General features: G+C 34.9%; 3 protein-coding genes across 6 annotated transcripts in view; 1 reads left to right on the forward strand and 2 right to left on the reverse strand.

Moving 5' to 3' along the window:
• Positions 1–4494, reverse strand: part of LOC121253896 (putative clathrin assembly protein At2g01600) — an 8507-nt gene extending 4013 nt beyond the window's left edge. The window contains exons 1-6 of one of the 3 annotated variants that reach the window (XM_041153824.1): positions 4323–4493; positions 4159–4280; positions 3952–4021; positions 3742–3839; positions 712–850; positions 402–529 (exon numbers count right to left, since the gene is read on the reverse strand). In XM_041153824.1, the coding sequence (XP_041009758.1) occupies positions 402–529; positions 712–850; positions 3742–3839; positions 3952–4021; positions 4159–4248 (525 nt within the window). In that variant the 5' untranslated portion in view covers positions 4249–4280; positions 4323–4493. Of the gene's footprint in view, positions 1–401; positions 530–711; positions 851–3741; positions 3840–3951; positions 4022–4158 lie in introns of all 3 variants that reach the window. The other 2 variants (XM_041153825.1, XM_041153823.1) reach the window with 2 other exon arrangements.
• Positions 4495–28138: 23644 nt separating this feature from the next.
• On the reverse strand, positions 28139–37001 carry LOC121253897. Its single transcript, XM_041153827.1, has 10 exons — positions 36483–37001; positions 36202–36339; positions 34340–34528; positions 30224–30361; positions 29982–30100; positions 29752–29884; positions 29535–29664; positions 29357–29436; positions 28973–29107; positions 28139–28712 (listed from the first exon to the last, which is right to left on the reverse strand). Exons 1-10 carry the CDS (start codon positions 36942–36944, stop codon positions 28485–28487), a joined length of 1752 nt encoding a protein of 583 aa, XP_041009761.1. The 5' UTR covers positions 36945–37001; the 3' UTR covers positions 28139–28484.
• A 20494-nt stretch (positions 37002–57495) lies between these two features.
• LOC121253898 (protein BCCIP homolog) lies at positions 57496–67532 on the forward strand. 2 transcript variants are annotated; one of them, XR_005938521.1, is made up of 10 exons: positions 57496–57703; positions 60827–61083; positions 61214–61287; positions 61428–61652; positions 65049–65258; positions 65369–65434; positions 65568–65657; positions 65785–65841; positions 67167–67325; positions 67399–67532. XR_005938521.1 is itself a non-coding variant. In XM_041153828.1 (10 exons), exons 2-10 carry the CDS (start codon positions 60924–60926, stop codon positions 67192–67194), a joined length of 1014 nt encoding a protein of 337 aa, XP_041009762.1. In that variant the 5' UTR covers positions 57496–57703; positions 60827–60923; the 3' UTR covers positions 67195–67320. The 2 variants fall into 2 exon arrangements, 1 of the variants encoding a protein (XP_041009762.1); XM_041153828.1 differs by lacking the exon at positions 67399–67532 and adding an exon at positions 66634–66737 and having other exon boundaries at positions 67167–67320.
• Positions 67533–72089: the final 4557 nt, after the last annotated feature.

A 72089-nucleotide genomic window follows, 5' to 3' on the forward strand; every position in this document is an offset into this window, starting at 1 on the left:
CTAGGGGTACAAATTAAAATGTGCCAAACAAAGTTTCTTTGGCTTGGATTTTTAGGAAACAAACCCTATAAGATCCAGAAGCATGAATAAAAAACAATATTTTCTAAAAACAAAATAAGCTTATTAGCCTTAGCAACTATCATAAAATACTAATAAATTATTGGGAGTTCAAATAACCTAACAGATATATTAGAGGTACAAGCATTAAGAAAAAGGGGAAAAGAAAGAAAGAAAGAAAAGAATTCCAGAGTCAGCAAATTCAAATCCAATATCATCTTTAACTTTATTTGCATACAGCCCCTTGTCTGTTCTTTCAAGGCAAGCAATGATATTAGGATTGCTTTTATTTTATTCTAAATTCCGCATCTTAGAAAAAAGGAAATACATATCTAGTAAAATACCTTGTCCTGCCCTTGGGAAGGTCTTGGTAGACGTTCAGCTTCAATATCATACTTAATAACCCTGAAACATTCAAGTCGTTCCTCCAAAAACAATGCATACGTACGTACCCAGGCCGAGCAATCCCAAGCTGAGAGAAAAGATCAAAGAGATATTAGTAGTAGCAAACTAAAGCAATGATAGTTCAAGTACATCAGTTAGAGCCAGCATTAACAACTTTATATATATATATATATATATATATATCAGTAAACCAGCGCTAACAACCAATAGAGAGAATAAAAGAGCAAGAGATAAGGGTGAAGGACTAACCAATAGGGCTTGAATCATCCTTGAAATTAGAAATCTGGAGTATTCGCCCTCTCTGTGAAAAGTTCAGAAGTTCTTCTCTGAAAGTAGGATCACCCTCCCTTAATAGCCTATGGATGACTACCAGTGTTTTTAATGCCACCTGTTAAGGATTCAACAGTGTTAAAAGAACATTATATAACTTGGACACAAGACACCACAATACATGAAAAGCGTACCCCGCTTATAAAAAACTATTACATCAGTATTTACCACCATCAAAACAGTCCAGACCATCTTTCAAATGCAAGAGCAGAAGAAGAAATACCCTATTTAATAACAATATAAAGAGGGCAAAGAAACATTTTCCAGTACTAATGACTCTCCATGTCCTTCAATACATAGCATGCATTAACCCATAAATACTAGCTTTTCGTACATTGAATTGCAACACCTCTTTGGCACACCCAGATGTGCAGTAACTTAATCCTAGAAGAGCCAAAATATGACGTACATGTAGAAGCCCATGCCATTAGGAAAACATTGGATGTATGGAAGAAGATGAGAAGGCAATATAACTGCAAGTTTTTTATTCTATTTGTCATTCAAAAAATCCTAATTAAGAATGAAAGGCCATACAATGTCTTCTAATAAGCTTTAAAAACTTAGTTGGAATGAAAGATTATTGAAGAAAGAAAGGCAAATATCAACAAAGCCCACGTGTTTGCAGCAACACATTAGGATCGGGAACACAACACAAAAGGGACTAGATCTATAATACCTTGATCGAGCATAGGAGAGAGGGCGATAAATGAGATCCCACATTACTTGGGAGGGAGAAGTTAATGGGGTTTATAATGATTCCAAGAAACTATGATTATAATTTTGACTAGTCCTTTCAGAGTACAGATCCAAAAATGGCTTGGGCTTTCTATGGGTTGTTACAAAAGGTATCATAACTAATCCCTATTCAAAGTGTGCGACTTGAGCCCTGTCACCTACAATAGAATGGCTTGATAAGGACATCGGGGATGGGGAGAGATGAGAAATATCAAATTGAGTATAGGAGAGAAAGGGAGGTGAATGGGGTCCCAGGATAAGTACAAAATCACACACAAAAAAAAAAAAAAAAAACAACATACAATAGCATAGATAAATCGTTGCCTAAAAAGATCTAACTCTCTCTCTCTCTCTCTCTCTCTTTAAGTAGAGAAGAGCAAGGCATGAAGGGGCAGGGCCATCCCGGGGGGGGGGTGTGTGTTTGTGGGGGACCAAAGTGTGGAACACTATCTAGGTGATCCAATAATAGCACCCTATCGATTGAGCAGTGTGGATAGACTCACATTAAACCTAATCTAAGGGTTAGACACAGGAGGTCCGTAAGAGCTCCCTCAAGATAGACCAAACCATAGTCAACCCTACTAAGGGCATATACTAGTAAGAAATTGACAGGTATGGATAATGGGCATTGGTCTCTTCGCATTAGCATCATGCCCATGTATATCTCTATTCATATGCCTTAGACCTCACATTCCACAACTTGCAACCTTAAAGCCTATGTACATGTCATAAAAGAGGGTTCATCACCCTAGAGAAGTAGAAATTTATGAAATTTGGATTAAATCTTCATGGTTCAAATTTGGTGAGAATTAATCATTTGGATAATGAGTTCCGAATGCCAACAAACCGACCGTAAGTGGTCTTCATTGCCAAGAAAAAGGAAAAGGCTATTTGGTTGCAAAAATATTTCTAAGGGATACCCTTATTGTCAAAAAATAAAAAAAAATAAAAAATCTAAGGGACACCCTACTTGTCAAAAATAAATATTTCTAAGGGACACCCGACATTGATAGGACACAATCTACTCACCTTAAGTTCAAAAAGGGACTGAATATTTCTAGTTTCCATGTGCCCCCGGTACTGGTCTGTCCATACTAAAAATCAGCAAGCTCTCCACTTCAATGACTTGGGTTGAGGGCACATAGATTAAGATTAGATTTCAGCCGTGCAGCTTGTGCTTAAACTTGTTTCTTTTGCAACCCCAGCAAACTTCACCCAGCCACGATATCCTTATTTTTTGGGAAAAAAAAAAAAAAGGCTCGACTAGGATATGATCAAATGGACAAAGGAAGCAATAAATTAGAAGAATCTTGAATACCAATGTTATTTAGAGTTATTTAAATTATTAAAAAAATGTTATTTAGAGTAATAACTAGATGGAGGGGAGCAATTTAAGGTATGCCTCTTTAGTTATACTCAATCTAAGGTATACCCAATACGATTAATAACTAGTTAGTTAGACTGAATCTGAGGTATTACCATCTGCCCTCTCTTAACTCCACGATTTCCTCATTATGCCATTTCGTTGTAAGTGGCACAATTCAAGTCCATGCTAGTGACTAAGGATTGCCTCTTAAACCTTTTGTAATGACCTAAGGAAATTATAAGCCACATATGAGCTTATATTCCAAATGGGCTAGTTAGGGTTCTAATTGAAGTCCCTTATATCGTTATCAATTGCAATAACTTCTTACTCTCAATACCCATCAGATTAGTGATGTAGATGCATAAAGTGGCCAGAAACAACATAAAAATCATTATAACAATCCAGTTCAAAAGATTTACCTAGCTTTATTGGAAACATGGTCCATAGGAAAATAATGAAAACAATCACATAACTTCTTGTGTTCCTAGTTGCCTTGAAGTAGACTCCACAGATGTAAGTTAAGATGAAACTGGAAGTTTGCACAATCCTATTTAGATCAAGACAACTCTGATCTAAATAAATGTAAATGAGAGATAAAAACACAATTTCTAAGCAACTTAGAGGCACCAATGTAAAACGACAGATATACAACCAATAACAAGCATGTCACACACAGGCAAAAAACACTGGATGGAAAGGTAAACAACAATGTATGGATCATACCACCAAACTCAGTAAATATTAAAAACGCTCAAAACCGGATTTAATAAAATGAAAAAAACTAGAATAACTAAACAAGTCGGCATAGCAATCGAAAACCACAAGCAGTAAAATCGACACATATATACCGTCCAGTTACGAGTCTTCACCAATCGCCGGGAAAGCGCACGAATGCAGTAAGCAACATCGGCACGGGGCCGAATCGCCGAAGTGGCAACGAAAATCTCTGAAAGAGAAGAGAAAATGACAATCACGTATTGTCCCCCAAAATTGAAAATTCCGCTGAGAAATAATAAAAATGAGATCTGTGAAGGGGGAAGTCGGAAACGATTACTCACTCCTGAGGTGTCTATCTTTGGGTGGGCACTCCACGTGGTTCGTAGCTTTGACTATGGCCACATCCAACTCCTAAATTTTAGGGAAAAATTTTTAATATTCGAAAACTCAAAATAAACGAATCGAATCGATGAAGGATTGTGGTAGAAAATCGAAAGAGTATCGATTGAAGTAATTAATAATAGAAAGAAGAAGACGAAGAAAAAGACCGCGTAATCGCTGTTGACATGGGCGAGGCCGACTTTGGTGGAGTCTTTGATTGCGCCATAGGCTTTTCTCCAAGTCTGTAGCGTCCCCATTTTTACCGCTCAGATCTCTCTCTCTCTCTCTCCAAGAATTGCGTTACGTGGTTTCCACACCTTGATTCTCTCTTTCTCTCTCTCAAAAGAGAGGAATAGATCAAAGGAACAGCCTGCAAGCAAAGATGGATTGGCTATGGCTATTCTTCTCTCTCCTCTCTGTATTTTCTATTTTCTTTCTGATGGTTGAGAAAGAATCATTTCCAACCATTTTGACGTTCGCTTCTCCCTTCCCTCTTTGACGGCTTTTTTTTTTTTTTTTTTTTTTTTTTTTTTTTGCCGAATAATAAGAACCTTTCTGATTCCGTATTTTAGTTATAATAATAAATGATTTTCGATACTAATTAAAGAGTTGTTACTTGAAGAATGATATTAGTTTTATAAATTATTTTATAAAAATATTCATCATTTAAAAATAATTATATAAAAAAAACTATAAAAAGATTAGATCTCTATATTTTTTTTATTCTCTGTCCATGCCACAGTTCTCGAGTACAAAAGTTGTGTGGTAGTCTGTGACGGTTTTCCGATGCCTTTTGGTGGCTCTGTTTTACGCCGGTTTGATGCACAAATCATCTTATTTTATTTTATTATTATAATTATTTTAAATTTTTATATAAAATATAATAAATAATTTATATTTTTTAACTCTTAAAATAATAATAATAATATTCAAAAATAATATTCAAAATATATTTTATTTAACTCATCTAAAATTATCTCATTTTATTTTATATCCTCTCATCATCAACTCTTAATTTGACATTTGGTAAATCACATTTTATAAATATAATTAAAGATAATATTACTTTATTATCATTTTTTTAATAATAGCTCCCTTCATTTTCCACAAATAAATGGGTGATGGAATATTTTTTAGTACGCAATTTGTAATATTGTTTGAAGAAAAATGATTTAGTTATAAAATTCTTTTATAAAAATAAACTTACAAATTAACATAATTTAACATAATATATAGTATTATAAAGTTATTTTTATTATAAGGTAAATTTAACGTATTACATGAAACATACTACTTTGTGAAAGTGTTTCATTTCATCTTATCTCATCTCATTACTATAATTTTTTAAAATTTTCACACAAAATATAATAAACAGTTCAACTTTTTCAAGTACTAAAATAATAATAATATTATAAAATAATATTTTATTTAATTTTTAATTTTTATCTCACTATCCAAATGACGCATAAGTTTCAACTTTCCTTTGGGTGGAAATATATATATCCACTACCTTAATTATTCGATATGCATGTATCGTATAATGAGTTGAAGTTGATCCAAATCAAACCCATAACATTAGATTAAAAATTCTAGGATCCATTAATATATTAGAAAATTATAATCAAATATGGAATTCCCTTAGAGTGGATATTCTTGAACAGGTAGAATTGTTTTAGTTAAACAATGATGAGGAAAAAAAAAAAAAAAGGAAAAATGTGGGAAAAAATGTCCTCATTGTGGTGGGTGGCAATCTACACTCAATCCATGAATCCAGCATTAATTGGTGAAGTACCAATGCAGATGCTTGCTTCTTGTGCCAATTTAATTTCATGGCAACCACCAAAGAGACAGACTTGCAACTTGGTGTACATATTCAGTCTCTTTCATTTCTACCCCATAAGAGTGGTATACTTGAAGAATATTGCACAATGGTAGGATCCGTACCTTAAAAAAAAGGTATGTGTTTTCCGGAATATTTTATTTTATTTTTATTTTTTTAAAAGATAAAAAGATAAATTTGTATTCATACTAAGAATTAACGTCATATTTCATACGCTTTTAGGTTAGATTTCAGCAACTCGAATCTTTAAAACTAGGCCTGCGAAAACAAAGAAGAAAAAAATTTAGAGAGGGCGACCTTGGGGCCGAGGAGTCTCCGATGCTAAAGTCAATAGAGTATTTTAGAAGTTTGTAAATAATGAGAGAGTCTAAAGAGCTTTTTTATACTTGAAAATTGCTAATTATACCAAGATTTTGGGTGACAGATCGTGCTTACCCCTATGGAGCTCATATCCTTTTTATTGTTTATTTTGTTAGAGTTATTTAAATGCAGCGTGCCTCTCCGACAACACCATTAATGCGGCGTGACTTCTTAATAGCTTTATTTTGCAGACCATGTTGATCGTCCGTCGATATTCCATTGTCAGAAAATTAAAAGTTCTCTGTTTTTTTTTTATTTTTCTCGTTCTGCCCTATATGAGTCCCCATGAACAGGATGCGGTCGAGCGGTATCAGACTTGTTCGCCCCATCAGTCATCATTACATACTTTCTCTTCCAAGCAATTGTTTTGTGGACAAGTTTGAGACTAGGATCGGATATTGAGGTGAATCTCATTACTCTCGGGTGAGCGTCTAGTGAGCTTATGAGTGATAGAGATATCCCCTTACATTAAGAAATCACACGTTACAAAGTTTATCTTTCTCCAGATAAAATCAGAAGCTTCTTTTATCCACACTTTTTCAACGTCTAGTTGTAAAATACTTTTATTAAAATATGTGACAAGGTATATATACTTCTATGTACAAATTACACCTGCCACTCACTTCTACCATGTAGGAATTTCTTTATATCTTCAATGATGCTCCCATAGTAAGAGAAATCTTTATTTACATCATTTACATTGATTATAATTTGTGCATCCCCTTCTAAAATCACCTTGCAGGAACTCAAATCTCTGCAAATTTTCATAGCTTTCTCATAAGCATAACTTTTCTTTCTAAAACAGTTTTGTGGGATTTTGGCGTGCACCCTAGCATTTACACTGTAGCGGAATGGCAGCCTGTCTTGGACAGTTTTATGGAACTTTTCTTTCAAACCGAATAAAAAGACAACCATACGTCTGCGTATGTATAGTATATAAAACAGTAAAAAGTTATTTAACGTGCTTTGTAAAGATGGGTTATCAGTTTTCCTCCTTTACCAATTCAAAACCTCAATTCTTAATTTTTATAAAATTGATATCTGAAATTTAAAAAATTTGCATTTACATACCTATTAATTTAGAGACGAGATACAAAATTTTCATATCATCTCATATCATTATTATAATTTTTTTAAATTCTCACACAAAATATAATAAATAATTAAATTTTTTTAAATCTCAATTTAACTTTTTCAAATTTCAAAATAATAATAATATTTTAAAATAATATTTTAAACTTTCATTTAAAACAAAAAAATTTTCATCTCACTCTCCAAACCTACTAGATGCCATATGTCTATATTTGATTGGCCGCCATGTGGTATCAATATTCTCAATCAAAGGTTGACGCGTGATATACTAATATAGGTATACTAATGTCACGTGTCAATTATACGGTTATCTTTTTTAAGAAAAATTAATGTAGATATCTAATTGTAAGTTTTTTGAAATTTATGTATTACTTTATGCAAAAATTGAAAAGTAAAAGTCTTCCCAAAAATATGAAAATTCAAATACTGATTTTGTAATTCATCCCTATAAAATTCATTCATCCTTGGGCAAAGCATTTTTTTTAAGGGAAAAAGAAAAAAAAAAAAAAAAAAAAAGAACTTTACCTGGGTTAGCCATTTTGTCAAGTTTAAAAAAAAAAAAAAAAGAAAAAAAAAAGAGTAGTTTACAAAGTAAAATTCTTGAGTTTTAGAACCCAAAACCAGTAACCATTTACCAAGGTTAAACCATCTTGTCAAAATTGGACCCCAAAATGCCTGATTTGCTGGAGAATTGGGTCCCAATCAAAGCGTGCAAACTAGGAAAGTGCCGCGGGGGCGGAGGGGTTATTTCTAATCACCAATCATACTATAACATGGCTGAATAAATAGTTCTTTTTAGAGACTTCTTATTTAAAACGGACAAGAATTAAAATAATAATAATAATAATTAAAAAAGAAATCATAACTAATTTAGAAAGCAAGAAAGTGAAGAGCAATCCACGTGAAAAAATGATTTCCATTTCCATTAAAAGTTTGGCACATTTGTATCTTAAGATGAAATGAAAAATTTATGAATAGTAATAAAATAGTTTATTAATAGTAGAAAAATAGTTTGAATTAAGATATTTTTATGATATTTTGGAAAAGAGAAGTGCTACTTTTGATCTCCACACCATACACTATGTGATTTGTACCATACACTATGTGATTTGTTATTTTTATTATTCTATTTTAATACATATATATTGATGTCATTTATCGAAAATAAGAGAGAAAAAGTTGAATAAAAATATTATAAAGTTAAAATATTATTTTTTAATATTATTTTTATTTTGAGGTTTGAAAAAATTGAATTAGTTTTTTGTATTTTGTTTGAAAGTTTGGCAAAGTTGAATTAATAAGTAATCATTAGATGAAAAAGTTAAAATTAAAAATTAAAAAATATTTCTGTTTAAATGATATTTAAATTTTTTTTTTTTTTTTTTAAGATAACATGAGAATGGATGAGATCAAACTATCGATCTCATCTTCTAAACGGGGTCTAGGAAAAGCAACACTAATCTTAAACCCATTCCAACAATTTGGTTTGGGATCGAGACCTTCACACCGAATCATAATTACTTCATATTCTTTTTCTTCAATTTTTTTTTTTTTTTTGAAAGTCAGAAGGTAATTCCTTTATTGATATCAATACAACTCAGTCATTAGAATATTTTTCGTTCAGTATATCATTAGTAGTTTTTACTGGACCATCCTCTATCCACTCCCTTTCATCAGAAAAAGTAAGCGCTAGCTTAGCTAGCTTGTGTGCTATATTGTTTGCTTCTCTATGCACAAATTTTATGCACCAGTTTGACCTTTCAGACATCAATTTCCTTACATCTTCAATAATGTTCCCATACTCAACCCATATCTCCTCCCTACTACTTGTAGCTTTCACTCTCAATTGGGAATCCCCCTCCATTATCACTTCCGAGAGCCCCAATTCTACACATAAAATTGCAACTCTCCTTAAAGTTAGAGCTTCAGCAACAATCAGGTTCTTGCTAACATCTCCTCATTTGAGTCTCTAACAACCACTCCAACACCCACCCTTCATGTTGAGCATCTACAGCAGCATCCCAATTTACTTTTATTGCCAAATCAATTGGCTTTTCCCACTTGTCCAATCTTCTATCAGTGTTCTCATTCAATTGTGACATTTGTTGATGATTGTGACCTATGATGAACTCACTTAGTCCATAAATTGCAGCTTTTATGTAACACCCCTTCTCGTAGGTTAGGAATATTACGAACATTCATAATATAATGTCTGGTGAAGAGATTCAAAGTCATGAAAATATCTCATTTATTTAATAATCAAACTAACTTAACAAAACAGTCTTTGATAACATAAAACTAAAAACATAATAGAAAAGCATAAACTAGATCTATGTGGTGATCACTTATTCAAATATCATAATCATAGACTAAATCCTTAAGGAAGTAACACTTATTCCAATCTAAGTCTCTGAACTAATCTACTCCTGGCTCTCCAACTTTGTATCCTCGCATTCAACATCTAAGACATTAAAACATAAAGACATAATACAAATGAGTCGAAGACTTAGTAATAGCACATCATAATGTAAACTTAACTTAGCTTAACATTAGGCTTGATTTATAAAACTTTCATGTATCATAACATATGTGGAATTAACAAAATCATGGAATTTCATGTAACATGATGCATGAGTGACTGAGTCCATGCATTTCCTAATAATCATACATGACTTGTTCATCTTGTCTTTCACTTATCTAGTGACCATCATTACATGTGTACATCGGTCCAATTGTCGTTGATCGTACATAACATATCATAGCATGTAGTGAAATACGCTTGAGTCGGTGTTATCACTTAACATCTGGTGAACCACGCTTGAGTCCGTTGCACCGCATAACGTATCATTATGTGCAATGAAACACGCTTGAATCCACGTTATCACATATCATATGGTGAACCACACTTAAACCCATGGCACCCCATATCGTATCATAACATGTAGTGAAACACACTTGGGTTCATGTTATTACATATCATATGGTGAACCACGCCTGAGTTCGTAGCACCACATAACATAACACAGGTGAAGCACGCTTGAGTCCGTGTCACCTCATATCATATGGTGAACTACGCTTGAATCTGTGGCACCGCTTAACACATCATAACCTGCGGTGAAACATGCTTGGGTCTGTGTCACCTCAAAATATATTAGCTTACATGTGGTGGACCACGCTTGAGTCCGTAGCTTGCACATCCACCCATAACATAAGACCAATTTTAACGATCACTCGTCATTCATGTGTTTTCTACTAGCTTTCATGATGCATGAGAACATGTTTGACTTCGTGAATTTACCTAGCATGACATACTCTTGTGCATGGCATAACAACATACATGGCATATTAATATGAGTTTTACACCACATAGCATAACATAGGCATGGCATAGCATGATCTACACATTACATGAATATTACATGGCATACATGATCTAAATATTATATGAACATTACATGGCATACATGTGATTTTCATAACATCACATTCATCTAACAATCCATACCAGCATAACATCATAAGCATACCATCGAAATTCATCAAGATTAATGAAAAAAGGGGCCTAACCTTGAATTGGCTTGTAGCATAGCGCAAGTAAGATCACATTTTTTATGCACAATCAGAATAATTGCATCACACACATAATTATGATCATGCTACTTACCTCTTAGCGCTGCTTCCACAATCTCACGTCGTAGCTCGTGATCTATACGAGGCACTAATCGTCACTAATGTTTCTAGAAAAACATGTTGTACAATGCTAATTGCTTAAAATCATACCATAGAGATAATTTAATACATAATTCAGTTATACAAAGATTAATAGATAGTAATATTATTTAAAACTTATAAAATATTCCTTGATTTTCTATGTAAAGTATAACATAATAATTTTATTAAAAATTAGACTAAATAGACAGTGAGACTATTAACTAAAATAATAGGTTCAATAGTATACTTTAAGTCCCTTAAATATTTTCTATAAGAATTTAAGTCTTTGGGCTCATATTTATTTAAGACAGACTTGGCCTGACTTAAATTCCAGTCCAGCCCCAATTAAAGACAACAACCCACTTAAAATCACTAAAACAGTCTATAAAATACAACCAGCACAATTTAAACAGTAAGCCCACTGAAGTCAGCAGTCCTTGGCTTGCTAGTAGTTTCTAAAATACTCAGTGGTGGTCTGACGTCCTTTAAGGTGGTTGATTATGGCAACACGAAATAAACTGGCCAATGAGTCACTGTCGTTAGAGACGGGGAGGGAAAACGACGGGGGAAAAAGAATAGGGCTTACCGTCAGTGTCCTCTAGTGATTCTGGCGAGGTGGCTGACTTGGTATGAAGTGGGAGTGCTATGGTGGCTTCTGTGAAAGTAGTTTCTCGATTCTTTTATTGTGTAGTTCTGGTTTAAGGTGTAGGAGAAACTTGATGTCACTGAGAGTTTTGGCCGCAGGATATCGTGGGTTTGATTAAGAGGGAAAAAAGAGGACTTTGTGGGAGGGTTTTTGATGTGTGAATTGGTTTCTAATTTGGAAACTATTCAAACTAGGAAATCAAAAGGGAGGTATATATGGGCATGTATAGAGGAAAATTCCAATCAAATAAAATCACTATTTCAAAATAGATCTTAAAAAAAAGAATAAATAAATAATAATAATAATAATAATAAAACCCTAATTTTGGACCCTTATGTTACATTTTATGATACTTATCAAGTCATCAAATTGTTTTTCAAACAGCGGTGAGTTCCTTCTTAACCAGATCTTTCTCATAAGACAATCTACCAACTCCATTTCCTTCACCTTCAAATATGAGTTCATTTTTTTTCCATAGGGCCACAAAATCAGATTCTGAGCTACTCCACTTATGCATAGGGCTATCAGTCTCTGCCCAGACATCTGACGCTACAGGGCTACTCCAAAGTGCATTCATGGTTGTTTCTATCTCCCTCTCGCAAATTGGGCACTTATTAGTAACAATGATCTGCTTCTTGAACAAGTTTTGCTTGGTTGTGAGTAAATCATGACCTGCCTTCCATAGAAAGTGTTTCACCACACTTTGTACATTTAGCCCCCATATCAGTCTCCACACAGTTTCTGCATTACTCCCTGATGAAGGTTCTGTTGTTCTTAATGATAAGCACTTTTTACTGAGAACTTACCATCATTTGATCTTTCCCACACCATTTTATCCACTATACCCCACCTACTCAGAGAAATACTACAGATGACTTCAGCTTCATTTTCAATAAAAGTATCAAAAACCAATTCTTTTTTCCATATCCCTGTTACAGATTCAATGAGTTGTTGTACCTTTGATTCACTAGGTAAATTTTTAATGTGAGATTGCACACAGTGAGACATTTGAGTTAGCAACCACTTATCCTTCCAAATTTTAATTCTACTTCCATCCCCACTCTCCATAACAACCCCTCTTTCACAAAGTCTAGAGAACCACAAGCTTCTCCATATGAGGGAAGGACCACAACCCAACTTTTCATCTACTAGCCCCACATTTTTAAAATACTTCTCTCTTATTATCTTTGCCACCGATGAATCAGGTTGATTCAAAATCCTCCAGCACTGCTTTGCAAGCATTACCTTATTGAAACATTCAAGGTCTCGAAATCCTAATCCTTCATTCTTTTTTTATTCCCCCCATTTTAAACCAACTTTTCCCTGAATTTTCTTCTCATCCTGCTTACATCCACACCAAAATCTTGCCAAAAGGGATGATATCTCCTTGCATAGCCTTCGTGGTAAACTGAAAAAACTCATAGCAAATGTAGGTATTGCATGAGCAACAGCCTTTAGCAAGATCTCCTTCCCTGCCTACACTAGAAAGGAGTTCTTCCAGATATTGATTTTGGACCAGACCCTCTCCTTTAGGTTTCTGAATGCATTATATATTGATCTACTCACCATGGCTAGAAGGCCAATATATCTTTCATAGCTTCCACATATAGATACCTTCGCTGCACTTTGGATCTATGACCTAGTTAATCCATTAGTCTTTGAACTGAAAAAGATGGTAGTCTTCTGCATGTTTAAGCATTGACCTGAGGCCTCTTCATACACTCTCAATAAATCTTTGATCTTCATCCATTCAGCTAACTTAGCCCTTCCAAATATTATACAACCATCGGCAAAAAGTAAATGATTTATCCTTGTTCATCCTCTTGATACTGCAACTCCCCTTATGTCCCCCCTTCTATAAGCTAACTTAATCAAGAACTAAGCACTTCTGCACAAAGGATAAACAAGTAAGGGGAGATAGGATCCCTTTGTCTTATTCCTCTTGTTGGTTTAATAATCTTACCAGGCTCCCCCTTAACAGGGATTGAATACGTCACTATTGTCACACTTCATAATCAAGGAGATCCATCTATCTCCAAATCTCAGCTTCTCATCACAGACTCCAAGTATTTCCACTCTATCCTATCATAGGCCTTTGACATGTCTAGCTTGAGAGCCATACTTCTATACCTTCCTCTTTGTCTTGTCTTCATCGTGTGCAATGTTTCATAAGTTATCATAAAATTATCAGTTATGAGTCTTTCAAGTATAAAGGCACTTTGATTGCTGGAAATAATAGTAGGGAGCACTTTCTTCAGCCTGTTAGCAAGTATCTTTGAAGCAAGTTTATATAGTATGTTACATAGACTAATTGGCATGAATTCAAAAGGTTTTTAACTTTAGGAATATGGGCTAAATAAGTACAATTAACATAGTTTTCCAGACCCCCCCCCCTCCCCATTTAGGAAGCTTAATATAGGCTTACTTACCTCCTCCCCCACAATGCTCCAATATGCTTGATAAAAACAAGCTCCATACCCATAAGGGCTTGGGATTTCAAGGAACTCATTTGCTTCAAAGCTTCCTCCACCTCAATCCTTGAGAACCCTTTTTCTAGCTTTGCATTCATTTGACTAGTGACTCTCGGTTTAACCTCTTTAAGGCAATCCTTTATAGCCTCCATTGTGGGTGTAATGAGCAAAATAGATTATTAAAATAATCATAGAAAACACCTTCTATCTCTTCTTGCTTAGCCACCACACTACCCTGGGAGTTCTTTTATTCCTTAACCAGATTTTTCCTCCTTCTCTGACTAACACATGAGGGGAAGAACTTGGTACTTTTGTCCCCCAACTGATACCAAGTTCTCTTTGCTCTCTGTATCCATTTTAAATCTTCTTGCTCTAGAAGCAAACCCAGCTCTCCTTGCAAATTCTTGATTAACTCGGCATTATGGGAACCCTTACTCTCTTGTTCAACCTTCAGTCTTTTAGTTTTTTGCTTCAAAACTATCTCAACCTATTTATCTCTACCGAGACTCCAAGTCTCCCTTACAACTATTCAACTTTCCTTGCACCTTCTTTAATGGATTTTGTTCTACTACACATCTATCCCAAGCCTCTGCCATTTTGCTTCAAATCTTAATATTCTCATTTTCTTTCTTTTCACTAGATTTTCTTGTCTTAGATCTAGCAATAGTGCCTTGTGGTCAGATTGGGTTACTGTTAGCACTTCAACTTCTCTATCTCAAGAAGTTTCAGACCACTGAGAATTGGCAACAGCTTTGTCTAGCCTCTCCTTTGTAAAAGTGTTATATGCATGCTTATTACTCCAAGTATACTTATGTTCCTTCCACCCCAAAGTCAAAAATGTGTTTCCTTCTAGCACTTTTTTGAATTCTTCCATCTGAGCCTCTGGTCTAGGTCCCCCCCCCTCCCCTTTTCATCTCGAGACACTATCTCATTAAAATCACCATTATGCACCATGGTTTCTCTGTTGATGGATTTAACAAAGATAAGATATTCCACGTCCCTCTTCTCTTATTTGCCTCAGGATGCCCATCAAAATCAGTAAATAGCCATGACAACTTTTTCTCCTCACACATAACTATAGCATTAATATGATAGTGGGAGAAAACTATTTCCACATCCACCTCTCTACACCACATCAAAGCCAAACTCTCATTTCTACCCAACGAATCTACAATAAAACACCCCTCCCAACCCAATTTTTTTTTTTTAATACCCTCGAACTTGCAAGTTACTAATTTCATCTCCATTAGGAAGACCATCTTGGGTTTCTTTTCCTTCACCAATAGATAATAGTTTTGAACTGTCTGGGAGTTCCCAAGCTCACAGCAATTTCAACTTAGTATTTTCATAATGGTTAGCAGGGCTGGCTAGCAGTCTCTGCCAATGACAAGTTTCTCCTGAATCCCCCTCTTTAACATTCAGTCTTCCTTTCTTTAAGAGGCTCTCACTGCTATTTGCAAAAAAATCAATGCCCAAGCTACGTTTACACCCAGCTGGTAAACTTGGGACTCCTTTCTTAACTACAATTCGTGCCCTTCTCTTCCACCTTCCCCTCTCTACCATCCCCTTATGTCCATCCATCTCAACATGAGTCAACTGTTGTAAGCTAGTTTCAGATTCAGGCATAGGAGGCCTCTCCACTAGCGATTCCACCCTTATGTAACCCTCCTCCCCATCCCTTCTTTTAGTATTTTCAACAAACACATTGTTCTCAACTCCATCCTTAGAAGCATGTGACCCCTTTTTCAAATTCAATGCCTTCATCTCTTCCTTATCCATCCCCTTTCTGCCTGTGTAGGAGTAAAATTATCATTAGACACCCCATTCTTCTTCCACATTATCAATGTTGTACTCCCTTTCATTTTTCCCCATACATTCTCTATGGGTACTACTGTGTTTCTCCATGTATTTTCTCTTGAAGTATGATAATCTCGAAGCCATGTCCCACATTGGAATCTACCACCATTCCCTTCCAGTCCCACACACCCCTCTGTTCCATGTATAATTCTTCCACACTTGAAACATAACTTTGGAAGCTTCACATAGCTCAGTGCACCCAAATTTTGTTACCCAGTACATTAGCAGTTCTTTCTCTTGCTATCAATTTCCTCAGATCTATTTCAATCTTCACTCTCAAATAGCTTCCCCATCCAATCTCATCCTCATGTACGTCTACTTCTTTGACAATCCCGGTCATTGCTCTAATCTGATTCCCTATTTCTCGAGTCATACATGCCAATGGCAAATTGTTCAAGTGAACTCAGAATTCCTCATGGACAAAATTCATCTTCTGAGGAGGGGTAAATCCATCAAATGGTTTCAAAATCAGCAGTTGATTATCAAATAACCAAGGCTTTCCTTCCAGAACTCTCTGTCCATCCTTATGGTTCTCAAATGTTACCACAAATAGATTTAGGATTATGTCATGGAAAGTAAACGATCCCCCCAACCTCCAAATCTTAGTCATAGTTGATCTAATGACTTCCTTACTTATTTTACGATCTGAGAAATGTTTCCCTACTAGGCTTTTATTTCCCTCTGCTATCACATTTCCCATATGCTCTATATTTAACTCAATTACCTTATTTTCCTCCTCTGTAAGTTGAAGCTTGTCCCACCTTTCCTCCAGATCCTCCATCGCTACCTACCCCATTCCTGTGAATTGACTAGGGAAGACTCCTTCTCCCTCACTCTACGACCAAGCCGAGACTATCCCTTCACCCAAGCTTTCTCCTCAAAGTAAGCTCAGAGAAGACTCATGTTCTGCTTTTTTCTTCTGTTAAGTGCATAGATTTGTATCTACCATAGTTTTGAATTCCGACTGTTGGAATTTTTCATTCTAGTATAGTACTTGATATACTATATATTTTCATTTCATTTTGTTTCAAATTTTAGCCCGTTTCGATTAATTCTACACTACATTACATTTTAGAAAATTTTATAATTTTCTTGTATTTGAATGGAATTTTTGTAAATTTTAAATTTAGGTGACATTCATGTAATTTTAAATCTAAAAGTGATTTAGATAATTCTTTTTTAATTTTAAATATGTCCCCTCATTCTTTTTTTAAATCTCATTCTTTTTAATAATTTCTTGGGTCTTTATTTTTTTAGCTTTTTTTCTTAACTCAAGTTTGTGTTTCTTTTAATATTATCATTTGACATCGCTATTTCTAATTTCTTTTTATAATTTTTTTAACGTATATTCATTTTATAATTCTTTAAATCTTCCATATATATACTTGGATAGCAAATAATTAAAATTGAATTGTTGGAGTTCATCTTGAGCCACTTTTTGTGTCACCTCAGTGAGCCAAAGCTGCCTCAAGTTGTTTATTTTAGTTTCTATTTCTATTTTGTTTATTTGCTAATGGCTTGGTGTCCATCCATGTAGTGATGCGCGCACTTATCCAATCGCAAGACTCCATAGACTAACGCACATTCGATCATCCAGATTTCTCGTCCGCATTGTAAGTATCTCTCTAATGCAACCTCTGAGTTTAGAACATAATTTTAACGCTAACACTATGTGCAATCCAGTTGTGTTGAGAAAAGGCTTTGGGCCCGATGAAGTGTTAGGCTTGATATCGTAGTAGTGGTTAGGAATTGAGCCATGGGCTGGATGGAGGATGGGATTACGCGTGTAGCTTGGTTTGTAATCTATGTACACGTGACTGTTGTGATGTTGTGTATTGCTTGATGTGTGTTATGTCATGCCATCCAATATATTGCTTGTGATGCATCTACGCATTTTCTGTTATTATTATTCATTTTGATTATCTAACTATGTTGTGTTGTACCATGTTGTATGGTTTGAAAACTGGATTTTCTTGTTCTGGTAATAACATGTGGGTGCATGCGTATCATGACCCCAAGTCGAGATAGGGCATTGTCTCAGTGGAGCTCTTTTGGTCACTCGAGAATGTAATAAACTGAGTGAAGTTCGCTGGGTTGTCACCGGTCGACAACGGGCTCGGACGAGACGGTAATGCTCTTGTGCTGACTCTGTGGCCTCTTTGCTTGGTCACATACATGCCAGGCGCGGAGCTGGACATCACTTGTTATGAATTCATACTCACAGTCGTTACCCGTTGTGTGACGAAGGGAGCCAGGGTGTGCGGATAGTCCCTAAGGGAGACCATGGTGCATGCGTAACTAAAATGATTTTATAGACTTTATGTGGATCACGACCCCAAGCCTAGATAAGGCATTATCTCGGTGGAGCTCATCTAGTCACTTAGGAGCATAATAAACTGAGTGATGTCCCCTGGGTTGTCGTTGGGCAACAACAGGCTCGGACGAGACGGTAACACTCTCGAGCCAACTCTATGGCCTCTCTGCTGGCGGGGGCTAGAGGATGTCTGGTCACGCACACACTGGGTGCGGAACTGAGCATCTCTCGTTACGAAGTCATATGCACGGTCATTACCCGTGGTGTGACGAATGGAGTCAGGGTGCGCACATGGTCTATGGGCGAGACCATGGTGCATGCGTAATAAATAGTTGTGTTTTTTGCTAAAGGGTTTTTTTTGGCATGAGTGTTCTATTTAAATGTGTTATTTTGGGAAAGGGTGGAAGAAATGATATTGCGGTCTCTTGTTTGTATGGCTGTCTTACTTTTTGGTTGTATAAATACATGTTTTAAACTCTTGATTGTTGCATGTTGATTACTTTCTAAGATTGCAAAATCTCATAGGACAGGTATGAGCAGGAGGGACCAGCAATGAAGACTTAGGGACTTCTTCCTTGTATTGTTGTTGTGTTGTTGACTTCTTTTATCTAGTCAGATGATTGTACTAGTTTATGGATTATTTTTGTTGGAGTTGTAATTTGAAATTCTGGTACTCTTAGCAATTCAAACTGCCCCTTTTTACTTTTCTGCTGTGTCTATAACTGTACACATTTAAGTTGCATGCTTGCACACACTTGCTTTCACATTGCGCTAGGGGTGTGTGGTATGCGCCTTGGTGTCGCGACTCCTCCAAATCACAAGTGAGGGTCGAGGGCGCCACAAGTAGACTTTAAGTTATGATGAAGGCGAGGCATGGATGATTTTAGTTATTTAATAATTTTTGTAAATAATGTAAACGATAGACATAGTATATAAAGCATGTAAACAATAAACATAATATGTAAAGCATGTAAACAATAAACATATTTTGAAATATGAATTTTATTAAAAAATAGTAAGATTACTTACTATCTTAGGCTTTTCTTGAATACGACTTGAATTTTCAACTTGGACTCTAATGAACAAGGATACATGAGAAAAATAAGAGATGAGTCTCTCTCTGATTTTCTCTCCTTACAGTTCGCTCTTGGTTATTGTTATTTTTTCTACATGTCTTTTTGTCATTGATTCTTCCTTTTTATAGAGCTCAAAGCTATGAATGCTCTAAGGATTCCTCTAGCTATTGTTTTTCTTTTTCCTCTATCAAATTATTTTCATTCTAACTTGGTAGCATGAGAGTGCTCTAAAAAATCTTGCAGTTGTCATTTTGCTTTTTATTCTATCCAATTATTTTCTTGTTGACTTGGTAGCACTGAAAATTTCTTGTCTTGTAGCAATTATCTTTGTCACCCAAAACTTCTGAAGACTTGAGGCTAATTTGGTCATGAGATGAATAGTGTTTTATCGTATTTTACTATTCCATGAATAGAATTGATGACTTGATTTTGTTGCTACATTTTTACTTGTTACCTTGCTTTCCTCTAAGTTTAAAAACTTTCACCATGGTAAGAATAGAGATATTATACTTTTTGGAAAACTTCATTGAATCGTGAATTAGGAGTGTGACTCTAACTAAGCTTTATTGAGGACTCATTTTCTTGTTCTTGACTTGTTGAAGAAGATGTTGAGGAGACTGGAGATGTCTCCTTTTGCCTTCCTTCAGTTTGTTGTATTGCTTCTTTTAAAAGATCTGCAATTGGTCAAAAGACTTGGTATCGGTTTTGACTGAATGGTGACTTGGAGAGACTTGGCTAGTATTCTACACCATGTCCAAGAATGATTATTAGTTTCTCAAACTCTTCTTTCTTTGGTGTTTTGGTTCTACATTTACTTTGGGAGGAATATCATTTTTTGTCACTCATTTTTTTCCTTAAAAATTCTTGAGTTAGGAAGTCAAGAATAGAGTTTTGATCTCCCTTTGTATATTCTATATCAAAAATTAGAATTGACTGCCATCTTGCAAAAACTAATTTTGATGCTATATTTTTTTCATCTTTGTCTAAAACAAATTTTGCATGTTTACAATCTACTCTTATTAAAAACTTTTGATTTAGAAGGCCTTGCTGGAATTTTCACACACATAATGATATAGATAAAATCTCTTTTTTAATAGTACTATAATTACTTTGAGCATAATTCCATTTGCCATAATGGAGTTGTATAACTTGTATTACAGATTCAGGTTTAAGTTTCTGTTTGAGGATGACATCATAACCTCTGTCAGAGTCATTTGTTTCTATGATTTTTAAAGAATTTGTAGAAGGAATGCCAAGATAGGGTAATGTATTGACTCACTTTTTAATTTCTTGGACCAGGGAAGTATGTTCATGTGTCCATGGTGGGGATTACTTTTGAGCTTGTTGAACAAAGCTTTACACTTTTTTTTTTTTTGAGACCTTGGTAGAATTCTGAGATGTAGTTCAGGGATCCCAAAAACCTTTAAAGCTGGTTTTTTCTAGGATTTGATCTGGAAACTTTTAAGCAAATTGGATAGCTCTATCTATGGGGTTGATCTTGCCCTTATAAATAATATATCCTAAGAATCTTATCTTGGTTTGGAATAACTTAATTTTGGTTGCTGAAATAACTAGTTTGTTTATTTTAATTACTTCTAAGAAAGCATTTAAATGTTTCCAATATTCTTCTATTAACTTTGAATAGATGGGGACATTATCTATATATACTAATGAAAAATGGGAAAATGTGTCAAAAATCGCATTCATTATATTCTAGAATTCGTTTGGTATATTTTTTAATTCAAATGGCATTACAATCCATTCATAATGTCCGAAAAGGATTGTAATTGCAATCTTATATTTATCTTTCTCATGGATTTGTATTTGCCAGAGTCCACTTTTCATATTGAACTTGGAAAATATATTGGCTTGACCTATCCTATCGATTAAATGTTTTTTTATTTGGAATTAGATATCTAATCCACTTTAATACTTTGTATAGTGTCTTGTAATTTATTATTAATCTTGCTACTCCTATTTCTCGTTCAACATCTCTTTTACATAAAAGGATGAATATGACCAATGTAAAGGCTCCGCCAACGCAAGGGGACAGACCACCAATAGATTTGACTCATTTGAGTGGAAAGAAAGATGAGGGACACTCCATTGGTATGAAGATGAGAATAGCTGCGAATGCTGTAAAGTGCAGCTCCAACACATGGGCAAGCAAGTACCTTATAGAAGGCCCAGCAGATACATCTAAGCGCGAGGTATCTACTGGGCCTTCTACAAGAACGCATTTCTTTGTCAAACACATTTCTTTGTTAAAAGAAAGTATTCTAATTATGACCTATTTATTATACTATATTTTTCTAATTATATATTACAATAAAATAAAAAATTCTAATAGATAATTATATATATTAAAAATGTGGTAGTTAGAATTACTGTAATGTAGAGGCAGATGAAACTTTGTAGCATATCAACTATAACGGTACTATATCATTACTGTAGCATTAATGTAGCGATGGTTGAGAAATCATAGATGAAATAAAATTTTGTATTCTACCGTTTGGATAGGCAAATGAAAGATGAAACACAACTCATATGAGATAGTTTGTATCTTATCTGGACATCCAAACCTGGCCTTAATGGTAAGGATTTGAGAGTGTAGCTTAGGTAGTAGGCAGACAGGCTCACACTCATCGCCAATGGTGTGGGTTATCCAAGGGGTTGATTGCAAAGGGGAAACACCAAGTGCTTGTTACATGTAGAGCTTTATTAAAATATTATACTTGTGCGGGGGTAAAATACATCAGGCCCAAAATAGTTCTCCAGGCCCAATCCATCAATGAGGCATCACTAGAAGACCAAGAAAGAGAGAGGGAAAGTGGACAAAGAATGGACAAAGGGGTGAGGGTGTCAGGAGGCAGGGAGGTGTCAAGAGAAAGGAGGAAATGGATAAAGGGTCAGACACGCCAAGCAGACATCCCTCACCACTACCTAGGTGCACGCAAGTAAAGGGTTAGATAAAAGGGTTAGGGAGCCTACGATTTGGGGGACTTTTCGGGTTGGCTTCAACTTCTTTTTCAATAGCTAGACAAGGAGCTCTAGAGAAAACTTCTTCTCCAGCATGTGGATCTCTGGCTTCTATTATACAGTGAGAAATGAGAGACTACGAGAGACTATAAACAAGCATATTATAGTGGAATCTCCCCTCTCCAAACCCCAATGGATGTAAACCTAGTGCCGAACTACGTAAATCTATGTATCCATCACTGCCCGAACAGCCTACCTCCCCACGAGGGATGATAGGTGAGCAGGCGGCCCAACTTACTTGTCCGGGAGAGCGGGACTTGCCCCCCCGGCGTGCCAAAAGCTTACCCTGAGCCCCATCACGGCTATGGAGCGGACCAGCAACATCGCTGTCAGAATTACCTCCCCTGCAGAGTACCAAAGGGCAAGGTAGGCCTAAAGGTTGCCTTATCCCTCCTGTGGCGGAGTGCGGGTAAGTCCTCAACTGCCCAAAGGCAAAGACTTACCTTCCCCGCAATGTCAACGGGTGGGAGGGTTTAGTCCCAAACTACTCGAACAACCTACCTCCTTGTGGGACTAGAAGGGCGGGCCAAGCCAAAAGTAGCCTCATCCCTCCCACAGAAGAGAGCGGGTTCAGCCTCCGAGCTGCCTGAATACCTACCCCAACCCCCGTCGCGGTGAAAAGCAGTCCAGCCCCGCGGCTGTACAAAGAAGTTACCTCCTCAGGAGACTAAAGGGGTGGGTTGGCTTGAGGCATCCCGACCTCTCCCCGATAGAGTGCGGGTAGGGTCCTTCGACCGCCCGAATGCTATACTGAGGAATGAGGATAGCAACGACAAGGTAAAAAGCAGACCAACCACATCGTTGTCCAACTACTCACCTCCCCGCAAGGTGAAAGATATGAGTGTAATGCCTAAGGTTGCCCTATCCCTCTCACAGAGGAGTAAGGGTCAGCCTTCGGCTACCCAAAGACAAAATCTCCACCAATGGAATCTCCATCAACAAAATCTCCATCGACAACTTACCTCCCCGTGAGGCGAAAGGAATGAGTGTAATGCCTAAGGCTGCTCTGTCGCTCTTGTGGAGGAGTGGTCAGACTTCAGCTACCCAAAGACAGAATCTCTGCCAACGAAATCACCATCAACGAAATCTCCATCAGTAACTTACCTCTCCACGAGGTGAAAGGGATGAGTGTACTGCCTAAGGCTGCTCTATCCCTCTCGCAGAGGAGTGCGGGTCAGTCTTCGGCTACCCGAAGACAGAATTTCCTCCAACAAAATCTCCATCAATGGAATCTCCATCAATTGAATCTCCATCAATGAAATCTCCACCAACGGAATCTCCAGCAATAGAACGTCGTCTTCAACAATAGAATGCCAAATGGATAGCACCTCAGACCTTTACCGCACCCCAGCCAGACAGCTCAGGTTTGCAAATTTCGCACTTGTGATTGGAAAATATTTGTACTAACAGGTTTGACTTTTGCAGCATCTTCTACTTACCTTCTCGTGAGGGTCAACAAGTGGGTCAAGCCTTAAGGCGACCTGGCCTACCTCACAACGAAGTGCGGGTTCAGTCTTTCGACTGCCCATTACTTTCGTGACAGCATAGCGCAGTTAGACATCTTCTACTTACCTTATTGTGAGGGTCAACAAACGGGTCCAGCCTTAAGGAGGCCTGGCCTGCTTCACAGGAAAGTGCGGGTTCAACCTTTCGACTGCCAGACATTACTTTTAAGACAGCATCTCCACCAGCAAACGCGGGGTGTTTGCACTCCTGCCAAAACCGTTGCAAGCAGGATACCTTCAAAAATGAGCCTTCAGAGTTAACATGCCTTCGAGCTCCACAACTGCCTGAAGTAGACCCAGAGAGTCAACGGGCTCTTTGATCACTTCATGCAAGTTATAATAGACATACTCTGATATTAACCGCAATTCATATCGGAAATGAAAAGTTCACCAACATCATAAGAAACAAAGACACCGGAAGAATAGACACCTTTCGACAAGGCTTAAGGTGATTCCAGTCTTACAAATTGCTCGCCCCTTTTACTATTTTTATAAAAGTTAACAGGCGGAAAAGGTCAGGGACCACCCGACCTCTCAAGAGTCACAATAGGTGGGCAGGTCACTTGATTGCCCGGCCAACTTTGATACGCATCTCACACGGTTGAGCTCATCTCCTACCATAGCCAAGCTAGGTGCTCGCACCCTACGCGCTCTGTGCAATCGAGCCCATCTCCCTCCATAGCCAAGCTATGTGCTCACACCTTACTCGCTCCTTGTGGTTGAGCCCATCTCCTGCCATAGCCGAGCTACGTGCTCACACCCTACGCACTCCTACCTCTCGTTTACCTCCCCAGAACGTGCTTGCACCCTACGCGCTCCAAGCGGTCGAGCCTACCTCCCACTTACCTCGCCAAAACAGGCTTCGCACTCGCGCTCTGTGCGGTCGAGCCTACTTTCCGCTTAGCTCGCTAGGACGAGCTTCGCGCTTGCACTCATTGCGGTTGAGCCTACCTCCCGACTACCTCGCCAGGACAGGCTTTGCGCTCGCGCTCCATGCGGTCGAGTCTACCTTCCGTTTACCTCGCCAAGACGAGCTTCGCGCTTGCACTCCATGCAGTCCAACCTACCTCCCCCTTACCTAGCCAGGACAGGCTTCGCGTTTGCGCTCCATGCGGTAGAGCCTACCTCTCGCTTATCTTGCTAAGACGGGCTTGGCGCTCGCGCTCCATGCGGTCAAGCCTACCTCTCGCTTATCTCACCAAGACGAGCTTGGCGCTCGCGCTCCATGCAGTCGAGCCTACCTCTCACTTATCTGGCCAAGACGGGCTTCGTGCTCGCACTCCACACGATTGAGCCCATCTCCCGCCTAATCCCTCGCTCAGAAATCTTACTACTTAACGCGAGAGGAACGAATGACCAGGGCTGGCTCCCGAAATTTATTTCTCTATGGACGAAGGTGAATCTAGTCGATTGCATATTTTACCTTTAAAGATTCTTAATGTCTTCTTTGGAACAAATTGCCTTTAAGAATCGAGGGCAACTATGAGAGGGTAAAATACGCCAGGCCCAAAATGGTTCTCAAGGCCTAACTTATCAATGGGGCATCACTAGAAGACAAAGGTAGAGAGAGGGAAAGGGGACAAAGAAAGGATAAGGGGTGAGGTTGTCAAGAGATAAGGATGTGTCAGGGACTCATGAGAAATGAGGAAAGGGAGAGAGGGTCAAACACACCAAACAGACATTCTTCACCACTACTCAGACGCACGCAAGCAGAGAGTCACCACTTTTCTGGTTGGCTTCGACTTCTTATTCAACCGCTAGACAGAGAACTCCAGAGAGAACAACTTTTCCAGCATGTAGATCTCTAGTTTTTATTGTACAGTGAGAAATGAGAGGCTACAAGAAATTGTAAATAAGCATATTATAGTGGAATCTCCCCTTTCCAAACCTCTGTGGACGTAGGCCTAGTGTCGAAGTACTTTTAGCAGTTTAGAATCCATTTTTATATAAAAATGATATGTTTAGTAAATTTATAGAAAATAATAATTTAAAAGCATCTAACAAAAAAGTGAAAATCCACTTTTATAAAAAAAACTTCTGCAGATAAGAATATTTCAGTTAAGACACCGTAATTAACTGTAAAAGCACTTTACAGTTAAGATACAGTAACTGTAAATTTTAAGAATATTTCATAATTTTAAAGTCTTTTTAAGATACAGTATTTATTGGATTTTGTGGAGATAAATAGAGAAAATTGAATACATATTTTTTAAAAAAAACATGTTTTGCATTAAAGTCAGTAAAACTATATAGATAGAGTTGAAAAGTTGATTGAACATATTTTTTTAAGATAGTTTTTATTTGAGTTTTTGTATAAATTATTTTGGTTTTTGTATTTATGACTTTTCAGCAAATAAATGAAAAGTTAAAGACGAATTTTTACCAAAAAGATTGAAAGACATTGGATTATAGTTGATTTTCTTTTCCAAAAATTTATGAAAAAAAAATATCCTTAACCAAACAAGGCCAAGTCACTGTTGACCACGTAGAGCAGGACACACAAATGGGTGAGTGCACTTGCACTTGTCCGGATGTCAGGAGGCAAATTAGGCCTCATTTTGACGCCACCCCGTCCAATGCCCAACACCACATTTTTCATAAAAATAGATTCCAACAAAATCACATAAAGTTACAAATCAGATCAGAAAACCAAAACCAACAAAGAATTACAAATCAGATCAGATAAAAAATTCTAACATTTTTTAATAAAGTTACAAAACTATCTATGCACAAACCCACAAGCCACAACCACGGTCATGGATCATACAGATCTGTGCAAAAATCTTCAGAGATGTATGGGCAAATCTATATGTGCCATGGTTGCGACCATTCGTCATTAAACTCAAAGACCCGTCACTAGGGCTAAGCAAAAATTTGAAAATCTGACTCTGCCTTTGACTCTGCACTACCTTCGATAAATCAGAGTCAGAGATGGCAATATACCAACTCCGACTTCGCTATTATATATATTTTATAAAAATATATATATTTTGTATATATTAATCATATGTATTTTATTTAACTATAACTTATATAGTTAATTAAATTCAATAATATACTAGTATGAGCAAATTATTATAAAATAATATGCTTATACTATAATATAAATAAACTAAATTCACTAATAATAGCTTAGTATATGTAAACACCATACTATTAACTACTACTACCACTATGTAACACTAATGTATAATAACATGTAATATTAATTATATAATAACTAATGTATAATCACATTTAATACTAATTTATTATGTATAAACACAAATATATAAATTTATAATAACATGTAATACTAATATATAGTAACTAAAGTATAATAACATGTACTAGTAATGTATAGTAATCAATATATAAATAACATGTAATACTAATGTATAAATATTAACATATAATATTAATGTAAAATAAATTAATTTGTACAATGATTTTTTTTTTTAAATTTTGGTTATGTATTAATAAAATTGAAATTGAAAATATTTTTTTAAAAAAATTGAAATACAGAAACTCAAATCCAATTAGTGTGAGCCCAAGATTATTAGATTGAAATTTCAAATAGGTTAAGAATAAAAAAATATAAAATATAAAATATAAAATATAAAAAAAAAACCCAATAAAAAAAAAACCCAATAAAAATGCTCAAATCCAATTTCGCCTTGACAAGTCGGATCGAAGGCTATGCGAATCGGAGTTGGAGTCGGAGGTTGGATTCGACCTCCGACCTCCGACAAAGTTGGAGTCTACACTCCGACTCCGACATTGTTGATGCTCAGCCCTACCCGTCACAGTGTCCCCCATTGTCACAACCGCCAACCGTTACCCACGACAACAAAGAGAAGTACTCTGCCGACATAGAGGAAGAGAAAAAGAAAGGAAGAGATAGAAAAAGAAAAATGAGAGAGAAGTCGAGGATGGTGGGTCGTGGCCATTGGCATTGAGGCCAGCTTGGGCCTTGTTGCCCCGCAACCCGCATTTGACAGGCAGGCACCCCCAACCCAACTAGGTAAGGGCCGGATTGGGGGACAGGCAGGCGCAGTGGGGCACTGCTGCCCAACCCTAATGCCTCTACCACATTTCTCATATTATTGTCAACTCAGTGAGTTGTACAGGAAAAACAACCTTCTAATTCAACAATATCTTATTAGCAAGCCAGTTACTACATTACCACAGTGAATTCAGCCAAGTATGAAGCTTTCACATTAAACTTACATTAACAGAAAAAGGCAAAGGACAACATGTCAACATTTCTTCTCAATTAAAATATAATCATCTCAGAATACAACTGTATTCATCTCTTCAAAAATCTAGCGGTACTGTCGATGTTAGAAGTAAATATCTTTAAAAAACAAAACAAACGGCTGTGAAGAGAGATGAAAAGAAACACAAAAATGAAATCCATTCAAACTGGACCATACCAAATGAGACCATCATGCAGTATTCCTTCAACTACTTCTAGTTCTTTATCCCATTGGGATTCAAAGAAGTATACAACCATCCTTTCTCTACCACTTTATTATGGGGCAAACTGTATTACTTTGCCCATGCCGGATACCAATGGTTGCAACTATAAATAGAATCCTGGTCAGAAAGATTGCTGACTGCTAAAAACTACAGAGAGTTTCCTCCAATCTGAAGACTCCATGTTCGACAGCAGTACCAACAGCAAAGGCACCGACAGTGCAGCGATGCCCACACGCATGCACCAATGGCCATGAGATACCCTTCCCAACACTGACTTACAATATTTGTCTGCATCCTTGAACAGTGCATGGCGAGCAGCATCTGCCCCACTAGTCAATGCTTTCTCATTCTATAGACAAAATTTAACAATCAAAAAGAGTATAAACGGGTTCATAATATATCTACATAACTAGGCCAAAAAAAAAAACTACTTTAAAAGGAGGATATATCCATCACAGTATGCTGAGTCATTCATAAATACTCTTATCTACCATTCTTGCACAACTAGTACTACAATTTGTAAAACATTTGAAACAATGTCAATGCCGATGACCACCTTATAAAAAAAACAATGTTGACGGCAACGACAAAAAAGAATAATAAGCATACCTTGTTCCTAAAACTCTTGAGTGTTTCCCTCAAAGGGTCAAGAGGAGATAGTTTGACAGAATGCTCCTTCCATTCCTCAGAAATTTTTTTCAAAATAGCAACACTTGCTTCTAGGTTGTCCTCATAAACCTCGTCCTATTTACAAGCAGGGTACAATAAGAAGACTAGATTAGTAAATCCCCAATTCCAAGTGGTGAAGCAATAAAAAAGAAAGAAGAGACCATCATCTATAAAACTAAAGAGTACAAGATTTTTTTTTTTTTTTTTTTGATACATTTTGGGGAGGGGGGTTTCGACCTCCAGACCTCTATTTTGGAGTCTGAGGGTTATGTCAATCAGGCCACAGGCCTTTGGCAAGAGTACAAGATATTAAAGTGTGCTCACCCACTGCTTGAAACAATTAGCATTTTGGGTCAAGCACCAAATGAAAATATCAGTCGCTTCCTTGGATAACTCAGGAGTGCCTGTGACAAACAGATTCTATAAGCCCATCTTTAAATTCAGTTTTCCTGAATTTACACCACAAAAACTAATGAAAGGCAGTTCATTGAAGTTTGCATACTTTCCCCTGCCATTTTGACAGCAAAACACGATATCTGCTGCGAAACTTGTTTCATTGCTTTGCTTCCAGGGGAGCCAGCAAGAGCCACCTCTTTTAGGGTGGGATATAAAACCTCAAACCTTTCAGTAGCCTACATGAAACACAAACCAAAAGGGCATTAAGCAATTAATCTGCAATACAATTCAACATCAATACGCAATGCCCAAAGAGTACCCACCTTGACTCTAGCTGAAGATGCAGGGAAGGTAACTCGCATGAGTATCTCCAATGCAGAAGGTGGCATCAACCTCTCCCCCTTCCTAACAGCACCATTTACTAGAATAGAGCGAGCTTTTTGGGCAGACAAAATTCTGCCACCAATAGCCATAATGAAAAATTCAAATCAATAACAGATCAGTAGATATAGATGCATTCACACATATTTCAGAACTATTCCAGCTTTCATACCTCTCCACCAGCTGCAAAACCAGATCCCTGGACTGTGTATTACAACTTTTTCCACTGACCAAAGGCAAGAGGTTGCATGCCCATGCATTCAATCCTACAGCCAGGTCTCCTTGACAGGACTACACAAAAGTTGTCAATTGACATGAGAAGTACAATTAAGGGAAAAAGGAAAGAACTAACTGTAATCTTGGTTCTCAAAAAATATTTTTAGTTACATTCATGATACGCTATTATTTGCTCACCTGCGCTATCATCCATATGATAACTGGAAGCTTATCCTGCCCCTGATACTTAGAAGTTTCCCTCAAAGTCGGCAATAGGTTAACTAATACATCAGGTTTCCTCCGCAAAACCATCGCAACAACTACGAACATCGCAACCTGTCATACAAATTTGATAACAAGCTGATTTAGCAAATATAAATTTGATGAGACCTAGTGCAAGAATTGAAACACATGCAAATGAACTTTGTGATTGAAAGCAAGTATTTCAACCCTAACCAATCATCTCGTTCAGTTTGCCAAGTGGTTTAAATGATGACATGCTAACTCTCTCTCACCAAAGTACCACAATATACTAGGCGAGAGATCAAAATCACCAATTAAGAGAGAAAAAAACACAATCTCAACAGACATATTAGATAATGTTGTTAAATCATCAAGTGCCCCAAAGCTTAAGTTAATTGAAAGAGGTAAGTTGTAACAACCCAATGAAGACCCAAGCCACATTTAATCAAGTTTACAATTGGAGTCATTCTAAATCATTATGAAGGTATTGAACTTCTCCCTTTCAAGCAATGTGGGATCCCATTTGCCACCATCCTATACACAATCTGAGTTATTACAATTATATCAACCCACAGAAGGCCCAAGCCACATATGGGCCCATATTCTAAAAGGACTCGTGAATGTTTTTAATAAGTAATAATTCTTTATCGATAAGCGTAAAAGGTGAAATTCAATTATACAAGTGATATAAAGGAGAGACACCTATCTAGAAGGTGAAAAAGATGCTTAAAATTCATGCAAGTTTAGTCCATTAAAGTCTATAGATATAGTCCAAAGGAAGAGAGTGTTGATAAAGAAGTTCTTCCTTCCCCCACTCTCGATCCTTAAAGAGTTTATTATTTCTCCCAGTCTAGATACACTAAATGAGGCAAATAGAAATAATCTTCCATATTGCTTCAATTTTTGGGCTGCCACCTAGTATTCTCCATAAAAAGGCTTAGGCCTGCTACCTGCATGGACGGGTAGCTACCCTCCCAGCCTGGGCAGGGTGGCAAGATTCCTCCCCATCCCTGTCTTAGGCCTTTACCCATCCGTATCCATTCAAATGATCTACAAAAAATACATACACTACAAAAAAACAAATGATTTATATAGATTCAAATATACACACAGATATGCCACACAGATTCTCAAAAAATACAAAAATAAACAAACAAATTTGCAAAAATACATATCTTGGCACCTCCAGCAATATTACGGTGAGGTCAATACTTTTCTAACTTCTGAGACGCCGTGGGTCTCATTGAACACAGATTTGATACTAAACAGTGCAATTGTGGGTCTAGATCTGATTTCTGAGACCCATGGCACAGAACACAGATCTGAGGCCCAAGGTTGCGCCGTGGATCTAAGTGAACTCAAATCTAAGATCACGCGGTGCAGCCGTGGGTCTCAAATCCACCATTTCCAAAGCTAGTGATGATGACCATGGGAAAGGAGGAAGAAGAAAAAAAAATAAAGAGAAAAAAGACGAAGAAAGAAGAGAAAGGAGGAAGAAATAGAAAGAGTAGAGGAAGAGATGAGAGAGGAAGGGAGGAAGAGTGGAAGACGAAGAGAAAAGAGAGGGAGAGGAAGAGTCCAGAAGAATTGAAGAGGAAGCCAAAAGAGAGATGAAGAGGAAGAGTCCAGAAGAATTGAAGAGAAAGAGAAAAGAGAGAGGAAGAGAAAAGTGAGAGGGAGAGAAGATAGGGAAGAGAGAAAAAAAGAAATCGAAAATGGGGAGGGAGTCTTTTTTAAATTTATATATTAAAAATAATATATATTATTAATAAAAGAGATGTGGGCAAGGAGTCACCCGCCCCTGCATCTCTCAAAACAGAGAGAAGTCACCCGCCCGCCCGCAGGGCCCGGGTGGGCTATTTGCCCGTGATAGCGGGAAGTGGGCAGGGTGCTGAGCAGGCCAGATATGGGTGCCAGCCCAGCACCCCTGAAAAAGCTCCTCAATAATTTTAGGCATGACCCAAACCATTCGAACCTGATTGAAGAAGTCATTCCATAGTGTGCTTGCAACATCACAATATAGTTGGAGATGATCAACGGACTCCCCACTACTGTTACAAATGCAGCATCAGTTAATTACAACTACACGTCTCTTCCTTAATTGTCTATTGTAGTGGCTGTCCTGGCAAAAAAACTGCTTGGAGATATACAGTAGTGGGAACTTGCACAGGCAATAGATGACAAGAACTTGCACAGATCTAAAGACATGATCGCATAGTCATGTTTTCTCTATTTTCTTTATCGGTGATAAAGGGCATACTTTTTTTCCCCATGCAGGAATCTTTTGGGCAATCAGTATTAGATAGGATGTCTATTAGATGGCAAGAACTTGCACAGATCTAGAGACATGATCACATATTCATGTTTTCTATTTTTTCTTTATCCTCTTCTCCATTCCGTATCGGCTTAAAAAAATAATGTGTTATCTCCCAAGTTTATATAATAGACATCCTATTTAATACTGATTGCACAAAAGATTCTTGCATGGGGAAAATAAAGTAAGCCCTTTATTGTCCATATTTTTTTTATAAGGTAAACAATCTCTGTATAAACCCAATATTATATGCATTTTTTAAAACCATTCTCTTTCATAAAGCCATGCCAAGTTTCTAGACATGCAATATTGGTCATGATTTATCCCAGCACCTTCCAAACCCATCCTTGCGTTTGAGAATCTTGCTGCTAGAATTTGCTAGATGAAAGTGCTTCTTTCAATCATCCAATAAACCAAAGATTCAGGCCCCGTTTGGTTTCACAGATGTTCTTAACTCATCTCATCTCAACATCCGAACATCATTCAAAGACAAACACTTTTCGATTTTTTCATCTAATCATTATCTAATCATTACAACTTTCCAAACAAAACACAAAAAGCAATTCAACTTTTTCAAATCTCGAAACAAAAATAATATTAAAAAATTATATTCTAACAATATTTTAACTTTATAATATTTTTATTCAACTTTTTCTCTCTCCTTTCCCAAAACCCCATAAACATCTTAAATCAAACCATTTCACTACTATTCACAAACTATCTCACTACTATTCACAAATCTCTCATCTCATCTCATCTGTGTAACCAAATAAGGCCTGAAAATATCCTTCTCCAAATCCCAAAACCCTAAATAAACCAGCTGCCAGAAAATCCTGCAACCCTACTTCCATGTCCCAGCCCAATTTGAACCATAACAACTCTACATTTTGCCCTATCCATTAGAACTACAAGACCACATTTTTCTTTATTTTACATTTTATCAAATATTTGTTTGTATCCAATGAAACTTTGTAAAAATTTAAGCACGATAATTTACCAAAAATTGCTACAAGCATCATAAACATGTAAAATACCACATAAGATTGAGACAATCTTGCGTCAATAAATTATGTTCTGGGCTTTTTTATAAATCATAGTTGTCGCCATTGTAACTGAGAATTTTCTCTCTTTTTTTTTTTTGTATTGAAAAGAACCAATATCTATTAGTATAATTAGTATCACTTTGGATTTTCTTCATATCATGAAAAGATAGATTCACATTCAATTCCCAATGAAGTAATCACACACTGTTACAAGACAAACCAAGCCTCTTACTTTTTTCCAGTTGATGGACTGCACAATTTTGACATGCTTAAATGATAACATTAACATAACGACTTTTTTTTGTAAGTCATTAACATAACAACTTAAAATCATTTTTTGCCTTCCTTCTTGATTCCTAGCTTATATGTCAAATAAAAATATAAAAAACTTCTACAATTAAATTGCTATTATCCTACTTTTCAAGGATTTCACACATTATGAAGCGTCTATCTTGTCATATCTATGGAAAAGCTTCACCACATAAAATATTTACACAAAGTACATCTATTGTAGACGCAAGTCCAGCCTAAATAAAGGGTTCGTATGGTTTCTACAATGCAAGAAACAACACCATATGAAGAATGAAACTATGACATATGTATCACTAAACTAAATGAGCTTATAAACAGCAATGCCAACCAAAAGGGAAGACAAGCATAAGACAGAAGGGAAGGAAAAGATAATTAAAAGAAAAAAGCTCAACAGCAAGTTACCTGTGATTTAGATGATACTTGAGGCCCACCCCTTTTAGAGCCCTTGGCACCAGCTTGCTGGCTTACTAAATCAGCGAAAATGCTGTCTAAAGACCACAATACAAACGAACCAAGTGCCTCAAGCGACCGTCTGTTGATCCAGTCAATTGAGGTCTTGTAAACAGTTTCGGAGATGTGCGAAATAGGAATCTGTTGAAAGCATTCTTTCTGATTAGGTCCACATATATCACAATAACGAATTCTGATAAATCTACAAATACATAATTATGAATACCTTGTTTATTATTGAGATTATGTTATAGAGATGTAAACAATTGGATAGTATGATGAGTTAAAAAAAGAAAAAAAGGAAAAATGAACAAACAAGACGGTTTTGCACATGAACAAAAAAATTCACTCAAGAAAAGGCAATGATATTAGAGATTAGGGTAAGGTATGTTGGTATACATATATATTTCTTACAATGATTGTCAAAATCTTGATCCAATAATTTCCTCTGCAACAGTTATTTACTTGCCTTAACTGTTAGTTTATTTGTGACAAGGATGTGAGTTGTCAAGTTATATTTTTTGAAATGGATCTTTTTTTTTATGCTAATGTAACTTCATTAACTTTTGCCAATAACATATCAACCAGCCATTAAGAATTAGCTGAAAGGGATTTATTAAAAAAAAATATATTAAGTATGACAATTTTTTTTAGAAGTAGATATAACTATAACGCGGACGTTACACAAGAGAAACAATGGTTTTTTATTATGAGTTGTGCTATATACTACACTCGCATTCTATATCCATCCCACTTTACAGATGTGACACTGGCCATCAACCCTTGGATTATCACTTTTTTTTTTCCTTAAAAAAATGAAGGGTTGATGGAAACTGCCACATCATCATGGTGGGATGGGACGTACTATATAGCATTTTCTTTTGGTTTTGGGTAGAAGAAGAAACCTAAGCTCCAAAATGAGCAGGATGAGAGCAAAACAATTTAAAATTTAGTATGCTGCAATACAACATAAAAGGAGATTTGAAACAGTATTAAAAAAATCATCCATTTACTTTGTCTACTTCTTAATGGAAACAAATCAAAAGTGTCTTTCCATTCAAGCACTACTTGCAGCTACCTATCTTTGACCTTATAACATTAGCTTCTTTGCCATCGCATCTTCGGACATGTGGATAAATATCTTTACTGAATCAGATTTATAAAAATGATAAATTATTTTCCAAAGAAAGGCGCAACATAGTCCAGAGAAGCCTCTAAACGAATACATGCAAAATATACAGGAGAAGATCCTGACCCAGGAGAAAACAACCAGCCCCTCAATTTCATGCTATCCAAGGAATCCACAAAGATAAAGAACAGAACTTTGCTTGTAACGACATAGAACAATGTACACAGGGAACTTATGCAAATAATCTAGTGTTTCTTTCTCTCCAAATGTACCGCATCAAAATGGGGAAAAAACCTTATAAGCTTTAACAGTCTTACTCTTCCAAACTACTTTCCTGTTCCAACTCCAAATAACCCAATTAAAGAATTTGGTACGACCAATGTAATGCCAAAGAAAGGAGAAGGTAGGGCCCCAATTATGAGAAGCTGAGTAATTTAGCAACAAATGCGCCATGTTCTCAATTTCCTGTTTACCTCGACGGAAAAACCAGCTAGTTACAAAAAATTGGCACCTCCACCATTAATCACGTTACTAGCTCACATCATAGACCCTATCAAAAACTGCAATCTAACGGGCGAGAAAACTCTTCCATAAAATAGAGCACATATGAATATAACCAACACTGATCTACGCTGATCTCATCTGTGATCTTCACCACTGAGAACAATGTACAAGAAGTACTCACATCAGCGAATTTCGCCACCGTGGACTCCCTGAGCATCTTTACCCACGGAAACTGCGACGCACTCACCGCCGAAAATGCGCGCCCAAAGTAATCCGCAAATCGCATCAGCTGTATCTCCTGCTGCGACTCAAACGACGCCTATCCGCAAAACAAAAAAGCAAACAGACACATCACATCCAATTCCTTCCCAAACCAGCAGATCAAACCACAACGTACACAAAAAAAAAAAAAAGAATAAAAAATTCCGTATATGAAATTAACCAATTAATTGAAGAACCCACCGAGATCTCGGCAATGAAAGCCGAGAGATGGTCCGCGTCGATCTTCGTGGCGGCCTCGGCAACTGTAACCTTGGGCTTCTTTGGCTTCTTCGGCTTGACTTTCTTGGCCTCGTCGACCTTCCCGTCCTCCAACACACCCTCGGCCTCGCTATCCTCTGCGTCCTCATCGTCCGTCCGGTGCTTTGATCTGACAGGAGCGTCTTCAATGGCGGCAGCTTGCTGAGCCTCAAGAATTCGCCTCCGGCGGTCCTCGGACTGCTGCTCCAGTGATCGGAAGACATTGTCGGCTCCGCCAACAGAACCGTTGGGGATGGTTTTATTGTGATTGGTGACGGAGTCAGAGGGCTTGGTCTTCCTCAGCCGCTTAGCATAGGTGACCTTTTGCCAGCCGTGGTCTCTGTTGATGGGCGCTTCGTTGTCGTCCTTGGAGCTCGAATCGAAAGCTACGTGCTTTTTTTCCATGGCTGCTTTCGGGCTTAAACTGGAGAGACAACGTAAGAGAAAAAGACAGAAGCGGGGGCTGAAGCGAATTTAAGGCGTTGACCTTTGTTACTTTAATCCCTATTTCTGTACGGAATTACAGGATTGCCACGGCGTACTTGAAGTTAAAGAAGTGACAACTTTTAACGGCTTCGCGGTCGTCTGTTCTGTTTGGTAATTAAAATTATCTTAATTCATTATTATAATTTTTTTAAATTTTAATATAAAATATAATAAATAATTTAATTTTTTTAAATTTTAAAATAATAATAATATTAAAAAATAATATTCTAATAATATTTTATCATCTCAACTCAACTCAATTCAACATCTAAACGTAGCTTAGGTTTCGTTTGGATAATTAAACTCATTTCAATTTATTTTAATTTATTATTATAATTTTTTTAAATTTTAATATAAAATATAATAAATAATTTAATTTTTTTAAATTTTAAAATAATAATAATATTAAAAAATAATATTCTAATAATATTTTATCGTCTCAACTCAACTCAATTCAACATCTAAACGTAGCTTAGGTTTCGTTTGGATAATTAAACTCATTTCAATTTATTTTAATTTATTATTATAATTTTTTTAAATTTTAATATAAAATATAATAAATAATTCAATTTTTTTAATTTTTAAAATAATAATAATATTAAAAAATAATATTTTATCATCTCAATTCAATTCAGTTCAACATCTAAACGCATCTTAAAAATAATTTTAATTTGCGAGGCAAACCATGATTTTACAAAAGAAAATTTCTATACATTATTCCTACATCGCATATTATAAATAATTTTTTATTTTTTTTATTTTTTCTTAATAATTATGTGATGTCGGGATGATAAGAATAACTTAATTAGTTTAACAAAAATAAAATAAATATAAATATAATATATAGTGTGATGGATGATAAGCAACAAAGTTTTTTTCCCAAATTAGTTCCCAGCTTTTTTACTATGGTATCTAATTTATCAAAGTTGAGATATTGCATCATGTCATTATTAATCTTGGAGACGTTTTTTTTTTTTTTTTTTTTTATCTGAGTGGTAAGATTCAAAATTTTAAATCTTTTATAATTCAAATCGTGTCATATCAATGTAATGATATAAAATGTGTGTCATCTACATTAGTTTTCTGGTTTTTTTTTTTTATCAAATAAACTTGGTCTAATTTAGATCATTAAGATGACAAAAAGAGTAAATTAGCCGATATAATTTTCATTAATAGTTTTCACTGAAAAATATTTGATCAGAATGTCATGTTAACAATATCTTATAATGAAAGTATATGGTCGTTGGAATCGAACTACGAATATAAATGTAATTTTTTATATATATATATATATATCTGAAGAAGAAGATTTTAAATTTCATACTTCTATTTTAAAAGTTAGGATTATGTCAATCAGGTGATATACTTTTGACTGAGATATTTTGATGCTTAAATACAGTTATCAACCAAGGATTTGCTAAACGACAAGATAAAAGAGAGAGAGAATGGTAGGACTTAGGAGAATAGGGACAGGTTGGGTGGGGGCTGTTGGGGAGTGAAGAACAGATGGTGGTGTCTCATAGTCAACAAAAGCGACCACGGGAACAGCGGCAGCAGCATGTAAGAGTCCGACTTGAATTTTTTTTCTTTTTTTGTGAGGGATATGGTTTGAAGTGTGATTATATATATATATATATAAAAGAAAAGTAGGAATAATTTAAAAAGTCGAGTCATATCACGTCTGATTCTTGGCTGAAATGTGATTTGAGAGCATAATAGGGGATAGGGGTTCTTCTATCCCGCTTTATGGGTGAGAAAGTTAGTCAGGTCATCAAATGCATGTAACTAATGTAGGTCACTTCTCCACGTGTATTTAATGCTAGTCTTGTAGAGGTTCGACACTATATTTAATTATGAATAGTAATATAAATAGTAAATTAAAATAAAATAAATGAGATGAGTTGATATAATTTATAAATAATAATTAGATATTTAAGTTGAGATGAGTTATAAATAATTTGAATTAAAATTTTTTATAAGATTTTAAAAAAATGAAAAAGAAAAAATTAAACAAAAATATTATATAATTAAAATACGGTCAGAATATTATTTTTAATATTATTTTTATTTGAAAATTTAAATTATTTTTTATGTTTTGTTTAAAAATTTGATAAAGTTATAATAATTAGATAATTATTAGATGAAGAAATTAAAAATTAAAAATTAAAAAATATTTATGTTTATGGTATTTGGATAGACCATCTCTCTATCCAAACCAAACTAAATGTAAATATTGTCAAATGTCTTCTCATACTATCCACAAATCTCACAATTATTTAGTTTCCCATATCCCATGTCTGAAATAAGTAATGTTAAATACAGTTATAAATTGTGTAAAGATTAAGTATTTTTTTTTAAAAAAAAAGTTAAATTTATTATTAAAAAATTAATCTTTCTTAATATAAATTTCACATTTACTTTAAAAAAAAAAAAACAATGTAAAATGCTTGCACATTGTGTGACTACCATGTCATTTCCCGTTTGAGATATGCTACATTTCGCCGAATGTAGCATTTCCTCACCTGTTGATCTTTAGGTTTGGGTATCAAAAATATTTTAGGTATTTTTGTAATATTCTACTACTATTTATTATTTTTTACTTATCTTTTATTATTATTCATTATTTTTCACTATTATTTAATATTTTATTATTATTTTTAATTACTTTTTCACTATTATTTATAACTCTTCCCAAAATTGTCATTGATAGCTTGTTTTATCTCGTCCCTAAAGTTCAACACTCGGATTGTCCGGATTCCTATTTGTGGGCTTGCTATTGCCTTGGGCCAGGCCCTACACCCAAATTAGTCATTTATGTTTCTTGCCAAAATGAAAAAATTCCTTAATTTTTTTTTCTTAATACCTGATCCTATTAGGATGAAGAAAGAGAGATTAGTACCAAGTAGGTAAGTGATCTTTTTATTCAATTGTCATGCTTCAAAAGTGTGATCTAACAATGAATCATCTCATTCTCAATGAAGAAAAATATAAAGGGAGATTGATGTATCTGCACGTTTCTGGACTTAGAGCATTCTTAATAGCTTTTTCATTTTATCATTTAAAATATATTATCAAAACTTATTTCTTCTATTTTATATATCGATTTTTACAATATGCCATATATCAGTTTATCTATTTTTTAATATTATTTAAATATTATACTTTTTAATATTTTTTATTCATTTCAAATATTTTCTCTAACTATCAATGATATTCTCATATTTTTTATATCTGCAATATCTCTCCATATACAATATCATATAATTATGTTCTATTTTAAATTAATCTAAATTTATAACGTAAATCAAAATATAAATTGTTTCAAAAAATAAAAAATAAAAAAGATTATATTTATGAGAATATTCTCAAAACACTATTACTCGGAGGAACTCCCTTTTATTTCTCCGTCATTTCGAGCAACTTTCCAGCCGAAATAGTATTGAGTTTTTCAAATTTTAATTTCATTTTTTATGTTAAATAATTTATCTGTTTATAGACTTTTTTATAAAGTAGTTTCTTAGCTACCGTATCCTACCGGCCATCTCGTGAAATAGGTGAAGCAAGCAGCTTTCGTTGATAGACTCGACGAGGAACAGCTTCACTCCGAGGAAGATGGGCCTAAAATCAAATAAGAAATACTAGTAAATAAAAGCAGTGGAGAAAAAAGGTCCAAAGAAGATGAAATAATTTAAAATATTTTAGAGTTGTAAAGAGTATTCTTTACACCTAGAGAATCACTGTAACAAAATATAAAGATCAAAATATAAAATTTATTGAAAAGATCTTTTGATCAACTTTCTTTATATTTATAGAAAAATATATTTTATATAAGCCATTGTGAATGCTATTAGAAAAATTAATCAACCCATCGAAACCAGTTGAAACTAGTCGATTGTTCTTGAAACTCACTTGATCATCTGTCCCAATATACAAAGAACCAGTCAAATCAATTTGATGGTAGGTTCGGGACCAAGTGCATTGATTCACTTGGACCGACTATTAATAATATATAAGATAAATGTTATATATAGTCATTTTTACGTATTATTTACACATTTTATTGATATAGATAGTTATTTTATATTAAAAAAATTAGCGCAGCTAATCATATCAGTAGAGTGCACAAATAGCATGTAAAAGTGATTGTACATAGAATTTTTGAATACATAATATCATATGTGATTATGAAAATAAAAGAACAATGTTGTCTCTCAGTTATCAAGTTCTTAGTTATTCTTTTTTTTTTTGTCTTTCAATTAATCTCAAAATAAGATATGGTGTAAAGTGAGCTTTTACAACCAAAAACTGTGAAGAACAATGCTTTCATCGTAAGTAAAATGGACTCACTCACATTTAATAAAAAAATTAAAAAAAAAAACAAATGGGGGTTGTCCTAGGAGGGGCAAATGACCGGCCAAGTGAAATGTGGTTTGAGCACCCCGTGCAAGGTGATGAGGACCACTGCCAACGTCGTAGTAGTTGCACTTTAGAATGTGAAAATAATCTAGTGTGGTTTAGTTTTTTTGAAGGAGTGTAGGATCCTTATGTGTCAATTGGAAATTAGAGGGTGTAAAACTTACACCGCATCCTAATTACATTCATTAGTCGTTTTCACTGAAGAATATTTGAAGAAAAATAATATTATGATGATTAGATAAGACAAACAGGGATAATAATATAAAATTTTCTCTTGAAGGAGCAGGAGAGCGACGGTCTATGCAGGACTTGCCTTCGTGATATCAATCACGAGGCATAGCGTGCATTGCATGTTTGCCCAGTTTAAATAAAAGATAAACACAAAGTTTTGTTGTAAAATCAAAATACAACAAAAAATATATTGAGACTCCACAATGAATAATAGACAAAAAAAAGATGGAAAACTGATTGATAGACTATGTAATGTATGAAAACAGAAATCTTGATACCAATAGGAATTAATTCAAATTCAATAACTTGCTTAGAAATAGGAGGATGTAGAAACTGGATAAATTAGATAGGATAGCAAAGTAAAGACTCAAAGTAATTAGAATTTGTTGCTAAACTACCGTATGATTGGTGTATGTTAAGCATAATATATTGATAATTTTGTTAAAAGTAATTAGTATTGAATTATATTAAAATATATTTATCAAAATTAGTAAAATATTATTGAATTATATATTATCAATATAATTTTATTGAATTATGTAATATGTTAAATTATAAAATTTTATTGATAATTTTGTTGTTAAGATAGCAATATAATTCAATATAAAATATAATTTTATACTTAACACTTTAAATATTTTAATAAAATTATCAATATAATTCCTTTATTTTACTAAATACATCCAATCTACGAATACAACTATTGAAAAACCTTATTTAGGCAGCTATAATTAAAGAAAGAGGTTTAAATCCATATAGAAAAATTTATCAATTCACTCCCAAATTACTCAAAGATTATTATCATTAAAATATAAACACCAGCCTCAAAATTAGCAAAAGTTATATAGAATATACACAAAATAAAATTAAAAAAAAAAAAAAAAAAAAAAGAAAGGCCCATGAACATAGTTTGAACTATCTCATTTGAATCTAACATAATACGCATAAGGGAGTAGAAATCTCTGCTATCAAAGTAGCCCATACAAATTTCTCATCCACATTACTCAATAAATCCTTATTGTTTGCCAAAAAACATTTTCTCGGCATTAATGTTTTTGGCCTAGGATCTAGAACAGTCATGAGAACTTTCTTTCTAAGAACTGGTCATTTGAAATCTTTTCATTTCTTACAAATCTTTATGCTTTGAAGGAGCAAAACTATGCATGAAAAACAAAAAAAAAAATAAAATAAAAATAAAATAAAAAAATTGAGCATGCAGTATAAAGAAAAAGAAGCAATTACTATTACAAACTCAAGAAAAACGATCCTAGTGGAATGGTTGTAGTCCCTTAGTATCCTCAAGTGATAAACCTACATTTAAAAAAAAAAAAAAAGTTATCCCCATTAGTGCATTTCCTGCAAATGGTAATCCAACTATCCAAACATCAACAAGAAATAAAATTTTAGAATTATATCAGAGGGATGATCATAGAGCCTTCCACAGACTGATTCAAAAAAGAGTTTGACATCAGCTCGAGAAACCTGTGCAAAATGAACCAGTAGGCACGCCACAGTCCATATTCAATGATAAAACTAAAAATGATCACCTTCTTGTCAATATTTGTACAATAGATAGTTCTTGAACATATCTCACGTTCATCTTCTGTCTAAAAACGAAAGAACAAATAAAATCAATACATAATAAAGCAATTACAAATAACAAAAAAAATGTAATCTTTATAAGAGGTAGGCTCTCTCACCCTAGGCCAAAAAGTTGGGTTAACCAATGGAATAGCTGTTTTAGAAGGCAGGAATCTCATAGGTCAAGCATCGTCCCTAACAGATCGAAAGCAACCCTTGCACTTTCTGCACAATGAACAGAGCTATTGATTAAGTAATCATCACAGTTCATCACCACTCAAAGAACTTTTAACTATGCACCAAATAACTACAAATTACATTCATCAGTAAACTAAACAAAGGCAAAACAAAGTACAGAATTAGGGTTACTAAATATTCGGTAGTCAACAACCTTCAAGCATAAAAGAACTTGCTCAAGACCAAAATCTCAATCACCCTATGCTAAAATCGTATGTAGAAAAAGTTCCATTACCATTCCACAGTTGATAAACAGAACTGCAACCTGTTCTTCTGTGACTTATGTTCCAAAAACTTGTAACTGTTTTTAGAAGGCTCAATAGTTCAAGATGTCTTATCCCGTAAAACTTGTAACCTTTTTTTGCAGCGGGCTACCCAAAAAAAAATGAAATCCATACATTTTTTGTTCAAAAAACAAACATGCAAAAAAGAAAAAAAAACAATCATGCAAAAAAAAAAAAAAAATAGAAAATTACATTTTTCTTCAAAAGCAACGAGAGAAAGACAGGAAAAACTAAGTCCTCATTTGTTTTCAGAAAACATCTCATCTCATCTCATCTAATCATTACAACTTTTCCAACTTCCAATACAAAATAAAATAAACAATTCAACTTTTTCAAATTCTAAGACAAAAATAATATTAAAACATATATTTTAACAATATTTTATTCAACTTTTTAACTTTAATCTCAACTCATCTCATCTCTTCTTATCTCCAAAAACAAACGAGCCCTAAATTTTTTGCTTAATGGATGATTGAGCATAAATCAGTGGTTATTGGTAGTGGTTCTCAACGTTGTGATTGCTCTGGTGGTGACGCTTACGGTGGCGTTGCCGTGAGCAGTACGATAGGGCTGGGCGTGAGTTTTGACAGAGGAACCAAAGGACCGAAATAGTGGCCAATCAGCTTGTTGGTACAGGTCACCGTGCGATAGCTGTGCTTAGGTCGGCGTGATGATGACGAGGATTTGGCTTGGCCAAGGTGGTGTGATCAGGGGGTTGCGGTGGTCATGCATGGCATAGTGGAGCAAAACAAAACAAAAGGGCAAACGGTAGTGGGGAGAGAGGAGGGTGAGAAATCAACGAGGAGAGAAGGGGGAGAGAGAGAGAGATCTACCCTTACCGAAGCTGGATGGTGGCGCGAGTTGGAAGAGAGATGTGGGACGGCATTTTGGAGAGAGACGGGGGGGGGGGGGAATGAGGGAGCTGACACAAATAGAATAAAAGAAAAAAAGTCAATGACACGAGTAAAACCATTCCCTTCAGATGACTAAAAGACAATTATATCCCTAAACTACATGGAAACACATGCACTAACTTCATTAATAAAAAGGCTAAAATTGGCAAGACAAAAAAAAATGGAAGAAAAAAATAGATGAACAAATTGCACTGTTCATTACTGTTCATAAGCGATAGGAGCTTATTATCATAAAATATACATAAAGTAAAAAATAAAATTCACATTAACAGTAGGAAAAATAATATAAGACCCAAAGAGAGACGCATCAACCAAATTCAAAATTTTTTTTTCAAAGAATGTTAAAATATAAACTCTAAATTATAGTAAGGTATAGGGATTTTCATATTTTTGACAGGTTTGATCTCAAGTATGTACTTCATCTCACTTTATGGGGTCAATAGAAAAAAGTATAAATTATAAGTTGGATGGACTGACGGACTAACGCAAGATGAGTAAGAAATTTCAATTACCCAGACGGATGGACTGACAGACTAATAAATGAACAGTAAGAGCTTAAACACAAACCGACACATCAACAGGATAAAAAAGAAAAAAAAAGTACACTAATAGACAAACGCATGCCAACACTTACCTAGACATTTTGTACTGACACAATAGGCAAAACCAAAAAGACAAAAACAAAACCTAGATATTTTGTACTAACACAACTGACACTCAACGGATACAGAGGTGAAAAAGAAAAAAAAATATCTTGACCAACTGACACAAACAACCCCTTTCCTAGTTCCCGAAACACTCAACCTATCCCTATCCTCAACACTGAACCCTGACCCACTGGATGCATTGACACAACACTAAAAAAGACAAATAAATCTTCATTTAAACAAACACAAAAGAATAGAACAAAATGATAAAAAGAAAACACGACACGACACGCACGAATGATGACAAAAATATTGTTCATACTCATAGGCGCTTATTATCCTAGAATAGATATATAAATATATATATAAATGATAAATACATTTTTGGCGTAATAAATTATAGTATATATTCTTTTTGTAAATACATTTTTATACATTTGATCATATATACTCATAAAAAAAGTCAAGAATTTATATAGACTATAGTTAAATTCAATACTATACTAGTATGTGTTAATTATAATAAAATAATGTACTTATATTATAATATAAATAAACTAATAATTTAGTATACGTAAACATCATATTATTACTAACATAGATAATTCGTAAAATTAGAAAACTGGAGTAGATCGAACCGAAAAAACCAAAGTTCCGGTTTCAATAATGAATCGGTTTGGTATTAGTTCTTAAATTTTTAAAATTGGTGTATATTGGTTTGGTTTTAAAAAATGTGTAAAACCGAACCAAACCAGACTGGTTACACCCCCTAATCATGACATACTCACAGTTAACGCAAATGCATGTGATGTGATGCGATACCGGTAAGAGCATATGGCTTAAGGAGACCTGTGTAGCATCCACATGTTCATGTTTAACTAACCATGTATATGTTGAAAAAGATTTCAAGTACATGTCAAGTTCAATTCATGTCAGTTTTCAGTTCATGTCAAGCTATTTGCCAAATCATGTCATGCATATTCATGTTCATGTCACAACGCATTCATGTCATTTTACTGTCATACATGCATTTGTATACTACAAGTAAGTTGATAGTTAGTTGACTTACTTTTATTTGTAATAAAATCTCACTTAGTAGTCCCAACTACCATCCCTCCCCCAGAATGATTGACTATGTATCAAGATCTAGAGTGCCAGCTGAAGACAAACTAGATGAAGTTGATTAGGCCCCAACATGATAATAGGGAGATTATTGCTTCTATTGCTTATAGATAGGGTTTTGGCAATCTTAGCTGAGATCTGCGAGTGGCTTAGCAAGTTGGCACCATAGTCATATTATTCAGTATTGTACTTATGGACTTCCGCCTCCAGAACCTATTTACATTACGATCATGATGGACAAATTTTGTAACATTATAGTTATCAGTCTATTATGAAGTTATGAAACATGTTGTTTTTGGGATATAGTCTCTAGTATAGTGTTACTTATTCAAGAAAAAAATTATTCACTGCGTATATTGCATACCGTTAGATACATACTAGGTGCATTGCATATTTAACGGTCATGAACAGGGACATGTAATCTTGTGTTGCATATCCCGAAGCTTTAGAGTCTGTCCAATCCCAAACTGAATCGTGGGCCTTCACATTGCTGATGGGCTAATTGCAACAACAATGATAAATGTTTGCAAAACTGAATGATGAATTCATCTAATTTCTTACTATATATGGCATTCCGTTTTTACTTTTGTCTCATATATCTATCACACTTTTTTTTATCATTTTTTAATATGCTTCACCATGACCTATTTTTCTTTTAATTGGGGATATAAAATACACTCTGATGTACACAATGGTAGATCTAGGAATTTATCTTCAGGAAAACAAATATTCGAATAATTGAATATTTTTTCATAACGTATACTGTGTCATGCATAATACAAAATTATACTTAAAATAGTTCAAAGAATATCACTATCAATCTAGGGATACATGGAGCAAGCTTATTGTAACAAAAGATCTCAAATTTGAGATAAGAACAAAAATCTTAATATATTTGAGATTAGCCATGAAAAATGTTAAAGGGAACTAAAGGTAAAATAGAAAAAAAATCATTCGTGAGAAGGATAAAGTAAAAGAGAGCATATAAAAGTTTGAAAAGGAGTCAAAGGAGAGTAGATAAAGATTCTATACTAGAGATTAACTTATATATATATATATATATATATATATATAATATATATATACATATTGAAGTCATCAGGCGGTTTTCTACTGTCCTCCAAGTGGATAAATATGATTCTCGATTTCATATTTTCCTTATTTTCACAAGTATAAAATCTCGTGGATACTAAAATGAGAATTTGCCAAAGAATAAAATACTTGTATAAGAAAATTCTATGTTAAATGGTGGAAGCAATTCAAGTTTACAGATTTATTCTACAAGTTTAGAAAGAATTCCCATCGTCAACAGGTAGTAAAATTGCCTTGCAGAAAAAGTAGGATTCCAAATAGTCATCGCTTCAGTCATGACCTAAATCAAGATAAAGGAAGACTTTGCAGATCTTATATAGCGTCCCGTTCCTCATGAAAGACTAGGTGAGGTTCCGTGGTGCCAATGATGTTGGCCGATTGCTCAACACCCAAAGGATTTGTTAGGCGTGTAGTAATCCTAAGGGAAGTACACGTGTATGAAACTTGTTTTAAGACAACACAACCGAAATATAAATGGAACACATTGTTGTAACAATGTAAGCATGTATGTACCACGAACTAGACTTCATTAAAATAAGGGATTTTCACCCTTCATAATCTCAAAACATTACATCATTAAGGTTACATAGAGTTAGTCTCCATAGGCAACCGGCTAAGTTGCAAATAAGCACTTAGCTCAGTTATGAACATCCTACGAGAGGCATAGGGTAACTACGATGAACAATGGTGTTGAAATAAGTCCTGGCCTCCTTAGTCAGGACTCGAGTGGAATTGACTCCTCTTCTTCTGGTATCATATCAAGGGCCTGAGCTTGCATCAAAGTCCATGGTCTCGAGAACGAAATAATAGGTAGATTAGACAGCTATGACAAGACCGTTAATGAAAGATAATACTATCGTAAATACAATAAAGACATTTCATATAAATACTAGAAGCATACGTAAGTGAATGGGAGGTATCACCCTCTCTCCTTGCAGCTGCATGCATTTCTTAAAACCTGGCACTGAAACACACTCTTAGTGAAAGCATGGAGAAGAATCACCATCTCTAGACGTAGCCATCTTTTTAAGCAAAATAGATGAAAACTCACTAGTACTATTATGGCAAGGAGTTATCCATCTCCATATAATAGAAAAACATGTAAAAACCAGTATTGGATCAAGTGTCGTTCTTTGCTCATAAGCATTCATTCATTCACTTGCTCAAAGGTACACACTTGCTCATAGGTGCACACTGAAACTTGTTGCCCTGGGATTGCTACTCTATACAGTCGCGTCCCAAACAACTTGAAGGCATCGACATGTAATACGCCCGAGGATCCTACACCCCAAATATTAAGTGAGGTCAAGTACAACATCGTTCTACCCAACTCCCCAAGAGGTATTCTTCTTCTCATGTGATGTATGTGGTAATGCTTTGCGGAATGGTCCCGGAGAATTTTCTATACCATATCATGATTATAGACTCTCTTTGACTCCACAGACACTTACACGCACACACTCACACACACTGGCATCCAGGATTCCCATTCAAGATATCGCATCAGAAGTAGAAAACAATTAAATCATTGAAGATATTGAAAGCGTCAGAAATCATCGAGTAAATATAGCTAGAAGCATAGTGCCGTAAATATTTATTTATACTTGTAGAAAAAAGGGAAGAAGATTATGGAAGTGATGCAATGTGTCTCACATACAAAATTCACCCCGCATTACCCAACACTGTCTTAGAAGTTAACCTACCTTCCTACGTTAGAAGTCCTCTTGTTGCTTTCTTGTCCTTGCTTTTCGCAACAGTTGTCTTCTCAAGCTCTTTAGTGAATTATGATCTCAAAAGTGAGACCTTGTCTAAAGTCTAGATCCTTTAAATAGAGTGAAACTATCAAATGTCATTTATGACGTATCCCTGAGTCTAGGTCCTTTAAATAGAGTGAGAATGTCAAATATCCTTTCTGACGTATCCCTGACTCAAAATATGCTTAGATAGGAATCTTTCATCACTCATCCTGTTGTATTGCAGGATGACAGAGACAGGTGACCAGGGTATGTCCACAAACCCTACGGTCTACCAATTCTTCAATTCTCCTTTGAATAAGGATACTCCATGTTGCCTCGTGCCATACTTCTAGGTCCTAATGAGCCAACTTGTCGAGCCTTCACCTTTAATTGTAGAGCCACTCTGGATGTGACCTCTCAGATGGAGTGTGAGCTTCTACGCTTGTTATTGACACTTCACTGAACTCTTCTTTCTTATCCCAGAAAGTTTCCATAACTGGTTGTGTCAATCATTGTCCGTATTTCCTCTTTGGCGAGTGATCCTTTCTTGCCTCGGGGGAGTAGCTTGTAACTCTCCCGAGCTCATCAGTCCCTTCAACTCCTCGGTCTCGACTTCATGGGAGACAACTTTTCTGTCTCGTCTGCCTTGACCAAGCTTCTCATCTCTACGTTGTTTTAGGACATGTCAGCTGGATTCCCATGTGGTGCCTGCTCTCCCAGATTTTGGACCAGTTGCACTATGTGTCTCCCGCTGCTCATTCTTAAGATCATTGGAGTGCTTCTCGTCTTTGTCTTTCCTTCAACTCCATGAATGGTCTGTCCCCTTTCGCGTTAGGTAGGACTCTCACATCTTCTCAAAGAAGCCCTGTTACAAATTGAAAGAGCACAAAAGGAGACATTTTCGGTCTCCTTATCATCATCATCAGCAAGTCCAGAATAAGAAAATAAGTCATCAGTAAAGTTTAGCCAAAGTCACTTTCCTAAAACTAAGCTAAATTCACGACTCAATGAAATTTTTCAAGAAGCACAAGATCCCTATTCTTTTCTCAATGAAAATTTTTTATGCTGGAAGAATATAAAGTAAAAGCAAAAATGTAAACAGAAAATCAAGTCACTGACGCTATTTATGAAACAGTAAAATTTGACAAAATACTATTCATGAACAATGTTAAAGTCAAAAGCAAAATAATTTGATATAAGAAAAAAGCAAAGCGACCACTGTGAGAATCTTCAAAACACTATCATGTTAAAGTAGAAAAGAAAATAATTTGATGAAGGAAAAAGGAAGACCACAACTAGAGAAATCTAGCCAACATTCCCACCTCCCAACCCTATAAAAAGAAGAATCAGAAAACGAAAAATGAAATAGGGAAATACATTAGAAATCGAAGAGTGAATTGTAAAGAGAAAAAATAAAGAAAGAAACCACTCCCTTATTTTCTTCATTTATCCATATTTGTATGAGCCAGGGTTGAATTTCAAAGGATATATTCAAGTAAACCTAAAGGTTGTAAGTAGTCTTTCTATTTTAAATAAAAATAGAATTTCAAAGTACATTTATTGTTTACTTGTTGTTTACCTACTTTACATATTATGTTGATGCTTATTACTTTCTTTAAGTATTATGCTTACTAAGAGCATCTATGCCTCGCCTCCATCATATATTAAAATCTACTCCCACCAGTTCTAAAGTATCTTCCCAAACCTCCAAGTTACTCAATGTTATATGTGGACAAGTATCTTCCTCTATGACTGAACATAAACTCCAACAATTCCATTTAAATTACCTAGTATCCCGTTATGGTATTAGAGCCAAAAGCCTAAGATGTCTTTAACAACTGGAGAAGTGTATCCCAAAGTCTTGTTCATTTTAAAAAAGATTGTTAAATCTAAGTTTTGTCAGTATCTATCCTAAATATCATCCAAGCTACAACTTAAGCCTAAGATATAAAAGTGTTAGTTGAACAGTAAAGTCCTGGATCCAAACAGTAAGTTCTAGAGAGGCCTAAACGGATAGATATGAGATGGTATGTGTTACTAGCTATCTTAATTAAAAAGGTAAAAGCAGATGAAGGTTCTTAAGAAAATATTTTGATAAAATTTTGATATAATTATATTTTAAAATGAATAGGATATTCAGATCCAATTCTTGTAGTTCTAGGACTGGCTTTACCTCTAGCTCAAAGCTTACATTACCAAAAATAGTAAATGAAGAAGAACACTACATAACAGAAAAAAGTACAGATATACAATATTGGAATATTCTAAAAATTCCAACAGAAGAAATCTATAAAACAAGGTTTCCACCACTTTCACTTACAAATAATTACAACGTTAAAACAGTTGAACAAATATATGTTTTGAATAAAGAACACGAAAAATGTTGTTTATTTACTAGAGAGCCTTTAAAAAACACAAAGGGAATAAAGTTTTGACACTAAATATCAAAACATCATGATATAATGTTAGATGGAAGTCAGCCCTTATCATTAATATATAGGATATATTACAAGTGCATAAACACAAATCTTAATGTTCATACATTGGTAAAAAAGCCCAAAAGACAAAACTCTTCTAATCCAAACAAATATAAATTATGCAAATATCAAAGTACCAAGATCAATCATTTCGAAAGACATTAACTTACTTAAAAGAATAATTTTTATATAATGAAAACCACCCATAAAAAATCCAAAATGGTATTTCTAATTTAGACTTTATTCAACAATACCTAGATGGATCAATCGGGATTAGTTTTGATCAACCAAGATATAGGTCCCCTTTGAAGATTAGAGAAGTAGGATCAAGTAGGTTAAGTGATGTAGGAACAAGATATTTTATTAGAGTCCAAACTACCAATAAGAGATAAAAACCTCAAACTAAAAGGAATAAAAACTAAATCTCACATAAGTACTCCATGTTATATAGCCAAGTCTAAAACATGAAAGAAGAAGAACAAAACTCCTCAACACAAACTGATCTAGAAGAACCCATAAATTTCCAACTCCTAATTAAAAAAAAAGAATTTAAGATAAACATTAAAAAAAACTCAATGATGACTTCATGTATGAAGAAAACACACAAAAAAGAGAACAATACAGAAAAACAAAAAAATTAGAACAGAAGAAAGAAATTCTTAGCAGCTACAAAAAAAATTATGGTAAAAATTCAAATGGAAATTGATTTCTTTTTATACATAGAAAGATATCATTCCAAAGCAATAAATGTTATAGTAAATAAAAAAAATGGATCAAAGAAGATAAAACCATCACAAAATCCAAGCATCTCCCGTTAGAAACTATAATCTTAGAATACAAAGGAATAAAAGTAATAGCCTTACCCTTCAAGATGTCCACAGAATATCAAATCAAGAAAGTAGTTGAACAAAATAACTATACAAATCAATACTTAAAAACTATTGGAAATTAGCTCCATAATATAAAAAATAAACTAGAAAATAGTATTGAAGTCAAAGCCCAAAAATATGAACAACCCTTAATCCAATTACTAGGGAAAGCAATAGGAATAAAACAAAGAAAAACAAAATCAATTGATAAGTTAAATCAAATGTTGAAAGAATTAGGAAAAATTAAAAAAGAAAATACATCTACCTCAGAAACTATAAAAAAGTTATAAAAAAAAAAAAAAAAGATGATAGATCTGAAGAGAAGAAGAAGAAGATTATGAAACAAGTTCTACCATAAGTAGGATAGAAAAATAATTCCAAGATCTTGAACTAAACAGAATAAAAACTACAAAAATAACCCAATGAGCCTGACCAAGAATTGGTATCCCAGACTAACACCTCCGGACATCCAATTTGAAAACAGAAGCTTTCAAAACCAATTTTCAGTATTTATTGACAAACTATTTGAATGGAACATAGATGATTTTTCTAAATAAGAAATCCTAAATAAACTTTAACACATGACAATGGTAACCAACAACTATTTGGTCAACCGAGAAATAAGACAACTAGACGTAGTAGATTTACTCACTTCAGGGCTCACAGGAACCCTAAGGCAATGATGAGAAAAATATCTCACTGAAAAAAACAAATAGAGTATAAAGTATGCTATAAGACAAAATGAAGAAGGAAACCCAATTTTGACAATAACATATAAATGAGAATCCAAGATGGAATCAATGTGCTCATTATGAATAATATTCTAGGAACACCAATTAATATAACCTCAAGAATACACGACCAGTTAAGTAAACTTAGATGCCCAACCTTGAGTGATTTAAGATGGTACAAAGATGTTTTTATGTCAAGAGTAATGGTAAGAGATGATTGTAAGAAACCTTTCTGGAAAGGAAAACAAAATTATAAATGGCCTCCCCAATTTATTTGCACATAAAATTAGAGAAATCTTAAGTAACCCAACATGAACAATAGGTTATGATTATCTCACGAATGGACACATCATAAGTACAATAACTAAAGAAGGATTAAAGATGTGTATAGACATGAAAATTAGTAATTAAATTAACAAAGACAAAAAGAAAGCTAAGTATGAAATGGATAATTTTTGTGAATAATATGGAACGTCTTTTGTAGTCTCATCCAGGAGAAAAATTAAAGATAAATATTCATAAAATAAAAAAGATATTACAAGACAAATTACAGAGAAGAGGAAAAATTATGAACCAGTGAAACTTTATAACAAAAGAAACAAATATTACAAAAATAACATGAAAGACAAAAGTAAAGTAAAATGCTATAAACGTGGAAAAATAGGTCATTACAAAACATAATACATAGTTAAAAATAAGATAAACTAACTACAAATGCCTTCTGAAGAAAAAGAAACTCTAAAAAATCTGAGAGTTTTTTTTTTTTTTTTTATAAAACTTCAATCATTCATTCATATAACTCTGAATTACATCTGAGAGTTGTCCAGCCAAACATGTTGAGCAATAAAAGAAGGAATATAATGCATCCACATTTCTACATCATAAACTCTCCAAGCATGTCTTGCCAAGAAATGAGCCACTTGATTCCTCATATGTGGAACATGTTGCATCCTGAACTCTTGAAACTGCTGTAACATTCTTTTTACCTCAGAAATAAGGTTTCCCAACACTGACAAAGGCTCCCCTTCGGCTTGTAAGGCCTCTACTAATATAAGACTATCACTTTCTAGGATTATCTTAGCAAAACCCATATGTGAGCTGAATTGTAAGCCTCGAAACATAGCTAGTAATTCCACTGATTCAGCTTCCGATACCTCTGGTTCTGATTTACTGACTGCCATGATAACTTGGCCAAGCTCATCTCGCACCACAGCCCCCACACCTGCCTTTTGACAATCAAAGAACATTGCCCCATCTACATTGAGCTTGACAAAGCCTGGGGGGGGGCAATCCAACAAGGAACAGTTTTCAAACCTGGAGTGTTACGGATAGCTGAGGTTTGCTGCTGAAGACTCAATGCGTGATTGATAGCAGTTTCAACATTTTCTTTTGATTGTTCATAAATCCACTTATTACGTCTATACCATAAGGCCCGGGCTATGAGGAAGAATCTCTCCAGTTGTGATAAATCAATCTGTCTAGCTACCTCTTTAACAGAATCAGTAGAATTAAGAGTACTTATCCCAGGCATGAACATGTTCCAAGCAGCAAGGAGATCAGCACAGCTAAATAGTGCATGAGTGAGATCTTCATAATGGAATCCACATAGTTCACACTGTGCAGATTCCACAATCTTTCTTTTAAGCAAATTATTTTTAGAAGGTAACCCATCATGACAAGCCCTCCATGCAAAGATCTTAATTTTTTGAGGGATGTGCATTTTCCACAAAAATTTCTATAACTTCTTACCTCCATTTCTTGTAGAGCTTTCTAGTGTGACCTGTGATTCCAGAATTGTCATGAATCTGTATGCACTCTTGACACTAAAATTTCCACTCCTCTCATGTCTCCAGAACCAAACATCTTCATACCTACCTGGACTGAGCACAATCTGAGGATATCAACAGCAATATTTGGATTGAAGAGAGCTCTAACCTGTTGTACATCCCACCACCCCGTCTGTCTATCAATTAAGCTCGCAACCTTCACTGCCGTGTCAGTCCCTTCACAGAGAGCCATCTCAGTTTTCAAAACATTATGTCCTGATATCCATATGTCTTCCCAAATTCTAGCTGTGTTCCCATCTCCAATTCTTAGTTGACACCCTTCCAACAAAATCTTTCTTGCCTCCCATATCCCTTTCCATGCATAAGATGGGTTAAAACCCAACTTTGATTCAAAGAAAGAATTTTGGGGAAAGTACTTAGCGTTATAAATTTTATGGAGGAGAGACTCTTCATTCTTAAGGACTCTCCATACCTTTTTAGCAAGTAGAGCAGAATTAAAACGTTTCAAATCCCTAAAACCCACCTTTTATTTTTGGTTCACAAAACTGGCTCCATTTGCACCAGTGGATTTTTCTCTCCTCAGCCCTCAGCCCTCAGCCCCCACCAAAACTGAGCCATTAGCCTCTCCAAATCTTTACATAAACTCGTTGGTATCTTAAAACAACTCATAGTATATGATGAGATTGAGGGAGCCACTGCCTTAATCAACATTTCTCTTCTACCAATAGACATAAACTTCTCTTTCCAGCCCTGTAGTTTCCTCCATACTCTCCCTTTGATTTCAGCAAAAGTTTGGGTCTTAGATTTCCCCACAATAGGAGGCAATCCCAAGTATTTCTCATACTGTTGTGTTGAGCTTCCCCCCACATTGATAAAATGCTCCTCTTGACTGGTTCTGTAACATTCTTGCTAAACAAAACTGAGGTGCGAGAAGCTTCTGATGGTGAAATCTTGAAAGAAGATGCTAGCTCTATAGATCCGACAATAGAGGTAGAAGAATCTAGTAGTCGAGATATTGAGTTAGGATGCCTAGGACTCTAGATACCTGTTGCAAGAACAAAATAATATCAATATTAAGTAAACAAGAAGAATTACTAATATATTTAATAGAAAATGTAGATGACAATGAATTAAAATAACTTAAAAGAATTAAAAACTTGCTTAGCAAGGAATAAACAACAAAAAAGATTTTACTAAAATTTGAATAAAATATTAGATAAATTTAAGAAAAGGCAAAAACAATTAACATCTACAACAATAAATAAGCCAAATTAAGAAAGAAATAATAGAATTAAATAAAGAAAAGGAAAAATTACAACATTAATAAGTAACAATCCTAAAAATTAACCAAGATTTTTATTAAAAAAAAAAAAAAAAAAACAAGAAAGTCATTCAACAAGATGAAGATGATATTCCCTAAATGGAACCTATTCCTCAAACTTAGGAGGAAGAAAATTTTTTGAGAATAGTCACAAGAATGAATTACCAAAATTGCATGCTAAAGTGAAAATAGTTATTAATAAGGAGTTTGATTTCGAAGTAATTACTTTAATAGATTCAGGAGTAGACCTAAACTGTATCCAAGAAGGAATAGTACCAACTAAGTATTACAAAAAAACCAAAGAAAAATTACCTAAAGTATAAAAACATATAATAGGAATATATAATAACCAATGTTTCAATATATAATATATAATTTCTAGTGACTAGTATAATAAATTAAATATAGAATATTAAGTCTAGTATATAATTAAGTTATAAACTAATATAATAATATATAATAGCTTAGTAGAACAATATGTAACTAACTACTAATGTATAAATATGTAATACTATTATACTAATATATAATACTAATTATACTTTAGCAATTAATAGGAATAAGTTAGACACTAGTGATAGTAAAAATATAATGAGTTAATAACATGTAATTAAATACTATTTATAAAATCTATAGTACAAGTCTATAGACTATAACATGTAATTGTTAATAACATGTAATACTATAGTATAATAATATGTAATTGTCAATAATCAATCATATATTACAAGTCAATTTAAATAATGTTTTTCAGTAATTAATACTAACAATTAAATTGAGTAATGGAAAAAAATTATAAAAATCATAAATAGAATGATAAGTCGATAACATATAATTATACACTCTAATATGATAAAATGTTAAAAGTATTATATGAATCTATGATAAGTGAAAATATATAATTAATAATAATAATTATAAAAACTATAAATAAAAAAATTAGGGTTAAAAGTCTAAACAAAGATTAAGATTAAAACCATAAAAATCAAAGAAAACGGCGCCGTTTTTGAAACACACTTCCCCCACCCGCCCCCGCGCGCGGCCTCAGGCCCCCTCACCCAGTCACTCTCGTCTCCCTTCGCCTTCAGCCTTCAAAAAACCCTAGCCTCCACAGGACCACTCTCGTCTCTCTCTCCCTGCGACAGTCCCCCCGACTCTCGTCTCTCTCTCGCCGAGTCGCCGCGCGACGTCACCCTGACCCAGTAACTACCCCCGTAGGCCGCGGTCGACACGGTAAGCCTCTCTCTCTTCTCCCTTCGTCTTCTCTCTCTTTGTGTAAAATGTGAATCTGTGTAATTTTGCGATGATATGTTGTGTAAAATCTGTTTAATTTTGTGATGATATGGTTGTGTAAAATCTGTGCAATGTTGTGATGATATTGTTGTGTAAAATCTATCTGTGCAATGTTGTGATGATATGGTTGTGTAAAATCTGTGCAATGTTGTGATGATATGGTTGTGTAAAATATGTGTAATTTTGTGTTGATGAGTTTGTGTAAAATCTGTTTAATTTTGTGATGATGAGTTTGTATAAAATATGTGTAACTAAAATAGGATGGATGTTGCAGACTTGCAGTTGATGAGTTTGAGTTAATATTGGGGCTGTTTTTGTTGGGATGTTTTGAAGGAATAAACTGTGAGTATACTTGTTTGGATGGATGTTGCAGTTGATGAGTTTGTGTAAAATCTGTGTAACTAAAATAGAATGAGTTTGGGGCTGTATTTTTGTTGTTGCAAGGAATGATTGGATAAAACTGTGATTATACTGGGGCTGTTTTAATTTGAGTTAATATTGGGGCTGTTTTTGTTGGGATGTTTTGAATGAATAAACTGTGATTATACTTGTTTTTGGAGCTGTTTTTGTTTGTGTGTTGTGGTTTGGGGCTGTTTATATATTGATATGATGCTACAGTTGGGACTGTTTAGTGAACATGTGGGCTGTTTTATTTTCTTTCTGTAATTGATGGTGTGGTTGGGCAGTTAATCTGTGTAGCACAAAGTTGAACATTTTTATAAGTACAAAGTTTAAGTTTTATCACCTTTAGGAATTCAGACTTGATGAAATCACCTCTTTTTGATAAACTAATTTAGTGCATATACGACATAAGTTGTCATCTTATTCCCTGAAAGTCCTGCTGATGTCTGTTTTGTGGCTGACAATCTTGAAAATCATGATAAGAAAGATTGGATAACTTATATCACGTTCCTTGGTTAAATCGAGAGGACCATCAACAATGCTTGCATTGGATTTTTGGAGTTTGTAAGATCATTGAACTGTTAGTGGTTGGAGTTTGTTAGTCTCTTTGAACTGTTATATAGTTCTTGGAGTTCGGGAACTCCTAAATTTCATGGTATTAATGTTATTCTCTGTGAAATTCATGGAGGATAATGGATATGTACTGCATAGCAAAATTCATAGTTAGCTCTGTTGTCATTATCATTTTCTGGTTGGCATAGCAAAATATTTTCTAACTAAAATCTTTTCATATATTTTTTAAGCACTACTTAGAAGTTGGAATGGTAGTGTGGCACTTGGAACATTTAATTTGTTATAATATATATATTTGTTGGGAACATTTAATTTGGTTGGCACTTAGAAAATGTTGGGTTTCTCTTTTTTTCAAAATTAGAACTTTAGAAATGTTTGATGTAATCGTTGTAAGAACATATTATTATGATTGATGTAGATGATGGGTGTGGATGATTTTGGATGTGGTTGATGGATGATGGGTGCGAATATTTATTGTAGACTTGAAGTGATTACTTGGATGTGGATGATGGATGATGCATTGATGAGAGTGGATGTTTATTGCAGTGATTAGTCATTTTTAATTTTTTTTTAAATTTTTTGAAGCATGTTAGTAACTTAGTATGTTACTTGTTTTTATTTAGTTTTATTTTTTGTTATGTTTTTAGTAAAAAGTAAATTATTTACTTTAGATTGTGATTTTTGAAAAAAAATTAAATTTAAAAGCTCACACAAAAAATTCTTTTTTAAAAAGTGTGCCAAATATGAAGTTGAAAACAATAAAAAAAAAAGCCCAAATCCGACTCCGCTCCGACAAGCTGGAGTCGGAGTCGCATCAATAAGTCACACTCCTAAAACTAAGCTAAATTCACGACTTAGTGAAGTTTTTCAAGAAGCACAAGATCCATATTCTTACCTCGTGAAGATTTTTGACACCAAAAGAAGACAAGGTAAAAGTAAAAATGTAAACAGAAACCAACACTATTCATGGAATAGTAAAATCTGACAAAACACTATTCATGAACAATGTGTCGTCCTGTGAACATTCCCAGCTCCTAGCCCTATAAAAGGGAGGATCGATAAACGAAGAGGACATGACAAAAAAACCAGGAACCAAAGAGCAATCTGTAAAGAGAGAAAACCAAGAGAGAAACCACTCCCTTATTTTCTCCATGTATCCCTGTTCGTGTGAACCCAAGTTGGAATCTCACGTAATGTATTCAAGTAAAGCTGAGGGTTGTGAGTAGTCTTTCTACTTTAAATAAAAATAGAATTTCAAAGTATATTTGTTGTTTACATGCTTATTGTTTACTTGTTTTACATATTATGTTGATGCTTATTAAATTACTAAGAGTATCCATGCCTTACCTCCATCATAAATTAAAGTCCACTCCCACAAATTTCAAAGTATCTTCCCTAACCTCCAAGTTACTCAATATCATATACGGACAAGTATCTTCTTATATGACTGAAGATGAACTCCAACAATTCCATTCAAATGCCTCCCGAAGTAAAAGAAAAACTCTATAAAATCTTAGATAAACTTCTGATAGTGAAATCTTCGAAGAAGATGCTAGTTCTACGGATCCGGCAACAGAAGTAGAAGAATATAACAGTCCAGATATTGAATTAGGATGTCTAGATACCTTATATATATATATATACATATATATCCTATGAAAAATCTTATAAATTGGACATCCTATATCTGAAATTCAGCATTCACATTTTTTGGATCATCAGACTTAAGGAATTTTTCCTTAAATATCAAATGTGCACTTGTGAGATTTTTTTACCGAAAGTTTGTATAAGGTTAGAATTATAAGATTGGGGGATAGATTATATACTTGAACAGAAAGTGAAATGTATTTGTTAAATTTCCTGAAAATATGATTATTATAGATTTTTGGGTAGTGAAGGGATTATGTTAAAATTTTTAGGTGCCAATAATAACATTTTTTTTAAATGTATGTAATATGAAAGAAACAAGGGGATTTTGTGGGGCGGCGGCCTGGGCTCCCCCTCTAAATTCTGCTCTGGATACACACTGTTATAAATCGGTGATATGAATGTTTTCTGATAACCACTGAACTTTCTCAATATTTTCAGCTTGTTGCCAAATCCTGCTTCGAGCCTCAATCTTAAACTCAAACTTCGGTGAATTTGATTTTGATTTCTCCTCAGTTTTAATTAACACATTAACAAGATGCCCCGAAGGCCGACAAGGCATTGCCGCTCATTGAATCCTCAGCCTCTGACCTTCTCCTCTTTTTCCCGTTCTGTTGCTCAAGTAGCCTCATCTTTCAAGGCCAAGCGGCGAACGCAACACTCCAAACAACACAGAGAATCTCCCCCAAAATCTGCAGGTATTTACAATTTTATTTTTGACAAATTTTTCATCTTAATCCAATATGTAGTCTTTATTTTTACTTTCTGTCTGCTTGATGCACTTTGTTTTGTGGAAGTATACTTGCTATCTTTTTTTCTGCTTTCTAGTTAATGGGTTTTCGAATAATACTTTGGAAGAGAGGAGAGAACAGTCTGTGTCTTCTGATGAAGAAGAGTTTGAAGTAAGCATTTTGTTATTTCGCTTGGAATTTTTATCAATATATTAGTTTTACGATTCATGAAATTTCGTTAATTTGGAAAATTATATATTCATGTTGATTTAGTATGTATATTTGTGGGAATTCGATCTATACCCGTGAAGGGTGTGGTTCAAGCCGATTTTGCATTCTTCGATCCCAAAGCCAACGACTTTCATGGAGTGAAGACTTTGTTGCAAACCTACCTTGATGATAAGCAGTGGGATTTGAGTGGTTTTGTTGACTTAATATTGGGACAGACCACGGTGGGGACTGTAGTTAAAATAGAGGATGACGAAGATGAAGGAGTTTTTTCTCTCGTGACTGCACTAAACATGCGAAGATACAAGGTAAGACAGTATTTTCTTCCAGATCTTTCTTCCTGTTTTCACTGGTTTGGCTTATCTACAGAGCTTAACCCTAGTATTTAGGTTTCTGGCATAATTATGTAGTATTGATATATTTGCAATGCCCAACATGCAGTCAATAACTTTGTGCCCTATCTAAAGCAGGATTGTACTGCAATATAATGAGACATGAGGAACCATTCATTTTATTTATGTTCAACTTCGCGTGGTTTGGGGATGGTAATGTGCTGGTTTTGGATAGGTTGACACCAAGTTGAATCCAACCCACCTTGTGTCCTTGCCCTTTTCTTTCAACGAAGTGCATCTTATAAGTAAATGCCCGACCTTTATCTCTCCTTAAAGAACCTTGGGTTTGATATTATTTTATGACAAAACTTATGGAAACCTGGTTATATGCCCCTAAGGTGTTTTATTAGGGGCTAGGCAGAGGTGGCTGCCTGACTAACACATTGACTATGCTGTCTATTTTAATGCATTTGCAAACATGTTATCATTTCACATTAACACTATCTGGATGGTTAACTTATAGAACATCTCCAAACCCAATCGTAGTTCGGGTCTCAAGTCCTTTGCTTCAACCATGGTTATCTTTCTTTTGCATCCGTCCCAATATGGATTTTATGGGGCAGGTTACTTGATTAACCAACTGCTTTCCTTCCATAACTGAGTTTTGGTAGCCGTTTTGCATTTTCTAGAATGATGCATATTTTGATCAGACTTTTTTTTGTTAATAGGTAATCAAGAATTTTATTCATAACAAAAGGAGGCAATAACCCAAGTACATAGGAAGTATACATGAGAATTACCTAACTAGGGTTTACAACCGAATGTAGAAAATTATGGACATTTATACCATTAAAATCAAGGACCCCTGCCCATAAGAACAAGGTTTTAAAGAAGAGAACTTTAACCTCATCAATTGCCCTCTTGCGATCCTCGAAGCTTCTATCATTTCACTCCCGTCAAATGCACCAACACATACATATAGGGGCCACCTTCCATATTGCTGCCACTTGAGAATTGACTTGGAGCCCTCTCCAACTTGCTAGAAAATCCACCAGCCCTACGAGGCATGGCCTAGGATAATCCTATTCCCAAAAGAATATCATCCCATAAGGTCCTGGCACCTCACAATGTAGAAGCAAGTGATCTACTGATTTCTCTTTCTTCTTACACATGCAACACCAGTCCAACACCATTACTTAACGTTTCCTCAGATTGTCTGTAGTTAGAATCTTGTTTAGGGAGGCTGTCCAAACAAAAAAAAAGCTACATTCAGAGGAGCTTTTGTCTTCCATATATTCCTCCATGGAAAATGTGGCTTGCCTTGGTTAGTTAGAACTTGGTAGAACAAACTAACTGTGAATCTACCTTTCTTGGAGGGGCTCCAACTGATCTTATCTATGGTGCCCTCAGTCACCTTGGCAGAATATAGTAAGACAAAACTCGATGATAGCTTTCAACTCCCAATTTTGTGCTACCCTAATGAAATCTACATTCCACCGAGAGGAGCCATGAGAAAAGACCAAGAGATCAGCTTCTGAAGCATCCTACACTCGTACAAGGTCAAAAACGTCAGGGAATATTTCTTTGAGGCTTTGTTCACCATACCATTTGTCGTGCCAAGATTTGACTCGAGAACCATCACCTACTTCAATACGTGCATGGCTTAGGAATGTCTCCCACCCTTTTCTAATGTGTTTCCTTAAACCCACCCCATATCATCCACGTACCACATTCGAGCACCATTATCCCAAGACTCCCCAAACTTGAATCTATAATTGACTTCCATAGTGCCCCCCCTTACTTGTTGGTACTGCCACAACCATTTACCCAACATAACTTGATTGAACCTCATCAAATTATAGATCCTCAAGCCACCCCCAGATATTGGTGTGCAAACAATTGACCAATTCACCAAATGGAATTTGAACTTGTCCCCCATTCCACTCCACAAGAAATCCAGTTGTAGCTTCTCCATACGTTTGGCTACCTTTGTAGGGAGCGGGAACAAGGACAGAAAATATGTAGGTAAATTAGAAAGGGTACTTTTGATAAGAGTAAGCCTACCCCCTTAAGAGAAGTATAACCTCTTCCAAGAAGCCAAACTACATTCCACCTTTTCAATCACGATGTTCCAAATCCCTTTTGATTTGAATGAAGCACCTAACAGTAAGCCAAGATACTTTATCGGTAAAGAAGATACCTTACACATCCCAGGAGGCGAGCTAGATTCACCGCATTGGGGACAACCCCCACCGACACCAATCCAGACTTTGAAAGATTTACTCTCCATTTGAAGACAACTTCAAAACAAAGGAGTGCCCTCAAAGATTGAATGTGCCCTTAATTTGCTCCACAAAAGATGAGAGTATCATTGGCAAAAAGCAAATGAGAAATATCAATAAAGTCGTAATCATCATTCCCCATCGAGAAGCCATCGAGCTAGCCACCTTCCACAAGGCCCAAAATCATCTTGCTAAGAGATTCCATGACGATTATGAAAAGTAATGGAGAGAGTGGATCCCCCTGTCTCAAGCCACGGGAGGAGTCAAAAAAATCCACTGGCAAGCCATTCGCCAAGATAGAAAAGCGAGGTGTAGAAATGCAAAATGCTACCCACGACGCCAATCACCCCAAAGCCACATCTTGGAAGAAGATAGAGCAAGAAGTTCCAGTTGACACAATCGTAAGCTTTCTTCATGTCTAGTTTGCATAGTAATCCAGGTTCTTTAGATTTGAGTCTTCCATCCAAGACTTCATTTACAATTAATGCTGAGTCAAGAATTTGTCTACCTTTGACAAACGCGCTTTGAGACTTTGAAATTAACTTCTCCATCACCATACTCAATTTGTTTGCTAGAACTTTAGAAAGGATCTTGTACACCCTATTCACTAGGCTTATACGACGCTAGTTTCTAACATCCACGGAACCCATGTTTTTATGAATTAGAGCTAAAAAAGTAGCATTTAGACTTTTTTCAAACCTCTCATTAGCATGAAACTCTTGAAACACCCTCATGAGATCATCCTTGCTCACTTCCCAACAAATTTGGAAGAAACTCAAGGTAAAACTATTAGGGCTTGGACCCTTGTCACTAGCCATGCTATGGATCACTTTGCGCACTTCATCTTCTTCAAGCGGTCTCTCAAGTCACCCTGAACCCTGTTGATTAAATGATTCAAAAGTTAATCCATCCACTTTTGGTCTCCATGTGTACTGTTTTAAGAGGAGGTGCTCTTTATACTGTACAATGTGGTACAATGTGTATAATATAGGTATTGATCACTGACTGGTTGTTAAATTTTAACATTAATAGATAAGCTGACTATAATTTCATCATCTTAATCAGACTTTGTGGGTTTGGTACTTATTAGGACCATAAATGTATCATGGAACTCAAGGAGTTCCTCCTTAAAGCATGCCAGGAGAAGGATGTACAAGATAACTTGATATCACTCTTGGGAGAGCAAGCACAGTATGTGGGTCTCATGGTCTCTCAGCGCGTGGTGAATCTTCCTCCCCAGCTATTGCCACCTCTTTATGATGCCCTCTTTGATGAAGTCTCGTGGGCTACAGAAGATGAGGTAAGATGCTAACAGGAATGGATGGATGAGCAAGATAAATTTCTATTTCTTTACCTGCTGGAAGCAACTTCCTGTACTAAAGTTATTATCTTCTTGTTTTGCTTTTGAAGCCCACGGAAGAGCTCAAGAATTCCTTCAGCTTTAAGTTTTATATACTTGTCAGTAAAATTTACAAGGTACGTCGGAGCATCTTCTCATGCCTGTTGTTGGTTGCAATTGACTTTTAGCTGCGGTACTGTTGGTTGTAGCAATTTCTTATCTGCCTCCTTACTATTTCTATATTTATTTGTTTTTGGATGCAAACGACAGAACAAGAATGCAAATAAGAAAAAGAAGCTGAGCAGTGACAGTGATGAGGCAATAATATATACAAAGCCAGAAGATGAAATTTTCCACAGGGTATCGATACCTATATACACTGCATGCCAAAAATAAATTCATCTTTGTGTTACTCTTTTTTTCGAAGTCTACCTCTATGTCTTGTTGTGCCCGTCACTTGACTAGATTTTTCCCATATGCATTTCAGCTTAGCTTGTGGTCCTTCTGCTTTCCTTTGCAGACTCAGCAGCCTGCAACTCTTGAGGTTAGTGTGTATTTTTTTTTTCCCCTCACGACCTGCCAATTTTTGTTAGGATGGCTTTACTAAATTAAGTCAAACTCATAGCACCTAACGCTTAAGAGCCCCCCACCCACCCTCAAAAAAAAAAAAAAAAAATATTAAGATATTGTCGTGATTGAGGCTGAAAATACACATGGAGTAAGAGGTGATCCATGGATTCCCCCACTCTTCTCACACGTTGCACCAGTCAATTACTACATGTCTTTTTCTTAGTTTACGCATAGTGAGAAGCTTTCCTAGCGTGGCTGTTCAAGGAAAAATGCAGCTCTCAAAAGTACCTTAAAGGATATGGATTACTATCCTGGGGAATAAAGACCTTATGGAAAACAAGCATTAAACATCAATTTGTTGAAAGAAGCCCAAATCACCTCCATGTCTCAAGCTAATGGAGTAGAGCAAACTAAATAGTGCAGTAAATAAAGGCTTCTCTTTCTCCATCGTGAGCTACTCTGATAAAGCTCAAATTCCATTGATGGGGATTAGTGGATATCTCCAGATAGTTTGTCACAGGATCATTTTTAACATTGGCAATGCTATCCACATCGAAGACGATCCCTTCACCACGCATTAATGAAGTTCTAATCCTGACTCTGTATCTCAGTTCAAATATTAAATGATTAGAAAACTTGCCCCCGATCTTTTCTTATGTTTATCCTTAATCCCCCGATCTTGGACCTCATTAGAACACCACCCACCCCACACCCATACTTAGCCTCTACACCTGACCTCCACAATGTCTTTCTCTCATTTTGATAGTGTCAAAGCCGCTTTCCCAATAGTGCACAACTAAACAAGAGCAGGTTCCAAGCCTTTAAAGCGCCCTCGGTGATCAAAGTACATACTTTGGCTGAGCTGGCCAGGTATTCGCCTAACCTACCCCAAAGGAAGTCTTGCTGTAGCTTCTCCCTGCAGTTTGCCACACTAGATGGAAGGGGAAATAGAGAACATAGATTAGGATAGTGTGAATACAGTCTTCCTTTGCACACTCAGCAGCTAATTACCTGGGATGCAATATATCAAGTCATGTAGCTGATGGTGGTAGCATACATTATTGCAATTAGTGGCTTTCTGCAAAAATTTTAGCATAGGGTTTACGCCAGAAATAAGTGAACTATATTACTGAGCCCACCTAAGCCTTTCTGTGTATTGGATTTTAGACTTCATTTGTACTTTTCTTTGTTTTTGGTTTGATGCGGCTAAAGTGGACAGTCATTGGTTGCCCTGCGTGTCTATTATTGAGACTCGTGATCTAATGTTTCGTTTCTATGGTTTTTATTAATCTTTTGCAGCTCAGAAATTATCGATTTATGGGATTAGTCATGGCTATTGAAGCTGACAAAATTTCTACATTTCGCCAAGAGTTGAAATCCTTAATAAATGAATCTTGAGGCCAGCAAAATATGTACAATATTTCTTTTAGTTTAAAAGCTTTCATTTACCTCTTTCCATTATTTCTGCAAATCTCCTAAATTATATACCAAATGTCTGTCTGAGGTGTCAACTGTTATTTTCCTTTCCAAGTTTTTCTTGTAGCATGGGGGATTTTGTTCCAGGATTTTCACCCAATTTTGTAGTCACGGCAAGTAGACCTGATTTACAACACATTGTGAGAACTGAGAATTCTTTTCTTGATCCCCTTGGCTTTTGAACTTCAATTCTGTTCTGTGTTCTGTCCTGTTTTCCGGTATGTATTACCCCTGGTTTGTTTTTACTTGATGACACTACCCGTGTCTTGGTTCGTTGTACTGAATAAAAGTAATGGAAAACTCCCATCTTTGCCTCGGAAATCATCATCTGGATGAAAATATTTGTGTTCATTCCATTTGGTGGTAGCAATATATCAAGTCATGTCAATTCAAAGTCCTCCTTGATAACATTATCTTGATCCATTTCCACCCCTCCCCAAAACCTGTCATCTGTGAATCTCATGCACAGATATGTTTGAGTTGGCGTGGCTAAGCCAATTTTGAGCCCACCACCTTCTTCTATGTCCCTTTCCTATGGACAAGGCTCCCTTGGACACACTTGAAACACTGCTCTAAGTTGGGAATTGGGACCCCAAATGCAAAAGAAAAAAAAAAGGAAATAAAAAGAAAAAGAGATTGTGTCTCAGCTAAAATGTGTAGGCAGGCATGATGCAGGGGGACCGACATAATGCACATGATATGGGACTGGGACTCCCTGTACAGTGGCCCTAAAACTGGTCCCTCAAAATATTTATAACGTATAGAAAAAAGTGGTTCAAAATCTTGAAAGCTTTCTTAAATTTCTACCTACCTATTTTTCTGTACTTGGTAGTCAAAATGACTCCACGCAATCTATTTGATTAATTAAATTATAATCTAACCCTGAAAAATAGTGAAGAAAAAGAAAAGAAAATGAGGCATCACCATCACTACCATCCTCTATGTCTGTTGCCATTGTCCACTCGCTATCAATCACCATAGATAGGTCAATAATTTCATTTATTTCTTTCAGTTTTGATTTCCCTTCCTTACCACTTGGGTAGACAGACTTATATTTTTCTGAGAATTCATTAATTTCAAAAAAAAAAAAAAAAAAAAAACAAGAAGAATTGTTGTTGTAGAAACTAAGAAACCCATCACAAATAATGTCTATGTTCTTGGGTAAAGTGATTTCTCAAACTATCAAGTATGAAGGTGACTTCCGTCAGAGAAATAAACTGAACTCAAACCCAAAGTCGAAGGTTCTTCTGATATACATGATGAGAGTGCCTTCTATTCAGACTTTCAGTAGAAATGGAGGAGTCCAGAAGGAGAAAAAGGGCAAGTAAAAAAAATTTAAATAAGGGATTTTATAAAATTACCTTATAAAAATATCATATAATTTTGAGAAATGATAGTTATAATCGTGAGTGTATAAACATCGCATAATCACATTGAAAAAAGTGAATAAATATAATATTCATATTGAAAAAAATAATTTTTTAATAATAGATTTCATTCTTTTTTAAAGAGACTACACAGCCAAAAAAAAAAAAATGTTTTTATATAAGCTCTAAAAACATTTTTCTTGGCCTGCAGGCAGGAATTACGATTGAAAAATATAATAAAAATAAAAAGGGGAATAGAACGAAAATCTCAAAAAGTATTGTGGCTTTCAAGTCTCATGATATTCTGCAGAGATCTGAATAATTCTCTCATTAGATTGTCAATTAAGGCTATAAAAATACTATGGCAATTTTTTATTTTTTTTATATCAATATAGTAGTGGTTTATTGGCTAAAAATTCATAAGATCGAGATCATAATTTGTTAGCTTCAAATTCTTTTTCCAACATTATAGGAATCTCGACTGTCGATCCAACCTTTTACAACATCGAATAAAAAATTATTCTCCTTCGAAAAAAAGAGGACTGTTGTAATCACATATTACACAAAAAATAATCTTATAAATTGACATAATTTCATATGATCTATTAGATTTATTTTATAATAATAATAATAATAATAATAATAATTTTACAATTTGATGAATTACGTAAAAATATTTTAATTTATAAGATTATTTTTATATAATCTATTTGTGAGAAAAATATTTGTACGAAAATAGTAAAGAGCTTGAAGCAGAGTCTTCGGTCGAGTACTAGAGCTATTAAAGTGGACAATGATGAAAAGTTTTAGTTTTTCACAATCCAACCCTCTAAAGTCTTTTGCACATTCTTTTTAGATAAAGTAAATAAATTTAAAATTTACATAAAAAAATTATTTTTTAATAATAAAACTCAACTTCTTTTTAAAAGAAGTGTATGAAACCTTATAGTGTAAAAATTATATATATATAAAAATATAAAAGAAGAAGCAGCCCTGGCCTCATCATTTGTTGTTTGCTGTGTAAAAATGGTCCATTAATGATTAACTACAGCTTGGATCTATCCAAAAGAAAAAGATCACTCCTACATTAAGATTATTTGGAGGGCACAGTCATGTTTAAGGATGTAAACGAGGCATCATGAACATTTCTTTCATCTAATTTAACTTTCTAGGAAGACTTTCTCCCAGTTGCTTTCCCACGAAAATGATGAAATCTGATGCTCATTTACAAGTTGTATTCCAGTTACATCTAATTGGACTCCTTTTAATATCCAGAAACTCTTATGGGGATCGAAGATGGAAGAGTCGAGAAATGGGACTCATTTTTTGGGTGTTTTCTATCTTTCTCCCTTTTGCTTTATGAGACGTTTGATTAGACACCAACTTCATCCACTTTACAGGCCAATTAAACGAACAGTACTGGCTATACTCAATAGCAAAGAGGAAATGGCTCAAAAGAGGATGGATGCATCCGAAGAGAGACGCATGGCCATGATCTTTGGTTCTTGTAATTTGAATATTGTCAGTACTGTGACCATTTAGGATGAAGATTCAAAGCATTGTTTCCATAAGATGACAGGATAGGATCCCTTGCTGTCCTATGTTTGCCATTTAGGGTCTAGCCATTTTCAGCGTGCATCCTCCTCCCACATACAACAGTAAAAAGTTGTTATATTCCAATGGGATTTGGAGGTCCACTAGGATGTTTCAGCACTCGATGCATTTACGACCTCTATTAAGAGGGGCGATTGTTTTGTTTTGGGGGTGGGGAAAACCACACTATCACCCCATTTTTAAAATATTATTTAAAATGCAAAATATTTATTATTATTAAATAATTTTTTATTAGATAATAAGGTGATAAATATGTCACATCTTATATAGTTATATAAAAATGAGATGACAGTGTGTATGATGTTTAACATTATTCGAGAAAAAAAATTCATACTTAGGCGAATGAGAATATGCCAGAGCATTTCAAATAATTAAAATTTAAAAATAAAATAAAATAAAATAAAATAATGCTCCCAAACAAACTAGCTAACATGCTGGTTGTTCTTAAATCATAATAAATAGGGTATTGTTTGTTGATATGCTAAGAACTGAAATATTGATGATCTAAATTAATTGGTTGGTGATAATATTCGTGCAACTCTGTTAGAGAATCATTCATTTGTTTAATCATGATCTGCGATCTTGATTTGTAGTTATAAATATTGTAACCTACTTGCATGCATCTAGATCTGAAACTGATGTTTATTTATTTAATATGTAACTTGGATTAGTTAATTTCTTAATTGGCTTATAATTTGATATGGTCTCAAATTAATTATTCAATTTTTTATTCTCTTCATCAGCTGTTATGGGACCATAACACGAACCATAAATATAAAAAGATGCTACTATAATCACGTTGAAGTGAAATTAAAATATACACAAGCTGATATGCTTGACGTGAGATATCAGATTGTAAAATTTTTTTTTATTATAAAGTAGATCTAACGTTTCATATCAAGTCATATCTACATGTAAATTTTATTGTGTAACATTTCTGTATAGACCTAACACTCCTTAAAAAAAGTCGAATATCTCGTAGTATTGGCGAAATAATGGAAGCAAATTCTCACTAAAACGTTTGAAGGCCATTGATTTATGTGTGGAATATTAAATTTTGCATAAAATGTCGAGATGAGGAGGGAAAGTGAGAAAAAAAAAAAATAGTAAAGTAAACAAGAAGGAAGAAGAAATTGGCGTTCAAATAGTGAAAGAAGACCATAATGTGCGTTATTGAGTTGGTAGGGAAGCATAACATGATATATAGCACAAAAGCTGGGGCGCCGGAAAGAAGAAAGGCATTTTCTTTGGTCAATGCCAGGGGTTGGCTCTTTTTTTTTTTTTTTTTTGTTAGGTGTGGTAGTCAAATTTTTTTTATCATTTTTTCATTTAAAAATTATTCTTTTCGATTATTATTTACCACTACATACTCTATATCATATAAAAAATATTCTTATATTTTATAAAAAAATTATAAATATAAAGTATAGAGTAAATAGTAGTTGATGCATCTCGTTACTTCTTTTTTTTTCTTTTTATAGTAAGAAATAGTCATTTTATTAGAATATTTATTATCTCAAAAATAGGAGAAATAGCTATTTCAAGGGTATAGTGGGAAATTCTTAAAATTAAAAAATATATATATATATATATATATTTTTTTTTTTTTTTCTTTAAACTAAAGTAGATCGCTATCGAAGGTGGCCCAAGCATCGCATCCCGAGTGGCCAAGGGTGGCCACAACGGAGGGGTGTGGTTGAACCAACATCAATTAAAAATCTTCCTTTTTATTTTAAATGTTTTAATTAAAAAATTAGAAAATTTG

This window comes from Juglans microcarpa x Juglans regia, chromosome 3D (assembly GCF_004785595.1).
Source record: "Juglans microcarpa x Juglans regia isolate MS1-56 chromosome 3D, Jm3101_v1.0, whole genome shotgun sequence".
Classification (NCBI taxonomy): domain Eukaryota; kingdom Viridiplantae; phylum Streptophyta; class Magnoliopsida; order Fagales; family Juglandaceae; genus Juglans; species Juglans microcarpa x Juglans regia.

Coding starts and splice junctions, on each gene's coding strand:
- LOC121253897 (XM_041153827.1), bottom strand. CDS start 36,944: ATGGAAAAAAAGCACGTAGCTTTCGATTCGAGCTCCAAGGACGACAAC. Junction 30,101..30,223: donor TCATATGGATGATAGCGCAG/GTGAGCAAATAA, acceptor ACTTTTGTGTAG/TCCTGTCAAGGAGACCTGGC. Junction 29,108..29,356: donor CTAATTGTTTCAAGCAGTGG/GTGAGCACACTT, acceptor GCTTGTAAATAG/GACGAGGTTTATGAGGACAA.
- LOC121253898 (XM_041153828.1), top strand. CDS start 60,924: ATGCCCCGAAGGCCGACAAGGCATTGCCGCTCATTGAATCCTCAGCCT. Junction 61,084..61,213: donor ATCTCCCCCAAAATCTGCAG/GTATTTACAATT, acceptor TCTGCTTTCTAG/TTAATGGGTTTTCGAATAAT. Junction 65,658..65,784: donor AAGATGAAATTTTCCACAGG/GTATCGATACCT, acceptor TATGCATTTCAG/CTTAGCTTGTGGTCCTTCTG.